This window comes from Diplotaxodon limnothrissa, linkage group LG12 (genome assembly GCF_057381915.1).
Source record: "Diplotaxodon limnothrissa isolate DT_005_m linkage group LG12, D_limnothrissa_male_GT1.1, whole genome shotgun sequence".
Lineage (NCBI taxonomy): Eukaryota > Metazoa > Chordata > Actinopteri > Cichliformes > Cichlidae > Diplotaxodon > Diplotaxodon limnothrissa.
In genome coordinates, this window is record NC_140607.1 from 3,091,076 (window position 1) to 3,163,164 (window position 72,089).

The window sequence follows — 72,089 nt, forward strand, 5'->3', positions numbered from 1 at the left end:
ATTTTAATGTTTTTTCATCGTGCTCCATGGCAGAGAAACACACAGATATGCTTTTTCCTGGGCCTGGTTTCAGTAAGAGAGCTGGATTAACGGCTTCTGTGGGCGAGAAGAAGCAAAAACCACATTTTGCATTAGAGTATGATTTATTGTTGGCGTCAGAGATGCAAAATAACGAATACTTCAATACTGTACTTAAGTAGAATTTTCTGGTATCTTTACTGCTGTACTTTTTTGTGCCTACTGTATACTTCTTTATACTTCTACTTCTCACATTTTAGCACGCGTATCTGTACTTTGTAATCCGTACATTTGTAAATCAGCCCCCCGCACGCTGCTTTGGACGCAAGATTACTTCAAAATTTTGTACAGAAATTATATTTTAGACCCTGTACTTCTTACTTCGACTTGACTAAAAAGTCGAGTCAGTGCTTTCTAAACAGAGGTATCTAAACTGTAGTAAGGAACGTGTGCACTTGTGACACCTTTGGTTAGCGTCAACACTGTAAATTTCGTCACAAACAGATTTATATATTTATCAATACTTCTATTCATTATTCTTTTCTGTACAGCTTTTTTATTGCCCAGATTTTAGTTAGCCTCTGTTCAATTGACTGTTATATGTCAATAGAAACATGTCTCACAAATTAAAGTGTCTTGTAAAATATTTGTGGGGGGTTTTTTTTCAAGAATTTTCTTCCCAAATCTATTACATGCCAACTGTAAATTGTTATTTCTGCTAAATCCTTAACTTAAATGTATATATGGTGTTTATCTGTTTCTCTCTCTGTTTTAGATGCACACATCAATCTGGAATTCGGGCTTAAAGCCAGAATTGCAGGAATGCAACACGTGTTGCAGAGGACTCTTTCACTGCCCTCTGTGCCCCACTTTCAGCCCTACTGTCAGGGCAAAGATTGAGGAGCATCTAAGTGTGCATATAAAAAATGCTTTGCCTTTCAAAGGTATGTTTGTATTAAATATACTTTATAGTTATAAATATGCACTTTTTTAAGCACTTCTGCAGTATCTTTGTTGACTTAAAAGTTGCTGTTGATATTGTACAGTTCAGTGCATTCATCTGCAACAAAAATAGTGTTTTTATAAAATATATTTTTATTTACTTTTCACCACTTTTCTTGACATAAGTTTTGTGATCCATACCATTTTGCTTTCATTATTGAGGTTGGCTTGGATGTTTTTGTTAACATGTACAATCTGATTGTTAGACAAATTGATTGCATTCTATACAACTACATTTAAATTACATCTGTTTGTTTGTTTGTTTTTTTCTCTTACAGATAAAATGAGATGCCGGTGCAGGCTGCCTTGTAGGACAACAGGACACTTTCACTGCCCTGTCTGTAAGATTACAATCATACGGCGTGGGGATATGGCAAGGCATTTATTGTCTTGTCAGCATTCTTCAATGCCAAGTCAGCCACCATTATCAGGACTGCTCCCCGCTGAACTCTCCGAGGAGACCCGTATTCCTCCGGCAGTACTCTTCGAGGAGCCCCGTTTCCCCCCCAAGGTTTTGTCTTCGGTATCTGAACCATTTTCTGAGTCTTTGTTAGAACATTCATTGGCTCTACCCTCTGTGTTCAATAAAACTGCAGCTGATGGAAAGTCCATGAAAATGACATGCCCTCACTGTGGCCTTACTCTTCATAGCTCTGGCAAGCTATTTGCACACTGGAGAGAGGAAGCCAAAGCTGTGCTTGAAGGACAACACGTGCCCATTTTCAGACTGAAAAAGCGCAAGTTCCAGGAAGTCGGTCAAGTCAGTATTCACTTTAAACAGTAGTGTAATTACATGGTTAGTGAAATTTGAATAACTGTTAAAAAACTGTTCTGCAACAGAGAAATAACTATGTTTTCATCCCCATTTGCCTGACACAGGAGCCAGCAGTTGTTGAAGATCTGCGTCCTGCTGTGCAGTGGGTTGTCCAAAATAAGGCACTTTTCCGTGGACATGTAACAATGCCCAAATATCTGTCCTTAAATCAAGGGGACCAGCAGAGGGTCTTAATAGACATGTCAGAGGAAGAAGACACTGGAGCAAGGGACTTGTTCCTCTTTGTTTTTCAGTTTGCAGAGGACATGGAGCTCTTTTTGAAAGCATGTGCTGATGAGCAGGGGCTAAGGGTCAGTGCTATGTTTGACATGTAATGGACAAATGAAGGCACTGGCTGTGTTTGTTTGTTTGTTTAATATGTTGTTGTTGTTGTTTTTTTGTTTTGTTTTTTTGCGTAGTACAAAATTCCAATTAAACTTATTTCAAAATGTTGTTCACTTGATTCTGTGTCCATACTTATAATAAAGGATTACAGTGAAACAGCATTAAATGTAAATGTAACAGCATTTTTTTTAAACTTGTAATTTCAAAATAAAAAGCTTATTGTTGATATTAACAGTAAAGAATTGCAATCAATAATATTTTTATACATTTTAAACATTAACACTCTGGGCTCTATCCTGGCCATTTGTGGACACTTCACTTATTCTTTTTTTTGACTACTGCACTGCAGTGGACCAAAAGAATGACACGGGTTTGATCTTAAGGATCTAATAGTTGTGTGTGTTGTGCATGACATTGCCACACAAATATGTATTTGCAAGATAGAGTAGAATAAATTATGATGCATGAAATATTACATAGGCTGCAGTGAATTTCTGTTGATACAGACTATTGAGCTTTGAGTTTCCCAGTCAAACTTAGCTTTGAAGCACATGCTAAAAACACTTTTACTCTTGTACATTTCATAACAAGACACCATAGCCAAAATATTAACAAAATATATATTATTAAAAAATTCAAAGCTGCAGCACATACAGCAACAAACACCGTTAGTAAATGTGTCCTGGAGTTTATGCAGGTGCAGAAAGTGCTGCTGCTGTAAGTCAGCCTAACAGCTTCCAGATCAATTATTTTTCTGGAAAGATGGTAGGAAGGGCATCACTGCTCATTTCTACAGTCTCCCAGATCTTGGAATACAATCCCTTTGTACCATGAAACCACTTCGCAGTACTAGGAGTCCACTAAAACCTATAAAGAGAGTGATCCCGGAAGAAATGGGGCACACACTAGTGACCTCAACAATTGCAAGACAGCCTTTTCCCCGATGCTCAGATACAATTTTGATTTTGATGAAAAGGACTGGTGCTATTTTAAAGAGTCACGTCGGCAAAAGTAGATAAATGTTTTAAGAAATATACATTTTATAGCATTTTGTGAACATACACAAAAAGTGGCCATTTTTGGCAACAAACAAGCTGAGAGAGAGTTTTATATTTTTTGCTCTCCTTGAACAAAAATAATAGTGCATAATAATCAATGTTGATGTTAATCAATTAGATGTCCCAGACACTACTATTAATAATACAGCAGCCCCTCGTTTATCGCTGGTGTTACGTTCAAAAAATAACCCGCGGTAGGTGAAATCCATGAAGTAGCCAACTTTATTTTTTACAATTATTATAGATGTTAAGACTGTAAAACCCCTCACTACTTGCTTTATACACTTTTCTCAGACAGGCATGAACATTTTCACACTTTTGTCTTTTGTTTAAACACTCTTAGAGTTCAAACCTTCGTAGAAACATAAGTCCGGATTATGGAATGAAACCTAAAGGTGCATTTGAGGGTGCAAAACGTTTCGTCGGCATTGTTGTGTTTGTTTGGGAGAAAACTTCCAAACATACAGTACAGCACTTCAGAGTTACACTGCTAGCGATCGAAGATTTATGTAAATTCGACAAGCTAAACGCATTCTGTACTGTACAGCAGGAGTCCCCAACCTTTTTGCACCACAGACCACTTTAATGTCAGACAATATTTTCAGGGAACGACCTTTAAGGTGTCGCGGATAAATACAACAAAAGAATAAAAAAAAGAAACTGTGGTATTTTGAAAATATAATAATAAACGTGACTTGAGCTGTGCGCCAGCAACAATGACAGTGACATCCTCCTCTCTGCTTCTTAACGTGCTCTGGTCGCTATGGTAACGCGTAAATAGTTCTTTCAAAATAAGACACACAACTACAACCATACATTTCACACCGGAGGATCAACTCTCGCGGAACGGTACCAAAAGACTCCTATTAGGGACCGCTCCTGTACAGGAGACACTGGACTAGATTGATTGACAATGGTCTACAGCAATCAGAACGCACAACACGATGTACTGTAAAAAAAAAAAAAAATCAGCGAAACAGCAAGTGTCACTTTTGGCCACGAACAATTTAGGGCATGGTGAATTTTTTTGAACAAACCCAGAGTGTTAAAAAAAAAAAAAACCCCCACTTAAAACCATTTTTATTTCTCAGCAGCATCAATAGTAACAAAAACGCAATTTAGTTTTCGCTGTCATAGTCGATTTAACTGAAGTTACGTGTTTCCGGTTACTGTGGAGCTCCACAGTGGCTGCAGCCAGGTGCTCTTGGGGGGTTATTTTTAGAACATAACACCCGCGATAAACGAGGGACAGCTGAGAAATATAGCATTTGAATCCCTTTTCTCTTTTGCTCTGAGGCGCGGGGAAAAAATATCGACAAGTCGATGAACATCATTTACAGATATATTGGGTAAATACCCAAGACATCTATAGAAATGTAAATCGCCACTTGATTCATTCATTTGCTTTTGGACCATAAACCAGGCGCGAATAGGACACCGGAAACAAAGCTCCCCACAGGAGTTTCCGCACCGGAAGTAGCATATGCTAACGTGCACATAGTCAATTCTTCAAAGCAAGCTTTCGGTTCGTGAGGGTAAACGAGATTCAGCGTTCAGCGATTACTGCCACCTTCTGGATGTAAGAAGTATAGCCTTCTTATTCACTTAAATGCTATGTGATCAAGTAACAAATTAGTATTTGGTACAGATATTAACAGACACAATTATGTAGACTGTTAGAAAAATATATTTTTTTAGTTTAAGCATTCATTTTTTGAGTATACACTTTACACTGCAGAAAAAACAAGAAGCAGGAAGAAAAGCAGGCACAGATGAGAGGTTTGTATATGAAGTAAAGCCCATTTGAGCTTTTTTACTTGACTCCTCGTGTTCAAATTTTGTTTATAATATTTTGTTTTCTTCCACTAAGAAAAAAAAAACATTTAAAGCACCACAGTGGCAACCTGACATCACACAGAAATGTCACATATTAAACTGAAGCTCTGCAGAGAGGGCAATCATAAGGAAGCAGTTCATTTAATTTGTAGATTCGAGCTGCTCTTCACCTTTTTGCCCAGCAGGTGTCACCAGAGAGGACTGTGTTGAAAAGCTTCACGTAATGGGTAACACCACCTGGGTCTGGGTGCAATTCCCCCCTCCAGGGGCAAGGGTACCTAGACCCGGTTTGTAGAGTACGCTTGGGGAGTGTGATTGTGTGTACAGCGTCTCTTTATGTCTGTCTCCACGTTGGTTGAGTGTGGAGTGAGTGCATATGAGAGCATGAGGGTGGGAATGGATGTTTGTGTCTGTGTGTGCCCGTATGTCTGTGTCTATATGTCAGGTTGGGTATCAGACGCCACCTCTCTGGGGACACCTCAGGCCCTCCAAGGTTTGGAGGCCTATCTCCACCCACCACCACTTCCCCTGCCGGTGGCGGACTCCCTCAGGTGTCGGTGTGTTGGTGGTTCTTTGTGTCTGGGGGTGGGCGTCCGGGTACACACCGGCTCACTCCTTGGCGGCCGCTTGTCGGGGCCTGGGGCCTGGGGCTCGCTCGGGCCCCTTTGGAGGTGGGGTGCCCCCGGCCTCTCGGCCTGGGGCTCGGTCACTCAGGCGCAGCTGGGGGCCGGCGGAGCTCACGGGCGCGTCACTGCAACTCCCCCTGACTTCTGCTCCGCGGCTGCTGGGCGAGCCCTCATCTGGGACTCTCCTCAGCTCTTACTGGAACAGTGGCGCGGCTGCCCCTCTGTTGGTCTTCCATGGTCTCTTGTGTTCTGGGGGCCTCTGGATGTCTGGAGTTTTGATCTCCTCCATACCCGCTTCACACCCTGGAGGACGGGGCTGTGGCCCCCCCACACTCCCTAGCAGATCATTACATGGAGAAACCTTTGGAATGCAAGCATGCTGATCCACACAGGTATGCACACATGGGTATTCACAGACGCGGACTAAAGCTTTCTTGGCTGCTGCCTCAAAGCACACTGTGCGCTGTCTATCTTGCGTGCTGCACAATATCGTTTATTATTTAGTAAATATTGATATCTATGACTAGCTAGTTTATTGTGATGGTGCTTTGTTTTCTCTATTATTATGTTGCTCTTTGTTGTTTGCTGTCTCCTCTGTTTGTTTTTTTTGTTTGTTTGTTTTTTTTTCTCCATACAGGTGACCCAGGAGTTCTTTTTTTTTTTCTCTCTCTTCCCCCCCCCTTCTCACCGTCTCTTCTCCCCTTTGGTTTTCTTTCTTTCTCTCCCCCTCTTTCTCTCATTCATTCCCCCTGTCCTATTTATTTAAAAAAAAAAAAAAAAAAAAAAAAATGACAAAGGATGAACTGAAGCTCTGCCATCACGTAATGTCGCATACTGCTGTTTCTGATGTCATTTAGAAAAAAAAGAAAAAGAAAAAAAAAAAGAAAAGCTTCACGTAATGAACCTTTTTACAAGCTGCACAAAGCTTCATTTGGCCATCATAGCAGCTGTGGCCTCTCTCGTTCCCGTGTCTTGTTCTTTGTCTCTACAGTTATGAGTTTTGAGCGCCATGCCTTTTTCTTTTACAATCCGGTGCGGACCTCCTCCTTCTTCTCCTCCCCCTCCTTCGTTTTCTTCTTCTTCTGTTTTAATGGCGGATGTTAAACACTTTTTGGATGCATTACTGCCACCTTCTAGATCAGCGAATGGATTACAATCTACCGCACCACCACTATATTCTTTTTAAAATTCCCCTTTCTTTCCACAACATATCAACAAAAACTGTATCCCCTTAGGCTCTTTGAGGTAATACTCTCATCCTTATCTTATTCTTGTTCTTGTGAAGGTTTCTGACTAACACCTCTCTCATGGCAGTATTTCTTACCATCTAAGAAAATATATGCTCTGTTGAAATTCATCTGCAATAATCCCAATAACCTGAAGCATGTTTGCTAACTATTTTACATGTGCCATTTAATCCTGTATGGCCAACTTTCATCCGTGATATAACATCCTCTTGTTTTTATTTATTCTGTGACATATTATAAAATCACCTTCTTTCTTTTGAATATTGTAATAATATGTAGCCCTTACTTCCCTATCCCATTCTTCTTGGCATTTGTTTTTAATATGCAACTTAACTTCAGTTTTGCTCATTTTTACATTAAAATCTAACACGTTTTTATTTGCTGAACATTTGCAAATTTATCAGCCAAACTGTTTCTCTCTGTGCCAATATGTGCAGGAACCCACATTAACTTGACCACTGTACCATTTCTTTTTATCCTGAAACTTGAATGAGTTTTTTCTAATGCAATGTCTGGTCTTGGCTCTGACTGCATATATGAATACGTGTTAAAGCGCTACTTGAGTCTGAACATACTAAAACCTTCCTCACTCTCCTCTACCAAATCTAATGCCATCAGAATTAGCATTAGTTCTCCTGTATAAACTGCTAAATTGTCTGTTATTCCTTTATTTTCCACAATATTTTGATCTGGAATAACAAAGGATATACCTACTCTACTTTCGAGCATTTCAGAAGCATCTGTAATGATCTTGATATATTCCAAATATTCCCTTTCCATGTATTTACCCACCTCTTTACTGTCTGTCTCCCTTTTGAAGCAAATGTTAGTCAGTAACTTGTCCAAGGATCCGTGGTGGAATCTCTGCCCCTCCAGGATCTTAATATATTTAAAATCCTTTTACCCTTTTGTTATTTATCTGCATACATTTTCCATCTAAGTTTATATTTTTCTATAATGTCCTCATATAATTTAACATTAATATGAAGATTTGATTTCTTATTTGAAAGACCACAACTTTTTTTGGATGATGAAAATCTAAATCCCCATGCTAATGCCCAAGACTCTAAATTGTATAAAGCCTCTTGCAATGTTGCTTTAATGAATTCTTTATTTCTTCCCTTCTTCCAAATAATCCCATCATCTGCAAATAGCGAGATACCCATGGACTGTATTGCTAAAAAATATAATTGATCATGATAGTAAATAAAACTGGACTAATTATACTGACTTATGACTTATTTAAAAAAATTAAGACGGACTTTTGCGAGATCTCGCAAAACAAACTCGGGATCTCGCAAAACTTTTAGCCACATTCTTCGGACGCCGGCTCGAAGTCGACCGGGAGGTCGAGGCATGATGTGCCGGGAAAGCGGTGTTCCTCCCGGCTGTAGTGGGTCTCGACCTCCCGTTAGCTCGAAGCTAACGGAAGAATGCGGCTAACACTTTTGCGAGATCTCGCAAAAGTTTCGCGAGATCCCGAGTTTGTTTTGCGAGATCTCGCAAAAGTTTTGCGAGATCCCGAGTTTGTTTTGCGAGATCTCGCAAAAGTCCGTCTTAAATTTTTTTTCTCCCATGTCCCCTGCGGGGCTCAGTAAAATATGCAATAACTGATTTGATCTTTGCCAAGAGTTGTTTCCCCAGATTTCTTTGATGACGTGTTTAATTCTGACAAAGAAAACTTCATATTTATTATGTCCTCTCTACCCTCTTCACCTTAAAGTATTTCAATATTTCCCTGTGAGGTTGTTCCTATTATTATTATTATTATTATTATTATTAATAATAATAATAAATAATCCTTTGAATTACCAGGCTTTAAAAAAGGTACACCAAACCCTGTCTAATGATTCACAGTATTTTCTCCAATCATCCCTTTTAGCTTTCTTTATGATCCCTCTAACCTTTGCTAGTTTCCCTTGTTTTATTGCTCATGTACATTCTTGTGCCCATCATGGTACAAACCTTTTCTTTTTGTTCCCACGACTTTTAGAATAGCTCGGCTACATAAGTTGTACGAGTTCAGTTCATTTATTGGTTTATTTAAATCCAGATTTTTCAAATAACCCTCACTCAGCACCTTAAGCTTGTTCCAATTTCCTTTTCAAATTTCCACTTTCCCTGTGCGTCTGTTCCTCTGATAACAAAAATCGGATGGTGATCACTACCTGCTGTGCTAGCTTTGAATACTCTCCAGCTTCAGATTGTGGAACCAACTTAAGACCAATTGTTGATTCCTCACAAAATCCATCCGTGTACCTGATCCAATATTTTAAATGACCAACTCCTTATTCTCAATTACTCCTTCTAATAATCCCCTATCACTCTCATCCCGAGTCTCCCATAAAGTGTAATGTGAATTAACTCTTTTTCAAATGGGATTGATTGTAGCTTCTCTTTTTCTAACTGCCTACACAAATAATTCCCTCATTTGCCCATCCTACAGCACTGACGTCTAACTCCTGTGTTGTATTGACTTGTATTGACTAATGTTGTGAGAAGCCCCTCAGACGAGCCTTCCCCATGTCTAAGATCAGCCTGCAGTCCTGTATTCCTGTAGTATCTCCTGTTATTAATTTCTTCAATTTATCGAGATCTTCTCCCACAGGAATGCCTGAAATCAGTCCTCTCGCTCCTGTTTTTATTCCCTACTGTAGCCCACACTACATTCATATCTTCACCGTTTGAAAGCCCACCACCACCACTTGCCATTCTGAACCACTCTCAGTCCAGATTATCCCAAAACCCACCATAAAAAAAACATTAGTGGTCAGCCCGGTCCGAATCTTCAAGGCTTCCTTCTTGGAGGTTGGCAGACAACAAAAATACAGTTGGTCCAGTCTTGGACCAAAAATACAAAAAAAAAAAAAAAATCTCTAATCTTCCATAAAAAGCAGTATAAGGCCTGATAACATGCTTTCTTAACTGACGCCTCCCAATGTGCCTTTCACAACCTGTACCCCAACAATGGATTGGCTTTTCCAGCCTTTCATTGGGTTACTCAGATTTACCAATTAGCCAGTTGTAATTCAGAGAAACATGTAGTCCAGCAGAATATTCAATTTAATCTAAAACAGTTTAAATGTTTACACAATAAACAAAGCTCTAAAACAAAAAAATCACACCAAACTAATATTCTGCCTTGTGACAACAATGCGGCAGCTTTAAGTTTGCTTTAAGCAGGAAGAAAAGATTTCAAGTTCACTGATTCTGATCCTACTGCATAATTTTCATCTCAGCGACTGACAGGTGCGCATGCAGATGTTTGACGATTGGGCCTTTCCCTATCACATCTTCATTCATTGTTCTTCAGTGACATCCACACTTCCATACCAGAGACACCTGCACTTAGAAAAGCTAGTACCTGAAATGCTCAAGTGTTCTGCTGTATCAGCCAGCTTTATGTAAACGATGTGGCAGCCTGTGGAGGCCAGTACATCACTAAGTTGTATGTTTTTCTATCCGGGTATGGTTTTACTTCACTTGCATGTGTGTTTGAAAAACCAGATGCTTTCGAGATGGTAATGACAGTTTGATGAACATCCCCAAACAAGTAACTGAAGTGCACTGAAATTCTCTGTTTTAAAGAGGCTATAGAGACTGTGTTATCTCTCTGCAGATCGTCTAATGTGGCATATTTCAGCCTTTTCCTCACCCAGTTTCCTTTTTGCCTCTTGACAGCCATGCTTCCGCTAAGACCATTTGTGATAAGGCCTGCCACTTTTTCTTTTGTCCACTGCCTTTCCAGTTTCTTCACATTGTTAAAGTACACACTGCAGAGCATGCAAAGAATGTGCGATTTTTTGGAACAGCCCTTTAGACAGCAAAAATCTTTGGGATTTTTCATAGATTCAGCTAAAAAAATGGGAACAAATTATGTGTTTTTGTGCTGCTAGAAACAAAGTACCTAAAGATACTATTTAAAATGGATCCTTTGTTAATTTGACTGTTATTACAAATTCACCCCTTGAGTTGTTGGCCATTTCATGCTTGAGTCGTTCATAGTTCAGTATTAAATCACTTAAAAAAAGATTCCTCTAAAAATGGTCAGCTAAAAGGAAGCTGAGGAGCTCCCTCGAAGTAAAATATAAAACAATTGGGTTTTATGTAAAAACGTTTCTAATAAAATGCTTAATCAGTTACACATTAGTTTTCCTTTAAAAATAATTCCAAAAAGCACCACAAGATGGCAACATAACACAAGTGACACGATTCACCTGCTCTGTAAGTTTCAGGGAGAGAAGACCACAACCCTATCAGTTTGAAGATTAACAATAAAAATTAAAAAAAAAAAAAATCAAGTATCACACTCTAATTTTACTGGAAAAGGGTTAAACACAATAGCATTTAAAAAAAAAATTCTTAAGATTTTTTTTTTGTTCAGCTTATCTTTGCTTCCCTGCACATCCAAGCATTTAGACTTAGAGAGACTTAGAGCTTTTTATTGTCATTGTGCAGTTTCTTGCACAGCGAAATTGGGTAGCTGGACCACAATGGTGTAAAAGTAAGAAGAAGAGAAACCAATATACAACGAGGGGGAAAATAAAATAAAATAAAAAGCAATGTATATGTATCCATATATGTGAGTGAAACTATGGTGTATGTGTAAGAAACAGTAAAACAGAAACATGTGGGTCTGTATACAAGGGCAGTTATATAATATAATAAATAAATAAGGGTGGAGGGGCTATGGTCATTTATGGTGGAGATGGTAGCTCTGCTGGGACCAAAATATTGCACATGAGCCACAAATATTGCACATACCAAGGATATTGCACAGAACACGGAAAGACTGAGATATTGCACATAGATGAACAACAGCAGTGTCGATGTGTTGGGGAAGTCTTCACACACTCTTAGTTTGCATTAAGAGTTCTGACAGCCCACAGGAAGAAGCTGTTCTTTAGTCTGTTGGTTTTGCACTTGCAGTTATTTCTGCCTTTAATCTCAAACAAAACCCTTTTTACAGAAGATCAGATGATAAATACACCTTATACCAGACTGTTACCTTAAAGAAGAAGATTTAGGTCAAATTTGATGTGAATGGAATTTGTAACATTTTAACACAGGTGTGGCATACTGATGGCAAACATCAAGCAACAAGCTGTCAGTTATGGGATGTTTGGCAGTACAAGTGTAAACTGTTGGTTTTGTTTTTAAAAAAGGATAATGAAAATGATAAATATATGTGTAAAGATTAGCCCAGAACATGCTTAAAAACACAGTGACCGAATCCATAATACATATAAACGCTGTATTCATGTTAAAAATCAGAGATTTTGCTCAGAGCCACAGTGTATATAAACGGTGAACTACTTCCATGTCTGAAATATTAGTCTGAATACGCACCAGTACTGTCATGGTGACAGTACTGGTGAGGAAAATTAGCAGATAAGAATGAATATGCTCTTTGTCTGCCTGATTTGCTTCCTGCCACTGTGAAGGTACAAGTGATATGCTGAAAAAACTTGTTGTCATCAAAGAACTGCAGGTTTGATCTCAGTGATGTATCCTCATGGAAGAGACTCATGATGTAATACAAGATCAAAACTAGAGTTGACCATTTTATTCCAAGTTATGAAGCAGTGACAATAAAATATTTGGTGATCAAACGGACAAAGGGAGCCCTCTTGTGGCCACAGATTCTCAGAAACGAGGCTTTGAAATAGAAGCGAGCTCCACCTCCAGACACAAAGAAAACCTGATTGTTTAAAGCTTCCTTTGTAACTTACTCTTTGATGACCCAGCTATTTACTGCTGAATAAAACAACAAAGGAGGAAAGTTGTTTTGTTTTGTTTTTTTAATGTAGGCATCATCTGTTTGTGCTGTGGTTTTACCTTTTCTATCAACACCTGCTGTGGATTTCGGGCATGCATGTAACAGCATTATGATACTTCTTCAGTTATTTCACTGTGGTGAACCCTTTGATTTTATTTGCACAATAATCACTGTATGCTTTTTCTTTGTCATCTTTGAACCTCTAATCTTTTCCCTGAGTCATCTGGTTTATGCATTTTATGTAAACCGAGCTGCTAGCAGAACTAAAAAGTGGTAAATTTACTGAACATAATGCAATTAGGAGAGAGTCTGGGGAAGTCACACACTTTGTGCATACTGGTGATTTTTGTGTAAATCAATTTGTATTTTGTTTCCTAAATAATTTTATTAAAATACCATATGGAAATATTTTTGGGTCAAGAAAAACCTCAATACATCTAATCTAAACTTTGTCTAATTATCTAATCTATCCAAGTACAGCCGTGTAAGTGCTGCTAATGTAGATGACAGTGTTGCAGAGCTGAAGACCTGTGACTAAAGTGTAGATTTATTTCATGGTGCAGCAAAGGCAAGTTTTTCACTCATAGCAGTAGATACAGTATGCTATCACAGTATAGCATACCCCAGTACAACACAGTGCAGCCAGCTAGGCCCACAGCACCATTATCCCGCTGGTATATTTTTGTAACGTGATATCCTCCATGAGCAGGGTGGGTGGATGCGCTGCGGACTTTCCCTGGACCATACTGACCATCATTAGCTCTTAATGTGGTGAATGCCGGGATGTATTAGCATCAAATGGACTTCCTGACTCAACTCTCTGGAGACAGGCGAACAGATACAATGCTCATGAAGGCACATTACACATGAAGGGAAAAATCAAAGGTTGGATGCATTTGTCCCTGTCTTATTTAGATACAGGGAAAACATTTCCTCCTGTTTTAAATGTTTGAATTAGCCCACATTAGAAGCGTTTCGAGCATGAAGGGTCTTCTTAAAGTCAGGCCATCTCAATAAGATTCAAAACCTTCATTTAGTTTCTCTTTATTGTTCGTTTATTTATTTGTTTTGCTTTTTCAGCAATGGTTGTAATGGGACATAAACCGTTAAAAAAGTTCAACTTTCATGTCATCGATCCACATAACATTTTCATCAAAGTCTTGGGGATCATCAAGATGTTTTTTCTGGAAAATGTCAGATGAGCCTTTTTGTTCTTTTTTGGTCAGCAGTGGTTTTTCCTTTAGGACTCTCCCATGGATCTCAGTGTTGCTGCCCAGTCTCGTTATTATTGTTCAACACTGAGACAAGGAAGCCTGCAGTTGTAGTTGTTCTGGGTTCTGGTTAATGGCTTTCATTATGGGTTGCTTTAGTACCAAAGACTTCTGTCCGTCCTTCTACACCAACACCTCAGTCCTTTCCAGACTGACAGAAGTGTCAGTGACTTTGAGTCTCATCTGTTCTTTAAATCAGGGCGTGATGTCACAGGCTGGGTCTCTGACCCGGCGCTCTGAGTTCATTTTGTATTTGTCTCATTTTAGATTTGTGATTAGTTTGTGTCATTCCTATTTAGCTTTAGTTAAGGAAAGGCAGTTATTATTTATTGTTTCCTTGGTTTCTATGTTTGAGTTCTTGTATCGTTCATCACGTGTTAGGTCTGTTAAGCTTGTCATGTCTAGTTTCAGTGTTTCCTGTTTTATTTTGAAGGAGTCGTGCGTTCTTCGTTCATTGTATTTAGTTTCACTTCCCCTGTCCTGTCATTAGGCTCATGTCAGTCAGCTGTTCCTCCATGTGTTCCCACTTCCCCTAATCACCTCCTGTGTATTTAAGTCCTGTGTTTTCAGTGGCATTGTCAGATCGTCTGCTTTGTTTGCAAGCCAAGAAGTTGTGGCAAGTTTCCTCATGTCAAGTCCATGTTCCTGTTGTAGGTTTTTAGATAATTTAGCTCACCCAGTTTAGTTTATTGTTAGCTTTGCCTCTTGTTTAGTTATTTTGCCTGCCTCAATCAACGGCTCGTTTTCTGTTATTCAAGTCATGTTTCACATTTTGTTTTCGTCTGCATTTGGGTCCACCCTTCACTCTACACACAGTCAGCCCTGCTGTTTGTGACACGTGATTTGTTCTCTTTGGAGATTTTTTGGTCTTCACTTTAGCAGACAGGCTGTATTTAAGTAATTTCTTGATTCAACAGGTCTGTCACATATAGAAAGATAACATTCACAGTGACTTTAATGGCTAATTTTAGAACCTCCAATTAACCTAATCCCATGCATGTCTTGACTGCATGGGATTAGTTCTTTTCAGAGAACTTGAAAAGAACCCAAGCAGACACAAGGATAACATGCAAGCTCCACAATGCATCGCCTCAGACTGGATTTGAACCCAGTGTCGCTCTCTTATTAATGTTATGATATGATTCATATATTGTATTATTGCATGTGTTTATATCTTTTCACATTTCACTTCTAAATATGTTTGTATGTAGTGGATGTTTCCAGAAGTTTATTCATTTTATCTAATAAAATTTTAATTTATAACTGGCCCTAATATTCCCAAAACCATCATTAGGAATGGTATTGGAAGAGTGGCTGTGAAGAAGTCATTCTTACGAAGCAGAAACAGTGAAAAAGGACTGAGATATACCAAAATACGCAAGATCTAAACTTAGAATCAGTAGTACCAGGCCTTATGGAGTGATACATCCAAATTAGATATTTGATCTCCAAAAAATTGCCAGTATATACAAAAGACATATTGGACAGTAGAGATGTAAAACAATGCGTTTGTGTAACCAACTGCCTCTGAGAAGGTTTGGAGTTTCATATCAGGCAGTGATATTGTGGATTTTGTCAGAACTGATGGAATCATTAACACTGTTGAAGAACAAAGGTGGTGTTTGTGTGTGTGTGTGTGTGTGTGTGTGTGTGTGTGTGTGTGTGTGTGTGCATGACTCAAGACTTATGCACAGTACTGCGCATCTCTGTAAAAGTCTATGCTGTCTTTTTTCCCCAGCTTAGTCAGAGTTGATTTCCCAGGGTTTTTTTACAAAGCCACTACAGGGCGTAACCCATAGTGTGTGTGTGCGTGCGTGCGTGTGTGTGTGAATGTGAGGCCTGAATGGGCTGTGGTGAGACTGACTGGCTGAATGCTGCTGCAGTGGGAGGCAGTAACCTGATAGGAGAGTGAATCAGTGTATTTCTCAGCAGAGGCAGAACATTAGTCCAGCTGTTCCTGTCTAACACCGTCTTCTCCGATAGCCTACTTCCTACTGTGTTTGTGAATTTCTGTATCTGTGTTAAAGCTGCACAAAACTGGTGGAAATAATGCTGTCAGTATCTTATATTGACAGCAATACAAGATATAATTCAATATAAGTCATGCATGGTTCATATACACTACATCTGTAAATCATTTCTGACCTGTTTTTATTGTACAACTTGTTTTACATTGAATACCAGCTTATTCTTTAGAATATTAGTTCCTAATGAACCAAACATGGACAAAAATGTAGACTAGAGATGAAACGAATTTACGTGGCAATAGAAACCAAGTGATTTTATTCAGACAGCAGAAACTGTGAAGACTAACACAGACAGAGTTGTTAAATCATCGTTTAACAGAGTTATGGTTTATAATATTTTTAGCCGCTCATTGCTGGTGCTGGATCTCTGGAAAAAGAAAGCTCAGTTTCATTTCAGTCATGTAAACCAGGAGGCCCTAAACTCGCATCCCCATCTTCAGACACTGGAAAAACGTTATGTCCCACAGCTTCTAGCGTCTGTTAACAACAAAAAAATAACTTCAACACTGAGCTTTATTTAAATAAAGATGCAAATGATTAGCACAATACATTTGTAAGCTTTAGTTCATTTTCTCTTTAAAAAGCTAAAAGTTCTTCATCTGGTTTTCCAAGAACCAGATTTAGAAACATCGTGTCACAGAATCCATGTATCCTGGGTTGGGCTGTGGAAATGACTTTTTCTAAGACCATATTACTGAAACGAGCTGATTCAAAATTCTGTTGCACTGGACTCTATACTGTGGAGACTGCAAATTAACATACACAGTTGCATACACAATATGTTCTGTTAGACAGTGACAGTTGTGTTTTATTTCTGTGTGCGTGCGTGTGTCTCCCAACTGCATCTGTCTCTTTAATTTAATATTGATCTGGCTACTGGAGGCTGAATGCTGCAGTGTGCTGAGACATGCTGAGTCATAGAAATAGAAAGCCACAAATCACTCACTGAGTGCACACACATTTCATGCCCCACCAAAGAAAGAGATCAGTGAATAATTGATAAGTAATTGCACACAGGCAATAAGAACAATAATGACCCAGATCAAAAAGGATACAGAATTTGCTTTATTGTAATGATCTGGTATCTGGTTGATCTTATCAGAGCCTGGAATTACTGAGATACTGAGGCCATTAGTCCAAGTTGTTTTTTCTCCCAGCAGGGCCCTACCCAGCCAAACATAATCTCCCTCTAAAAACCTTCGATTATAATTATTATTATTTTCTTCTATGCATTTATTGTTTTTACTCCAAACAGAATCTACAGTCACACACATTATTCTTCAATGGTGCAATTCCAGATGTGGATTGGAGCTAACTGTTAAATTAATAATGTTAAACCTACTCTTCTTTCCCAGTGTGATTCATTTTAAGATTATTTAACAACAAGTAAAAAACTATAATTAAACAATAAGTAAAAGCAAAACCAATAAAATGATCCTAGGTGAGATCTGATCTTTGGCCTCCAAGTCAATAGTCAAGCGTGAAGGTTTTTCCAGCACGTCTACTCTGATCAAACATCAGCTAATGCAGGATTCAACCTTGTCAATTTGATTTCACAGAATTGAAGCCATAAATTTACTGATAAAAGTTCATGGTACAAGGCAGGGCCGAACTGGGTACATCTCCATGTTGGTAACTTCCTGCAAATACACCAGAAAACAACAGCCCTCTGCTCAGCTATGAGAAGCTAACTGCTCATTTGTTTGTATCCTGCCATACTTTCTCTGATGTAGCTCTGCCATTGCGCAAACAGAGAAGGCCTTTGTGTGTCAGATTACAACACATACAATGCATGAGAATAACCTATATTGTATGATTTAAGCACAGCAGAGTCTGCTTGTACTCTTGTCCATCCAGGCCCAGGGTGAATGAAAACAAAATTAGATTTAAATAATAAGTGATATAAAAACTACTCGACTATCATAAAGGCAGCACATCTGTAAAACATTTTGTGAAGAACTGAGGCCATCCCTGTGTCTGCGCCACAGTCACATTGGCCCCTTGACATCCAGATTATCTATTAATAAGCATGTGTGCTCTCATTTGCTTTTACTCATTTAAAGCACCCAGTTCTAGATTCAACATTTTGTGGTTTCACCACACCTTTTACACCCATTATTGTGAGAATCAACAAGAGGAAAGAGCTTCATAAGATGAACACCAGAAACTTGGCGTAAAGTGCATGTTGCTTGTTGTAAAGGTATAAGAGGCTGGCTCTTTGCCCTGAATCAGTACTCTACATCATTGTTTTATTAATAATGTGCTAAAAATGTAAAGGGACTGCAGGTTTCCCATTTCAGTTGTCATTATGTTGATAATCCTGTAGACTTATTGTTCTAATTGTTCCTAAATGTAACGATTATTTTCTTTACTTGCTGCTACTTCACACATTAATGCATTCTTTATAATAGTAGTACGGGTTTACAGCACGAAATCCACTCATAAACCAGTAGAAAAGGGAAAGAAAATGGTAAATGAGATCGCAGAATCCAGCTGGATCTGTCTACACCCAGGCCTCAGACAGGCATAACTGAAAATCACTGCCCAGCCCTCGAGTAAAAAGCAAGGCGTCTGAAAGCCATGGTTAGCTCTACTGCGACAGCTTCCGCTATATTTCTGATAAAATGGTCAGCCACGTGGACTGTTGCTGCTACTAGCAGCCCACTCGGATGACTGTTTTATATCCTAATGAATCGAAATGCTCTAATTTACTCGATGAGATGAAACCTCTAGCTGTCTGCACTAGCAGCTAACACTAGGATGTCAAAAAATAATCCCTACAGTGTCGCATTTTCTTTCCACCATCACGAGGAAGTAGGTCAACGTCTACAGATTAGACATTAGTCATAGGTTTGAGATGAAAATGATAGGCAGACCGGTTAGACCAATCAGAGATTAGCACATGAACCTTTGATTGGTTTACATTTGTGTCTATAAAGGAAGTGTTCGCTTATAAGCCAATAGGCACTTGCGTTGACGCCTTGAGGGCGTTTCCTGGACGTATAAAGTAAAGCGTTGAGGCATTCGGTACGCACTTCAAGTGAACCAAAGTCTGTCGTTGTAAGTCGTACGCTAACTCCAGTAAATATGAGGGAAATTGTCCATCTTCAGGCCGGCCAGTGTGGAAACCAGATTGGTGCTAAGGTTAGTGACAATATGTGTCATTTCAGGACGTTATTAAGTTGCATTATTTACGATCAACGTGTTCTTTGCACCAGAAGCCTGTGCATTGTGCTCGTTACGTCCCAGAAGCCACACCCTGGGAATATCAACGTGTCCTACTTAAATGTTGGCTAAGAAATTAGTAAACTATAGACATAACTATATTTTGAGAACTTTGTAGGACCGTAATATATCGACGTCTAATTAAATAAAATGGAAAAATAAATGTAATGTTCAACAGTTTAAAGATTTCCCCGCAACCCTTTGTTTTTGTTATTTAGATCAAAGAAAATTGCTGATTAAACTGAATGGTAACTCTAATTAACGTTTTTACGTCGAATTGACGGAAACTGAACTTGGCCATTGTTCTCTTGGTGTATGCTGCACTGCGGAAAAAAGGGAAGTAAAGCTAAGGATTGTCGACTGAATACGCAAAGCCTTAAGTAAAACAGCCCTATAGACTAAAAGATTGCTGGGTTTGTGGGTTAAACTATAATTTTAAACATTTTGTCACATAAGTCGGATTATTTTTATTTATTTTATTTAATTGCAGTTACCGGCTTCGTGCGGCCTACTTCGTGCTTTTGCTGCAGCCCGGCTTTTTGCCTGTAGTGGGCGGTTAGTGACGTAGCAAGGAATGTTCGAATTCATAACCATAGCAGCCAATGGCGTATGAGACCGCGCGCGCCTATGGCAGAACGGCGGGAACTTGTCGACCATTTTAAACTGAACGTCAAGAATCAGGCGCGTGGCTTCATCCATGTTTATGATTTGTAAATGTAACCCTAAATCACATTACTGCAACATCAAAACCACAATGTTAAATATAGTGTAGTGTGCCTCTTAAAAGAACAATAGACCAGGATGAGATTGCTCTATTAAGTCACTTTTTTTTATTGCTCCCTCATTTTTGCCTTTTTATTTGTATTTATTTTAGTTTTGGGAGGTGATCAGTGATGAGCATGGCATTGACCCAACTGGCACTTACCATGGTGACAGTGACCTGCAGCTGGACAGGATCAATGTCTACTACAATGAAGCATCAGGTAAGTACATCATCCATACACCTGGGCCTAGGGCTGTATGTGGGTTTACTGATATTTAACTGGACTTTTATTTATTTATTTTAATAATTAGGTGGCAAATATGTGCCCCGTGCTGTCCTTGTGGATCTGGAGCCAGGCACCATGGACTCTGTGAGGTCTGGTCCTTTCGGCCAAGTCTTTAGACCAGACAACTTTGTTTTTGGTAAGTTGCATTATATTATGTCAAAATTTCTAAATTACGTTGCACTATGGTTACTAAGTTTAGTCTGGATTTGTTTATGCAGGCCAGAGCGGTGCTGGTAACAACTGGGCCAAGGGTCACTACACAGAAGGTGCAGAGCTGGTGGACTCTGTCCTGGATGTAGTGAGGAAGGAGGCAGAGAGCTGCGACTGCCTGCAGGGCTTTCAGCTCACACATTCCCTGGGTGGCGGTACGGGATCTGGTATGGGCACACTGCTCATCAGCAAGATCCGTGAAGAGTATCCTGACCGCATTATGAACACCTTCAGCGTGGTGCCTTCCCCAAAAGTATCAGACACAGTTGTTGAGCCCTACAATGCCACATTATCAGTTCATCAGCTTGTAGAAAACACAGATGAGACCTACTGCATCGACAACGAGGCCCTCTATGACATCTGCTTCCGCACCCTTAAACTCACAACCCCTTCGTATGGTGACCTCAACCATTTGGTCTCTGCAACTATGAGTGGCGTCACCACGTGCCTCAGGTTCCCTGGACAGCTCAATGCTGACCTTCGCAAGCTGGCTGTAAACATGGTGCCATTCCCTCGTCTGCACTTCTTCATGCCAGGCTTTGCTCCTCTCACAAGCAGGGGTAGCCAGCAGTACAGATCACTCACTGTACCAGAGCTCACCCAGCAGATGTTCGATGCCAAGAACATGATGGCTGCTTGTGACCCACGTCATGGTCGTTATCTGACGGTGGCTGCCATCTTCCGTGGGCGCATGTCCATGAAGGAGGTCGACGAGCAGATGCTGAACGTGCAGAACAAGAACAGCAGCTACTTCGTCGAATGGATCCCCAACAACGTCAAGACTGCAGTCTGCGACATTCCTCCCAGAGGTCTCAAGATGGCGGCCACCTTCATTGGTAATAGCACGGCAATCCAAGAGCTGTTCAAGCGCATCTCAGAGCAGTTCACTGCCATGTTCAGGCGTAAAGCTTTCCTTCACTGGTACACTGGTGAGGGTATGGATGAGATGGAGTTCACTGAGGCAGAAAGCAACATGAACGACCTGGTGTCAGAGTACCAGCAGTACCAGGATGCTACTGCCGAGGAGGAGGGCGAGTTTGAGGAGGAAGGTGAAGAGGACCTGGCTTAAGTTTACTGTTGCACAGCTGTTAAGTCTGTTTCCCAGTTGTCTGTTCAGTTCACTGAGGTGTTCTCCTGTCTTGTTGTGTCTTGTCATTGTTCTGAATAAAACTTAAAAGACATATTTCACGTTTCTTTTTCTTTTCCTAACTAACTTAATATTTGCAGATGCTCTACACTGTATATAAAGTGTAGTTTCTTGACAACACTGTAGTCAGTGCAACAGTACACAAATAATTTTAACTAGCTTAGTTTATACAGTATTTTTGATGAAAGCTGGCTCTTAAACTGAATATAAATCTTCAAATGGGCTTAAAAAATGCAACTAACAGATCATGATGAGCAGTTTCACTATTAATTTGCATTTTCCAAGTCTCACCAGTTGCAGAAAGTGCTATCTCTGCCGAAATAGCTGTGCTGTCTACATTAATGTGAAAAATATCACTTGTGAGAAATTCACAAGAAGCACTAAATACTTTATTGATGTACTTGTGTAGGTTTTTTTTTTTTAAAGTCAGTAGGGGGCAGTGTTGGCTAAGACATTCTCTTCCATAAAATGTAGGTGGAACCTTGTCCAGCTGGCAAACCAGGTCCTGCTTTTCCAAAAAGTGATACACAAACCCACACTATCAGGGAGGAAAAAGGAAGTGTTTAAGTTAAATACTGTAATATAATATGGGCTGCCAATATAAACTATTTTTAAAGGCACCTGTTTCAAATGCACAGCCTTCATCTGTGCACAAACCCCCAGCCTCAGAGGCAAATGAATCTGTTTCTGGCAACTTCACATGGAAATCAACCAAATGTAAGGCAATCTCAACAGAATCCAAAAACGACAAAGGCAGTTAAGAATACAAGTCACCTGAAAACCTGAAATTAGCTTCATCTGAATCAGGCCTGAAAAACGTTATTTTACTTTGAAGTGTTTTTTTGTTTTTTTGTTTTTTTTTTGATAAACTATGTTTGTAACCTTTTTCTTTTCATTTTTAGTGGGTGGATCTCCGTGTTCATATAGAGTCTAACGATTAGCCTTTACACAGAGGATAGCGTTAAACAGCTGTCCCAAGGACATAACATAGACTGAGTCCTCTAAATGTTTTACTGCTGTTTTGACTTTGCTTTCACCAAGGCTGTAGCAGAAACAACCTGAATTCACTGGGACAATCTGGACATAAGCACATGTGTGGTATGTGGGAACATGAGATAAGACTCTTCTAATGGGTTGTTCCCCATGGCCTCAAGATTAGTCATCACAGAGCAGAATAAAACCCAAATTCTAATAAAAAAGGAAAAACTCCCTTTGAACAGGAAGAAACCTCCAGCACAGGGGCAGTGAGGGAAGTGAGACACGACCAAAGCACACTGTATGAGAGAGCCAGAGATCAATAACAAGTAATGATTAAATGCAAATTGGTGCATACATCTTTAAATCTTTGATTAAAGGGCCAAACATATGTTTTAGGCATCATTTTACACAACATTTTTGGTGCAGCTGGTCGCTGTATCCAGTTACTGCCATATCTAGAGTTACTATAAAGAATGTGAAATCACAGTCAGAGATGGATAAAGATGTAAGAAAGAGAAAATAGGAGAGGAAGAAGAGATGTTATCATTTAAAGGTAAGGACAGCTCAGGAACATTTTACAAACTAGAAATTTAAAAACTTACATAAATTGTCTAATTTTTTAAATGAGATGCTAGATCTGTAGAAGATAGAAATTTGTGATTTTTTCATGTTGTGAAAACATACTGAGGTATAATAACAAATGTTCAATGAAATAACAGGAAGCTTATTCAAAGGATAAACAGGTTAGCTTTCAGTACTGTTTTGCATTTACAGTAATGCACTATTGGAGCGGTGCACAGTGGCTGCAGTGTTAGGTTACATAAAGGGCAGTTTAAGTTATTAAACACTTTATATTATAACCCAATAGTCAGACAACCCCTATGACGAAGCACTTGTTCACAGTAGGAAGGAAAAACTCCCTTTGAACAGAAAGAAAGCTAACCATCTGCCACGACCAATTGGGGGTGAGGGGGAAGGAGCCAGAACAAATGACACACTGTGGAAGAGAGCCAGAGATTATTAAAAAGTAATGAATAAATGCAAAGTGGTGTATAAACACAGAGATTCTGTAAACAGGCAAGTGAAGGAGAAATGCTCTAGAGAAATCAATCTTATTGGAATTCCAGGTGAAAGACCAACACAAAGTGGTGCACACGTGAGAAGTGGAACGAAAATCATACATGATTCCAAACATTTGTTACAAATAAACAACTGCAAAGTGGGATGTGCATAATTATTCAGCCCCCTTTGGTCTGAGTGCAGTCAGTTGCACATAGACGTTGCCTGATGAGTGCTAATGACTAAATAGAGTGCACCTGTGTGTAATCTAATGTCAGTACAAATACAGCTGCTCTGTGACGGCCTCAGAGGTTGTCTAAGAGAATATTGGGAGCAACAACACCATGAAGGGATAAAGTTACTGAGAAATTTACAGCAGGCTTAGGCTACAAAAAGATTTCCCAAGCCTTGAACATCCCACGGGCTGTGCCATCACCATCGCCACTGTCATGACAGTGTATGGCCATCTGGCCAGCTAGCACATGTACAGACAGTACAGTGCTCAGTACGGTGCTCCAGGCCAGGTCCCGGCGCTTTGTTCCAGGTGTAGGGGGAAGGAAGTGCTCGTCCAGGATACATATGAGGATCAGGCAGGCTGTGTTCTCTGTCACATCCTGGAAGATGGGGAAGGGAGTAAGGAGCTCGTTGCCAGCATGGTGCATGGCTGCAGTGCAGGCTGTGGGGACTGGACCCATGGTTCCATCTGCACCGCCACTGGTTAGTCTATGTAATCATAAGTCATTAGAAAAGCTTCTCTAACCAGACGGTCAGGACTGTTGACGCTCAGTCTGACCTCTGGCACCTCTGACTGACACATAGCTTCAATATACAACAAGCAGTACTACATTCCTCAATCCCATCAGTCCGGCTTGGGAGAGCAGGGATGCTGTCAATGTCAAACGAGCACAGAAAAGAAAGGAAAAAAAGAACATTCTTATTGATTAATTAATTTTTTTTAGTATCTATAACTTACCTTCTACTCAAAAAAATATCAGCAGGTGAAGCAGTGCTAAGGTCCTCAAGACAATATGTGCTGCAGTCACATAGTGTCACACAGTCCCCTTACCAGCGAAATATAGAGCTCTAGTTGGAAACTGACACCGACCTTAGCATCATGTGCACAATTACAGCTTGCTGAAACACATCGCCATTCCAACACAACTAAATATGCTCAATAAAGCACACAGAGAAGAGCACACACACTTTACAGCAAACAATCAGAAGCCATGCCATGATGCAGAGAGCTTTTTGTCTGTATAAGCAGAATGCTTTGCAGGAATATGAAAGTTCCTTTTTTCTTTTTAGCATTGAAAGTTTCTTGTTTTGACACTAAGTTCATTGTGAAGGTACTTGAACTTCTACTTGCTGTGCATGAACATACCATGTAACAGCAGCCACATCTCAGAGTAATCTGTGCTACATTGTGACACATGTTTTGCAGTCCTTATACCACACATCTGGCCCACGCTGTACACGGGGGGCATAACGAGTCTGTCACAGAGCGAACACAGAGACACAGACATTCACACTCACGTTTACACCTGTGGACACTTTAGAATCAACAATTGAGGAAGCCCCCAAAAACAAAACAAAAACAAAACCTAACTAAAATTAGTTTTTCAACACAACCAGCATGAAGAAGAGTTGCATGGCTGTATGGATGTACTGTAACATTCATTTTCATCCATATTTTAAGAAATTATGTAAGAAAGTGTTCTTAAATAGAAATGGTTACTGATGAAGGTCGTACAGACCGAAATGTTGCAAATGAATTAAAATAACAGTGAGCGGGACAGTGTGTGGAAGTTATACCACATTTCCACAAATAGTTTTCCTTCTGTGTACATGCCATTGATTTAGGTGTGCAGAGTTTTTGATTTGAATTTGAACAATTCATGTTTTCTTCAGTGAAAATAAAACTAATAACTGTGTGGACTATCCCTTTAACGAGTGCAGCCATGCTTGTTTTTCACCACACGGGAGCACTCGTGTATCACTAGTCAAACTACCCCTCATTTACCATTGTGTGTGTGTGTGTGTGTGTGTGTGTGTGTGTGTGTTTCAGAGAGAGAAAGAGCGAGCAAGAGGTTGGCTGGGGTTATTTCCGGATGATTAGCTTCATCTTCCCTTCCTTACACATTCACAATGTATGCTCCGCCAGATGGCCATAGAGCACAGTACCTTTAATAGTACCACTTGATCATGTCTTTGCTCCACTATAAATCAGTATATTAACAACCAACATAACTGGCATACACGGCGTTTAATTGAGCCCTGTGTGGTGCTTAAAGCCATTTCATGAAAGGAGAGCAAATTTAGGACAATGTAGCTTTAGCTTGAATCTCAGCTCATGGGAGAGCTCTCACGGGGAATCGCCCACAATTTAAACACATTTCCTTCAGTGAAATTTAAATGTTTGCATTCAAATACGTATTAAATACATCAGGTCAGAGAATGGGTGAAGAGAGTTAGAGAGTTAATTGGCTTGCATGTGTGACTTGATCCCCCCTCCCTCACACACACACTACTTCTGATATGCTATCTAGAGTGAGTGGGTAAATGGTTACATAGTTGTTGCCCATTGCTGAGCCAGGAAGAAAGGAAGTCACATGGCTGATAGAGGCTCCTATCAGGCCTCTCATATGCTCATGTGGCAACATCTGCAAGCTGGGGCACTTCCCCTCTCCTGCAGAAAGGTTTTAGGTTTGCCGACATAGTTGAACTTGAAAGGAAGCTGCAAAGTTAACAGGAAACAGAATCAGAATCAGAATACTTTATTGATCCCTGGGGGAAATTATTTTTTGTTACAGTGCTCCATTTTAAACCAACATTAAGACAAGACAGACAATACGCTAACTAAGAATAGTACAATATATACATATATATACATACATACATACATAAGTCACTTATAAATAAATATTTGGAAAAGAAACATGTGTAGCTGTAGCAGCAAACAGTGTGTTAAGTGGATGCGTTGTACAGGGAGATGGCCACAGGCAGGAATGATTTCCTGTGTCGTTCAGTGGTGCTTTTCGGTAATCTCAGTCTCTCACTGAACGAGCTCCTGTGACTGACCAACATGTCATGGAGTGGGTGGGAGGTGTTATCCAACATTGTCTTTATCTTGGACAGCATCCGCCTCTCCGACACCACCTTGAGGGAGTCCAGCTCCATCCCCACAACATTGCTGGCCTTACGGATCAGTTTATTAAGTCTGTTGGCATCTGCGACCCTCAGCCTGCTCCCCCAGCATGCAACAGCATAGAGGATCGCACTGGCCACAACAGACTCATAGAAAATCCTCAGCATTTTCTGGCAGATGTTGAAGGACCTCAGTCGCCTCAAAAAATAGAGACGACTCTGGCCCTTCCTGTAAAGTGCTGTGGTGTTTTTAGCCCAGTCCACGCTGTGACTTTGTTGCCATTTGACTCCGCTGAGCATTTTTCTTTTTCCTGTTTTGTTTTTTGTTTTTTTTGCAAAATGCAGCTGACATACAACACTAGCACCCTGCTGTGAACCAGGTGAAATGTTTGCCACTGTTGCCACATTAGCAGTGTTAGCATTCTGCGAGTACATTTTGCTAGTGAGCCAAAATGCCAGGTAATTTTATGTCAAGTATAATCAAAAACTAAACTATTTAAAATGTCAACAATAAAGGATTTATCATCTGGTCCATGTCAGTGTCAGGTCCTCGAGTTAAAATCCGACTCTGACAGCTCAGCATGTACCACAGAATCACTGCATGTATCAAGACACCAAAAGTGTAAGAAAAACACTAAAAACAAAGACCTCCTAGAAGCACGCAACGCAGGAGGTGGGTTGGGAGGGTTTTCTAAATACTATTTCTCCACCTTATAAAAAGTCTCTAAATTAATTCAGGGCTGAAACAGTGCTGTTAAATGTGTTTTTCGTAAGATGTGTGTATTAAAGATGGGTTTTATGTTTAATGTGGTCATGGCAGGGCATAAAGGTAATGTGTTAATGTTAAGATTTTGTATCTGTTAGACACTTCAGTTTAAATCCTTCACTCTTTCTATAAATCCTTTTTCTAAACAAAGATTCTCCCAAATATTAATTTACAGTTGTCTTCTTTTCTAGCTTTGAACAGGTTCTGCTTTAGTTTCTGTACAAACTTCTTTGGATGTCTGTGATATTTGGGCTGGGGTTTTATGGGCACTGTACTAATAAACTACAGAGAGGCCTCGCTGCTCATCCAGACCTGGCTGAACAACATCTTGTTTGTATTTCTTGTAATCCTTATAATGACTGAATTTCTCTGATATTTGTCCCTCCTGAGTCATTTTTGTCAGTAAAACAAACAACAACAACAATAATTTCAGTAATAATAAATTATTACTATTATTACCATTATATAACATAAATAAAACAAAGACAAATTATCTGCTATTATTCCAAAACATTATGTACATTGTGTATAGCTGCTGAGGAGACCTTAAGTGAAGGTAACTGATTACTCAAGATAACTAATCAGTAAGATGAGGTGTACATTTGAGCAGATACAGCAAAGTTGTGTCCTGCTGAATGGAACAATGCAGTTTTTATGTGTGTGTGTGTGTGTGTGTGTGTGTGTGTGTGTGTGTGTGTGTGTGTGTGTGTGTGTGTGTGTGTGTGTATTTGCCTGTTATCTTTTAAGGGCACAAGAGTATTTCTCACTCTCAGGAAGTGGCTTATCAACATCTACACGGAAGTAGAAGTGCACTTTTAAGTTTCTAGCCAGTGGGGAAAAAAGGCTCCAAGGTGACAGAGAAAGGTTGAACAAGGCAGACGGACGAAAAACGACCTCCTCCCGCTCCTCCCCACCAACCTGCAGTCAAACAATCCCGATCTTCACGCCTCTTTGTTCAGGACTCCCATCAGCCTCGCAGTGGGAGGTGTGGTCAGAAAGAAGAGGAAATTGCTGTGAATTTGTGGGTAATTGAAAACACCTATATCCCCCTGAGCCTCCATATCTACCTGCTTTAAAAACCTCCACACCCCTTCTTTCTCACCATCACCCACCTTCTATACCAATGCACTCCTAATGGCACCCCCTTCCCATCCTGTCCTTAATCTCCCACTGGACTGAATTGATGCAAACGATTGCACGCCCATTTGCTGTCTGGTGGAGAGGTGACCCACTTGTGTGTTTCGCCCGCTGTCTCCTGCCCTGCCTTTTCCCAATTGCAGGTATTGATGCCCTGCCATTGTTTCCTCCTGCCCAGGGGGTGGAGTGGTTTGAGCAAAAATTGGGGGACCCCTCAGGTGTTTGATGGCTTTTATCAATTCACACCAGACTCTCCAGTTCCTATTTACCCTCTGCTATGCTGTGCAAGCTTTTTAGACAGCAGCTGTATCTGCAGAGGTGGCTATTGTTAAGTAGTATTATTCTGTTCCACTGATGCATAAGCACCCCTTTTTGTCTTCTCTTTTCTTCTGTGTGGTTGATCAATGCAGACAGAAGGACCTGTGCCGGTGTTTCTGCATGTCAAATGAAAGATGTCCTGCTTTCAAATGTCTCTGTTATTTGCAATGTCTTTTATGAGAAATACACCCTTTATAAACAAACGTCCAGAATTCATAAGGATATTTTAGGAACTCCAAAGTTTTGACCCTTGACTTCCTTAGCTTTTAGTGTGCATACATAGTTTAAAATGCTTTTTTTTTGGAGTGTACACTTTGCCTTGCTTGCTCTGAGTAATGGGTAAATCTAGACGTCTAATAACTAGCTTTTTCCTTCTATTTTTTAATATTGACTATCATTTCCTTCGTCACCGAAGAATTTAAGCTTCCCTAAAGGCTCTATGAAATGTGACATAACAGCACCCCCCCCCCCCCCCCCCCCCCCCCCCTCTTGTTTTTTCTTTTTGAAACATAGGGTTTCTATTAAGCCTCATCATCAGTAATGACCCGCTGTACGAAATTGTCACCAGAGCTTACAAATAGCTGCCCTTTTAAAAGCGTGCACCAGCAGCACCTTATTGCTCCAGTGCCAAGCTGATGAAGCTCTTAAGGTTTTTTTTTCAGAGTGAAATGGTATTATGCTAGCATGCAAGTATTATTTTCATTAGCACAGATGTTGTGTTTCATACATTTACTACTTTTTACATGTTTCTGTGATTTCTGTGACTGCAATTGTTCACCATCAAAGTTATGAAAAAGGTCAACCAACCCTTTGTTTTGGACTTAACAGCAGGGTAGCAAAATAAGTGATCGTGCTGACAATCCAAGAAGATTAGCACCGTGCTGTCTGAGCCACATTAAATTCAGGAGTGGACACATTTTGGGTCAAATATGGTACATTTACTTGAAGTGTTAATATATTATCGGACAAGTCTGATAAAATGGAAAATGGACAAATACTTACATAGCATCTTTTTACTCGGTTGAGGACTTTGTTACTACAAGCAGGGGCGATTCTAGGATCAGAGCTTTGAGGGTGCTGAGCACCCAGAGACCTGCCCAGCCAGGCAAGATAAACCTGTCTCTGTCCGTCCCTGCATCCTTAAACGTTGTCCCGAGTTGTCTCTGACTGTCTCCTTGGTGCATTTAAACCCCTGTTCCTCCCTGTCCTCATTGTCTGTTGTCTTCGTCTCCGTTATCAGTCATCATAAGTTTACCATCTCTGTGCAAGTCTGCAAATTTCTTTATTAAATCATAAGATTCTTAAATTCATCAAGTCTCTCTGTGCCTGGGTCCTCGTCTCAAAACATGACATCACTGTTTTGTACATTTTAACACAATTTAATCCCACATTTGTGAAAGAAAAGCAAAACACTTTTTTGAAAAGTGTAACAAAACCATCAAATCTGATAAAGTTTATTTAAATGCTGCTAAAGAAGAATGGATTGGAATAGAAAAAATCCTAACCTTAATTACTGGGGGCGAATAATGAACGATGCTCATAGTGAGTAAAAAGTAAACTGAGTGCATTTTTTGGACAGAGATTCACTTTTAATGTGTATGTATAATATAACACAGATACATAAAAACACTCCCAAAACAGAATAAATTATTACAAATAAATTATAACAAAATATTAATAAAAAATATTAAACTGGAGGCAACTTTGCCTGTGGTAGAATGTCTACAATGTATGAAAAAATCTTTACTGCAGATACTAATTTTACTAATTTAATAATATTAATTTTGTGTTGTAAGATTTATGAGTTTCATGCTTTCATAGTGGTCCTTAGGACAGCTTGACATTTTATCAGGTGGTCCACACTGTAAAAAGTGTGAGAAACACTGATAAGTGTCTGTGTGCTTTTGGAAAACATTTAAAGCTGCTGTACAGAATCTTTGAAACAAGCTTAAAACATTTTTAGAAACAGAGCATCTGCTTCTCTTTACAGCTCCTCACTCCACCAGGGCTGTTTGGCTCTTTCTGATAGTGAGCACATGTGATGCACGTACTGCAGCAGTCATACAGACAACTGGACGGTCCAAAAGTTGGCCTACCTATTACTGGCTGAGGTTTTGAGTTGTGGCTGAACCACATAAAAATATATCATTAATTTTAATCTCCCCAATCAATGATAATGTTATGTTGGAATGTTGTTAAAGAGGGTCAAAATGTTTCAACCCAGTTTGTTTAGCAGATTCTGTACAGCAGCTTTAATATCGGGAGAACACAACTTCCAGATTGTGAGTAAAATCAGGTTTTTTCCTCTTTGTCAGTTTAACAGTTTCTGTTGTGCCTGTCACTGCTCCCTGTCTGTTTGCTTACCTGGTTCTTCCTGACCTTGTACTTTCTCCTCACGTTCCCTCTTTCGACTGACAATCATACACAAATAGATTGTATTCAATTAGATGAAAAATTACATTAATATGAAAAAAACTCTATTAAGATCACTAACAAAAAGTCCCCTCTCGTGTATTTTCAACCAAAAGGCAAATAACCAAACCACACGAACATGTAATAAAAGATATAAACATTGAAACACTGATCCAACATTAGTCTTGATTTTACACTTTTACCTGAATGTGGCTCCTTTTTTTGAAAAAACTTCCTCATATCCATTATGAACCTGGCTGTCTATCTGTACACACACACACACACACACACACACACACACACACACACACACACCAGGTGTTCTAAGGTTAATGGGCATTCAGTCAGTTAGTATCCATTTCAAGCAGGACAGTGGTAACAACAGCAGGCTGTGGACAATTTTAAGTTTTAGATTTTAAATAGGCTGTATACATTTCAATGGGAGCAACAGTCAAATGTAGCTGATTTTACTACAGAGCAGGACAGATTGTAGGGTAGCAAACATCGTCGGAAAACATGTTTTCAACACTGCAGGTTACCTGGTGTAATGTTTTTCAGCTAAAAAGAAACATGGTCTGACTCCTACCAACTATATGAAGAGTAACTGAAGGTTAAATGCAGCTAATATGTCTCAGCCACCATCGCTCTGGCAGCAAGAGCGCTAGAGCCAGAGCAGGGGAGAGGCGAGCTGGAACAAACCATTTTGGGAGGGGGGGTTATCTATAATTTTGTTGCTAAAGTGTTACGTCTCAACCAAGTACTGTATACTTTTTATATTTTCAGTAGTGTGTCACACAAACAGCAAATATTATCAAAAAATTAAGAAATCTTTGGGGGCGATTTTAGCCCATTTAATGGGCTAAAATCGCGCCTGACTACAAGTCTCATTCACCTATTACACACTGCTTATGGACGTCATATAGTACTTTCATCCTAAGGATTTCTTAGTGTTCACACACCCTTGAACTCAGGAATCAGAACATTGTCCAAGAATACTTCAGTATGCGGACTGCGGGAGTCAGGAATTGATCCACTGACGATTCTACTGGTAGATGACCTGTTCTACTACTTACAGTGTTCAAGAGTAACGGAATACATGTACCACTGTCAGGGCTGGACTGGGACAAAAAATCGGCCCGGGCATTTTGACTAGAGACCGGCCCACCAGGTATGATAGGAAAAACCATAAAGCCTTTGAATGAAAACAAACGCTGTTGTCACAGTGATGCACACTGTCTTGTTGGTATATATGTATCAATCTAATAAACTTAAACCTACACCATCCTCCCTATTCTGGTATTTTAATCAGTACCCGAAAGTGGACTGCTTGGTCGAGTTAATCTCCTGAACTATCTAGAACACATGGTGAAAACCTGAAATTAAGACAGAGAAGACTAGAGGTTACGTCTTGCTAACGGTAACTAGCTTGATGTACAAAAAAGATGCAAGAAAACGGTAAACTATTGCTAACAGAGAAAAGGGAGAGAAAAACATGGTTAAATTGTACAAAAACGAATAGTTCTAGCTACAGTCAACAGGGGAACAAGGTTTGTAATGTGCATGATTTAATTTGAGCAATCTGAAACCCATAATATGTATTGTATAGTTTAATAGAAAACGGTTAGATGAATGAGTGAATGAGCGGTTAAAATGGTGTCACATGAATAACATGGTAATTGTTTTATTTGTTTGTCTAGCTCTTACGTTGGTTCGTTGTCTGATACACGGCAAGGAATAATAATAAGGATTGCATTTATATAGCGCTTTTTCGGGGCCCTCAAAGCGCTTTACATTTCCACTATTCAGTCACTCTCACATTCACACACTGGTGGAGGCAGCTACAGTTGTAGCCACAGCTGCCCTGGGGCAGACTGACAGAAGCGAGGCTGCCATATCGCACCATCGGCCCCTCTGGCCAACACCAGTAGGCAGCAGGTGAAGTGTCTTGCCCAAGGACACAACGAGCGAGACTGTCCGAGCCGGGGCTCGAACCGGCAACCTTGCGGTTACAAGACAAACTGCCAACTCTTTGAGCCACGATCGCCCGGTAATAATAATAATAAAGGTTATTCAAAAACCATCAGTTCTGGCCTTCTCAGTTCGACTGGACGCTACATACTCTCATTGAGTAACGTAACGGAATACGTTACAAAATACATTTTGAGGCATGTATTCTGTAGTGGATTACATTTTAAAAGTAACCTTCCCAACACTGACTACTTAAGTCACAGCAGCCTCAGATAACATGCATTTGTCTACGCTTTCATATTACTTCAATGCTAAGTCACAGGTCCAATTGCTCTCACTTTAAATTTGATGTTTGATGTCAAAGCCACTGGTGGCTCTGAGAATTCACACGGTGGTGAGCTGGCACAAAAAGGACTTGTTGGGTTAAGGAAAAAATGGGTTAATTGCATCAAAATGTGAAATGAAAACTAAATTGAGATATTCTCATCCTGGGCCCATTATTCTGATCATTTGCTGTACAGTTTCATATGGAAAGCTCTTGTTTTACAATGACAATCATTCCCATTATAACTAAACATGATCCATTTACTTTTCAAAGAATTTTGCCTTCATGGGTGAAATAACCTGTCTCAGTCATTATCATATGAACCAAAATGTTGGTTAAAAGCTAAAACAGCATAATCTGCAAACCTTTCTCTCTCATTAATTTATTTTTATTTCAGTATCTGTATAATTAGAATTAGTTTGCAGTGTCTGTAATGAGGGGATATTTCCCATCCTGACTACTGGGAATTCTAACTGGCTGCTCCTTTAAACAAAGCTAGACTTTTCAACTTTTTGCCACATCTGACATACAAATTATCACAAGTCACAATAGTCACACAAAAGCTATGACTTCAAAACGCGGAGCAGAAAGAAGCTGCAGTAGGATACTTGCTGACTGATCTCCGAGAAGTGCCGAGAAAAACTGCAGTAATGAGCGCTTAGCACCAAACAGACAAAGTAAAGCAGGAAAAGAAAACAAAACAGGGAACGTGCAGATTGCACTTTAACAGCCTATTGAAATGTAAAAAACAATCAGTGGTGTGTGATCCAACTGCAGCGTACAGAAATAGAGCTTTAGAGCTTGTTGTGCTGCGAAGGAGAGACGAGGTGAGACTCTGGTGCAGAGAGCGGGCTCTCCATGCACATAACTATCTCTTCATCGGCGGCTTTCTTATGCTAGGGTTCACCCACTGAAATGTATATCACTTCCAAATATTTAATTTTCAACTTGACGTGTACCTCTTGTTTATATAACCAAAGCGTCCTTTCAATGGGAGCACCCAGGAGTAGAGGACGGGAGTGATCTGTGCCCCCTCCTGCTTCCCAAACACTAATGTATGAACACGTTCTCTCTGCAGCTCTCTTCCTCACACACTCCCTCTCCACCTGCACAGCTGCTGAGATAATGAGATTAAAAATCTATTTTTGCGTGTTACCTGCAAGTGGTGCATTAGTGGAAACATTCGGCACCACCAAGGCTATCACCAGAATGAATGGGAATGAAATTGCTGTTGCCTTTTCCTCACTTTAACACCTGTCACACTTACAGAGTTGCGTACAATGACATTTTGTAAGGGCAAGTGCTCAAGCCAAAAACAGGGCACCTAAGTATTTACTTAAAAATTGCACTCGGTAGGACACTTTGTACTTGCTTACAGACTTTATTTCTGTTTCTATGCATCTATTTATTTCAGCACCTATACAAACATGCACATTTCTGTCAGATGACAAAGCAACAGTTTAATAATCAACAACTTCCCTTAGTTCCCTTTCTGTCTGTTTTCTCAGTCTATCCTTTTTCATGGCATTGTGCTGCGGCTGGCAATTATAAAATCAATATTGCACATGATAGTTAAAGGTTAATCTGTATTAACATGTGCAGGGTAAAACAATGATATAGATAACTAAGTGACTTGACACTTCAGCCTTGCCCTCAAGTGTGCACTTGCACAATCTCGGTGGATTCATTATTTTAATTCGGTAGTTTTATCCAGATTAGTGTCTGTCTCTGTTGGTTTTTCCTCAACAGCAGGTCACATTCACACATACAGCACATGCTACTAGTCATATGTTGCAAACTCATGCACTGACTTTTCATTGTTTCTTCTTGCTTGTACCTCTGAACAGTGAAAGAAACCTGCCTACAGTGCCAGGAACCTGATTCACTTGCACACGCACAACTAGGGCCGGGTCATATCATACCGTTCACGGTAATACCGGTATAATTTTGGGCAACGATAGAAAAAAGAAATATTGCGATAGAATATGGGTAAAACGCGCATGCGCAGTGCCTTTGGTTTCATACGCACACGTCGGAAAAAGCATGGCGGCGAAAGCGGCTCGTTGAATGAAACGATGAATCAGAACTGGTTTGTAAAAATGCTGCAGCTTCACTGGTGTGGAACTGGTTTAGCTTTCGTCCGTCAGATACACAACAAAGCACTATTTTTGGTAGAGCATGCTAGCAGGCCGTCGTTATTACCGTGTTTGTGGAAAATACGACACACTTAAAATCAATCCTTTGATTTTTCTGAAAGTCGACAGAGCCCCTTATAATCCCGTGTGCCTTATGTATGAACTCTGGTTGTGTTTACTGACCTCGAAACGATTTTATGTGCACGGTGTTGTGTTGGGCTCTTTTAATAAAACTCCTCGTTTAGGCGATAACGTGGAACACCACCATCTTTATTTCCAGCTTACTCTTCCTATCCAAACATAGCCTCACTTCCTGTCTAGAAGGGTAAGTACTGCCGCCTAGTGGCGCATGATATTCACCAATATAGATTACACCACATCCCCCTTACTGAAGTTAGACTGGTACATTCTTTTGTTCTTCAAACAAAACATAACTGCATATAGTTTTTTCAATACAGGCATACCCCAACATTTCAGGAAACATAAAGTCAGTATTGTCATAAACACTTTTTCTTTTCCTCCTGTAACAGAATAAACACTTTCTCTCTTCTTTTCCACCCGCAAGAGAATAAACACTTTTTCTTCTTTTCAACCTGTAACAGAATAAACATTTTTTTCCTTCAACATGCTACCCTCAAAACCACAACTCAGCATTTGAAACACACTTTTCTGTTTTCAAACAATCAGCTTCACAGATCAAGTCTTTTCGGTTTAATCACCGCCCTACCCGACCGGGTTCTAATCACACCTGGTGTATGGGGTGCGCTTGGCTCAGAAACTGTCTCGGTAGGAGTAGCTTGAATCTGTGGGGCTTCGGTTTGAGCCTCTGTTTGTGGGATCGGCACAAGATGACTGCGGTTCCTTCTAATTGTCCCTTGGGGCCCACTGATGACGTACGATCGTGGAGTCGGGTGGACTGCTGTCACTGTGCCCTGTGCTCTTGCATCCGTGATCCAGACTGGTTGTCCTGGCAACAGTTTATCCAGTTCTCTTGTTCTATGTCTCTTGTTAAAACTTTCGGTTTGTCTCAGCCGTTTCTCTCTCTCCGAACAACTAACCTGCTGAAAATCAGGCAGACAGGGCTGTAAGGTTTCAGGAAGCATTGGCAAGGTAGTACGAAGCCTGCGCCCCATGAGAAGTTGAGCCGGGCTGTAGCCATTTGCCAGTGCTGTTGTTCTGTATGCCAGCAACGCCTTGTATGGATCGCTAGCTTTTTTGAGGAGATTCTTGACGGTCTGGACGCCTCTCTCCGCTTCGCCGTTGCTCTGCGGGTACCTGGGACTACTGGTAACATGCTCAAAGCAGTAGTCCTTTGCAAAGTCTCTCATTTCTTGACATGCAAATTGTGGCCCATTATCAGTGATCAATACTTCCGGTATGCCATGGCGTGCAAATATTGACTTTAAATGCACAATCACATTGGCTGAACGAGTTGGACTGAGTTGAGCAATCTCGACATATCTCGAGAAGTAATCCACTACTAACAGATAGTTTTTGTCTTTTAGTGTGAACAGATCAGCTCCTAAGTTCTGCCATGGCCTCTCAGGTAAACGTGTGGGCATAAGAGGTTCCCTCACATTAACTCTCTCCTGAATGCACAGCCTGCGCTTAAGGACAAGTTCACCGATCTGGTTACTCAGGCCTGGCCACCACACTGCTTGTCGCGCACGTTCTCTACACTTGACTACTCCTTGGTGTCCCTCGTGTATTTTGTCCAGAACTGCGTTTCGCATGTTTGCAGGTATGACCAATCTTGTACCTCTCAGTAGTAGTCCATTGTGTACACTCAAAACTGCTCTTTCCGACCAGTAGTGCTTTACCACTCCCTGCAGCTGGTTCCTGTCCGGCCAGCCCTCTGCACAGTACTTCATGACTTGCGAACAGACGCTGTCAGACTGCAGCTGCTCACGGAGATCTGAAAGGTATTTGCTGCTAGTAGGAAGGCCCTCCAACACTGTGTCAACGTAGATATCAGTGTCCTCCATAAGGTCATTGTCTCTGGGAATCACGTTGCCTGCCAACGGCAACCGTGACAGCGTGTCAGCTGTGGTGAGGCTTTTGCCTGGAATGTGCATTATAGTGTAAGAATACCTCATCAGGCGCATGCGGAATCTCTGTATCCGCGGTGGAAGCAAATCCAGGGCTTGTCCTCCGAGTAGGCTCACTAGTGGCTTATGGTCGGTCTCAAGCTCAAAGTGTAGCCCTAGAATAAAGTCACTGAATCTTTCACAGGCCCAGGTGAGCGCTAGCGCTTCTTTTTCCAGCTGAGCGTAGCGCTGCTCTGTGGCTGTCAATGATCGCGAGGCATACGCGACAGGTGACCACACATCATTGTCTTTCTGTAGTAAGACTGCCCCCAACCCGTATGAAGAGGCATCTGCTGAGATCTTCTGGGGTTTGTTTGGGTTGTAGAGCTGTAGCACTGGTGCAGATGACAGTTCTTGTTTTAAACTGTTAAAGGCGTTTTGTTGCTCATGCCCCCAGTACCACATGTTTTTAGTTGAAAGCAAGTCTCTCAGTGGTTTGTCTTTCTCAGAAAGGTTTGGGATGAATTTCCCCAGCTGGTTCACCATTCCTAAGAAGCTCCTAAGCTCACTCACAGTGCTTGGCTCTTTCATCTTCTGCACCGCGCTAGTTTTGTCAGGGTCAGGACTCATGCCTTCAGATGACACAATTAATCCTAAGAATTTCACTGCTCTTCTGCCAAACTCACATTTTGACATGTTCAGGGTGACGCCTGCCTTCTCTGCACGGTCGAGGACAGCGTGGAGTCTCATGTCGTGCTCCTCTCTCGTAGATCCCCAGACCAGGATGTCGTCCATGTGGCACACGACTCCCGCGAGGCCGGCTGTCACTTCTGTCACCATCATGTTTTGGAAATGCTCTGGTGCACTGGAAATACCAAATGGCAAACGGTTGAAATGGTACCTCCCAAATGGCGTAATAAACGTGGTGAGGAGAGCAGATTCTTTGGATAGCGGTATTTGCCAAAAGCCCATGTTAGCATCGAGCTTGGAGAAATACTGCGCCCCTGTGAGCATGCCTAGTGTTTGGTCGACAGAGGGAAGGATATATCTTTCACGGCACACCGACCCATTTAAAGGTGTCATGTCCACGCAAATGCGGACTGTCTCTTTGTCCTTTTTAGGGGCTACGACCATGCCGCAACACCAGTCTGTGGGCTCCTCCACACGACTGATCACCCCCAACTGTTCCATCCTCTGTAGCTCTGCTTTGACTTTGCCCAGTAGTGGGAGCGGAACACGCGTCGGGCTTCAGCTTAATCGTGTACGGTTTTTGAACAAGCCCGAGCCCATCCCATAGCTTCGGGTACACTTTCCTCACCGTCTCAAGGTCAATATTGTCCATTCGGGCAATTAATTTCAGTCTCACAGAAGCTGTCCTGCTTAAGAGAGCTACACGCAGGTTTCTGACTACGTAGATCGTCTCTGCAGTGCTCCTGTCACTGTAGGAAATGTCCTCCTTTGTGGACCCGAGCACGGTCAGTGCTGCACCTCCTGGTCCATACAGTGGCTTTTCAGCTTTTTGCAGGTGCTCATTTGGCTGCTTAATGTCTTTGAATGTCTCTTCTGAGATAGCTGTGACATCTGCCCCCGAGTCTAAATTGAAGGTCATGCTTTTGCCTCTCACGCAGATGTTAGCGAGCCACGGGTCTTCTCCTGAATCCAGTTCACCCAGGAAGAATCCATCTGCACAGTCTGCCACCTCATGCACAGCTGTAGACCTACAAACTCTCCCGTAGTGTCCACGTTTCCCGCAGTTGCGGCATTCTGCATTTTTAGCTGGGCACTGTGCTGCTGGGTGCATCTGTGTTTTTCCACATTTAAAACATGTTTTAGTCTCTTGTTTTGTTATTTGTGGTTTTCGTGGCTTGAACTGCTTTTGCTCTCTGCTTCTGAATTTATTTGGCTGTGACTTTCTGACATGCACGGCATCCATGGCTGTTTTGCTTGTGCTGCTTTCGCCTCTGAGGTCAGTTTGCTGTCTTTTTATTTCCTCAGATTGTCTCGCCATTGTGATAGCTTTGGTTAGCGTCAAATCTTTGTTGAGCTGCATTCTCTCCGACAGTGATGAATCTTTAAGACCCACAACGAGCCTATCCCTCAAAAGTTCATCGTGGAGTTCACCATATTCACAGTTTTCAGCATATAGAGCATATAGAGCTGTTATGAAGGAGTCAACTGTTTCCGCTGGCTGTTGTACTCGCTTATTAAACTTCGCTCTTTCATAAATCACATTCTTTCTGGGGACAAAATGTCTGTCAAATGCGTTTCTGACCGCATCGTACTGCTGGCGCTGCCCGTCTGTTAGGTCTAGTCCCCTTAGCACGTCGTCAGCCTCGTCTCCCATGCAGTATACTAATGTGTTCACTTGGTTAGCATCAGTTGAACCATTCAGATTACTTGCCATTCTGAAACGCTCGAAACGTCTGATCCACTTCTCCCATTCTTGGGGCTTTGTGAAGTCAAACGGTTCCGGTGGCTTGATGGTGAAAGTAGCCGCTGGTGGAGCTGCCGTAACCGGGCCAGGAGTCGCCGGTAGAGCTGCTGCTTGCTCCGTCATTTTCGTCGCTAGCCGTTCACCAAGCTGACGTTTATTTTGTCCACTGTCTCTGTTCACCGCCTAGAGCGAGTGCACTTCTGACACCATGTTGTGTTGGGCTCTTTTAATAAAACTCCTCGTTTAGGCGATAACGTGGAACACCACCATCTTTATTTCCAGCTTACTCTTCCTATCCAAACATAGCCTCACTTCCTGTCTAGAAGGGTAAGTACTGCCGCCTAGTGGCGCATGATATTCACCAATATAGATTACACCACACACGGCGCTCGAAAATCTGTCAGATGTTTCAGTACGACTTTGCTGAGCTACGAAGCCGCACCGCTTGATGGATTGTGGGAGCATTACGGCTATCGTAGGCAGGAGCCTCGCAGAGTGATACGTACTGTGCTTCAACATAATATTACCGTACTGTGTGTGTATGACCTCTTTTTAAGTTTTGTGGATATTATACATGGTTACGCTGAGGATATGTCAGCCAGTTTCCACTGGAAACGCCTTTTGGTTAAACTGTCAGCGAGGAATTTGCACTGTTACATTTTTATATAACTTTAATGCAAAAAACAGCTACTTGTTTAAGTGAAAATACATTGATGGGTTTTTTCTTTTGCACTAATAAAGTTGTGGAATTTTCAAATGTATATCGTGATAAATATTTTTGGTCATATTGCCCTGCTCTACGCACAACTACTCGAGACGTGTTCCACAGTCCAAAGGCATGCAGTGAGTGGGGTTAACTGGTCATTCTAAATGGCTGAATGGTTGCCTGTCTAGCCCTGCGACAGACCTGACCTGTCCAGATTGTACCCTGCTACCAGTTCCAAGGGAGAGCCTCATGAATATCAGTATTATTTCATTTTTATTCTACAACTTTAAAAAACTGTCAAAATTTCAAATAAAATAAAACTACAAAAATGGCTTATGGATTTGGTTGTGTGTCCAAGATGTGCGTCAAGGCTTTACTAAAGAAGACCTGTCATATTACATGAAACAAGCTGTTTTAGCTTTCTTCCCCTTTCCTCGGAGACAGCTTTCCTCTGATTGGCTTTCCCTTGTAAAAGCACACTCGCAGCAGTCATGTGTGGGGTTTCTATGCTCACAGTCGGCGGTAGGAGTCAGGAAGAAACATGTTGTGCTCTCACTGAGCTCATACAGAGACAAGAGCAGAACAAACTGAGTTAGAGAAGAACACACAAATGGATGACAAAGTGAAAGAATTGGGGGGAAAAGCCTCAAAAGACAGACCAACCCAAATGTATGTCCTGATTTTCACAAGTGGTTTACGCTAACAGGTGCTGGAAGATTCGTTTCAGTTCTTCTTGGCATTAATTTTCCTTGTGCCTGGAACTCTGCTGGATAGATGGAACGCCGTTCTTCCAAAGCATATTTTCTCCCAGTGTGTGTGATGATGGTGGTGATAGTGAGTGCTGTCTAACACATGTTCAAAATGTCCCATAGGTGTTTAATTGGGATGAGATCTGCTGAGTGAACGCCACAGCGCATGATTCACTCTATTTTCGTCCTCTTACAACCGTTTAGGGCCCTCATGGGGGCAAATTCTGCTGGACATATTATGTATCAGAATTCTTCACTTATTGCTTCTTTGGTGTACTGACTGATCTCACTGTGTTTATTTGTTATTTGCAGCAACCAGAATTCAAGGGAAGACGGCAGCACTAGCAGGCAGATAACACCACTGCTTAAAGCAGCTACAGTACAGGCAGGATTTCCACCAATTCCCTCAACCAACTAGAATAACAACAAAAAGTTACATTCCCAAAGTCACAAACTCATTAACCTTTGCTTAGTTTAAAGTCAAATAATGGTAAATTTGACTGGTTCCACTCTGTGGGGTCCAGGCCTGTTGGCACGACTTTCCCACCTTTAGCCTCAGATCAATTCCAGCGCATCCTGCCTACTCTGTTTGCACAGCTTGCTGCCCAACACTCATACTAATACAATACATTACCTCAAAGCAGAGCAAACTATTACCTGTCATAATGGGAAGTGACTGCAGTTGGCTCATCAAACAGGGCGACCTAACGACTCTGTGAAACTCAGAGGTTTTAGCAACTTTTAAGTTTGGGTCAGTATGAGCTCTGTGGTAAAACATGGTGGGTAATTCTCCTCACTTCTAGTGTCTCAGTGTTTCTGATATCATTACTTGCTTATTTCATATCACTGATATATTTGAAATGTGTTGAACATGACTAGTTTGAGTTGTGGGACCTCTGGGGTAAAATGTAACTCCAGTAGTATGTACAGTTTGGGGTACAACACTGTATGAAATGTGACAGTGTGACTGAGTATCATCATTGCACCACAGACATAGAAGTCATGGCTACCTCTGACTCGCATCACTGTGGAGCAAAGACACTATAAGCTCTGCACTTGCTGCTGGACCACAACATGAAGGGTTGTAATAAACTATTGTGCCATAAAACTACTTCACGTCTGAAATACTGCAGCTATAACCTAGAAAATGCATGCATAATATTAGAGTGGATTATTAAATACTAGATAAAGCTTTATGCTTTATAAATGCATGCACCATTTAAAAGTATTTTTGCAGATGTAGCTCAGTTCATACGACCTTCTGAGTGATGAGTAGGAACTTTCCCCCCGTTTGTCAGTGTGATTTCAATCGTCTTTGTTTTGGTTTTGTGTGAACAACAACATGGCGGTGAATAGATCTGTTGCCATGACATAAGTTTTGTTATGAACTGCCACTATCTATTATGAAGCTGAAATGAAGTGAACAAGAACTTATTTAGAAAAAAACACTATAACAGTACTTTTTTACTCAAATAATATGAGTTTTAACTACAAGTTATATAACCTGATTATATGTTGTGGTAATACGCTCCAGTGCAGAGCTGTGATCGCAGTCAGCAGGGAAAAAGGAAGACAAAGTGTGATATTAGGACATATTCTCAAAACATCTGATTGCCAACAGTGAAACAATCGATCACTAGGATGATGTTTGTTTGTTTTTTCAGTCTCAGTGTCACAGCTGAGATCTATGTGGGACTTTTTTTTATTCTAGTAAAAAAATTTTTTTAAGCACTATGTTAATAAAACCAAAATAGGAAGTTTAGATTTTCCATTTTTCATGTTCGCTAGTGTTGTTTTAGCCCACCAGACATATCATTTTACTGTAGATAGGAATAACAACCTTATTTTGACTACTGTGGAACTGACCCACAGCTACAAGATAATTGTAAGCACCTGATGGGACAGTCGGAGTTACTGATTCACAACCCTGCCACATTCCATCATGCGGCACTGTTGAAAAGTGAAGCCTTGCAGACTACACCTCCACTTGCTACAGTATTCTTGTGTTCAGCATTCCATTGTCCCAGTCACTCTCCCCCAGTTTTATCCCCTTCTCACTGGAGCTCTGAGCCACAGGCTGATTTATGGTGCAGGAAAGGCTTAGGAATAAGTTGTAACTGCAGTTTTTTATGTGGTGCTGGTGAGGTGTAGTTCAGGTTTCACATTATGAGATCTGCTTTGGTGGTCTTTGTTGTTAGCTGGGGCTGAGTGTGGAACTTAGCTGGGAGGGAGCTGCTATCCCGCTACCTCACCCAAGAGTAAAGCAACCCAGATGGGCTTCTTTCTGGCCAGTTAGCTGTGTGCTGTGATTGGAGCGGCCACTGAGTCATCTAGTGCTGTTAATATTATGGCTCAAGAAAAAAGTCTGGGTTTTTAAGGGTGCCTAAATCAGGATGCATGAGGAAATTGAAGGCCAAATTCTGAGAAGGAGAACAGAGACTGAGCGTGCTCAGAGAGAGCGTGTGGAACTGAAACACAGATTGAAACGATACACACTGCAAGCAGATGTGTTTTTGCAGTTTTAAACGCGGAGAAGGAAAACACAGAGTGAAGGCAGAGGAGATGCTTTTGACTGCATATGTGAAACATGCAGAGACAAGAGTGTCCTGTTACTGAAAATGGGGATCAGGTCCTATGCTGGAATGTTGCTCTTGCTCCCCTACCCCCATTTCACTCCCCCTCTCACTCTCTTCTAATCGGTCCCTCCATCACTTACTTGGCCTTTGTTTGACTCCCTCTGTGATGGTCCACTTCACTTAGCTCATAAACAATGCCTCCAGTTCCCTCCACACCTTCATATTTCTGCCTGAATATGAGCTTCAGCCTCTCTCTCCATACCTCCCTCCAAGTCATGTCAGACCTTTTTAACAGTAATGAATTGAGGAACTAAAGGACAGTGAGATATTTCCTGGATCCCTCCCCATCTCTGCGAGAAAGAAAAGGGTAAGGTATGGCTGTGGCGGCTGGAGCATGCTGAGATAATGACGGGCTCGTCGTACACATCAAAACAAAGCCAATACTTGGTGGGTAAAAGGCCCTTTTTGTTGCCTTCTCTGTGTGCAAACAGCATCACAGGAGAAAAGAACAAGGCAGTAAGACCAGCTGCTGCACACATCTATTGTCAGAGTGAGTCTACTTCTCAGATCAATGCAATTAAAACTATGAAAAGTGTAGCTCTTTAGGATGGTTGCTGCTACACCCAAACAGTGGACTTCACGTCGAAGCAGGGGTGTCCTCTTACCAAGAAGGGTGTCGTGTGGCGGCACAATGGTATGTCCCCAGGGGGGAGCATAAGCTGCCAGTGACAACTTAGCGTCATTTAAAAGCCTCTCAACGAAAACTCCTAACTCTAATTGTCCCTGCAATGCTTATCAAGGCTGCCAATCCCAACTAGAGCGTAAAGACAGAGCAATTTCCCCATTATAGCAGGAGCAGAAAAAGGAGGAGAGACGAGGGAGCCTTGTGTCTCCAGAGAGCAGTGCAGATGGCTTCATCTCCTAGTTCAAAAACACAGACAGGAGGGGTGGGGGCGAGGGACACACAACATGAACACTCACAGGCACTTGCAATGTCCTAGTGCACTTATGTGCACGCAGACAGAGGCACAATTCATGCACTGTGACAACATGCAATCAATTAGCTTTTAACCTCCTTTCTGCAGCCAGTTTTTTCAAAGAGCAGCCATAGAGGATTCATTTCAGTGATCACTGAGATCATGAATGTCCTGCCACAGCGGTTAGATAAGCTCGCTTCAACACTGTGTGTCCTGTGCTTTGATCTCAGACGTCCCAACATGGACATTTACATTAAACCTGATGGGAGAGCTGCATTTCCCCATCCCCGAAGCACAAGAATGCAGTACTAGGATGACAACAAATGTTGTCCTGATAGCATCACACAGACCGGGATTCAGCCGAAGCTTTACTATCCCATTGATGAGATTAATCTGTGTACAACTCAGTTGAAGTATACAGGAACCCAGGCTGAAAAACGATACAGTGTGCCTGTGTGTGTGGAGGAGAGGTTGCCTATACTAAAGTCTCCTTTTATTATCAATGCAGACATCTTTAAGTGTCTGCCGTCTGGCTCCATGAGGCTTATCAGTTCCTGATTGGCTTACACAATTATAGAAAACACACACAGAAGTGTGTTAGCACACATACACTTGAAGCCATGCTTGTGCGCGCACACACACACACACACACACACACACACACACACACACACACACACACACACACACACACACACACATACAGGCAAAGAGTCATTAAGCAGCCCACTTATATCAAAAATAGATCAACTTATCCTCCTTGAGGCAGCTGAGCGGTTGCACAGCCCATTAGAGAGCAAGTCTTACAGGCCTAACAGACAGCGACAAATATGGTTGTTTTATTACAAAAATCCATCATAGCATTCACCTAGCAGCACAGAAAGTGGGACTGTGTCAGTTCCCTTCAGTTTCTGAGGTCATGACCAGCAGAGTAAGCAAACAGAGTTAAAATGAGGCCACAGATTGGTGGACGGGGCTGTTGGCCTGATCTCTTTTTGAGCAGCAAACTTCCACTGCAGCAGATACAGCTGGAGACACCGAGATAACCAACTGTCAGGCATATCTTTTATTTTTATTTTTCTTGGGAAGCCTTCAATTCCCCGAGTTTCAACAGACCAATATAGGGATACTTTTTCTTCGTGCCACCCTTAACTGTCACCACACAGACACGCATCCTATTGTAGTGGCTGTGCAGGTGTACACGTGCTGATAAGAAGCATTGGTGCCCAGTGGGTCATCGAGGTTAGGCCACATAAGGGTGAGCTCTGCCCTCAGCCCTACACTGGCATTTCCATCCAGGGAAAGTACTGCCGAGGAGGGCAGAGGCAGCAGGGCTTATCAGGCTGGAGAATGAGAGCCAGGCACCCAGCAGAGCCATGGGGACTTGAACTTCTCGCCCAGCATCGTCTGTTTCAAACAGGAAAACCACAATCCACCACTGTCAGGCTGGGACTGAACATCAACCCCACCCTAACTGACTCTGTGCACCTCTCACCGTGCTTCGCAGTGATATCTCCCTCTGAAATGCCAAACTTGAACACACATATATACGCAATACAAACCAGACAGTGACATTTCAGCTTTACTCTTTCTGATCAGCCTTTGTGCTGGCTCTTCAGAATCACTGAGATCTCTGAGCAGTTGGAGGCTGTAGTGTTAAGTTATCCTTGCATCACATGTGTAATCAAAAGACTGCAGTTTCACTCACCAAAGGAGGGCATTTTAAGGGATATTTATTTTATAAAGGGCAAAATGCCTGTGGTACTGAAACCTGTATCAGTATGGATAAGTGGCGCACTTCTGACTTTTAAAAGGTCTGTGCTGAGTGTAGATAGAGTGAAATAAAATAAACAAAGTACTGCTCATGTAACATGAAGAAAAACTAAGATATTTTTACTTATGAGAGAATATTAGGGCTAAAAGATTAAAATTGTAAATTTACAGAAAAAATTACAAAGTTATCAGAAATAATATAAGAGAAAGCTTTTTCATATTTCTCATACTAAAATGTTTCAGATTCTCAAATGAATTTTAATATTTGACAAAGACAACACAGGTAAGTACAAAATGCACCTTTCATGCAGGACCTAGGGCTCTAATATCAATCTAATATCTAATATCAAACAAAACAACAGAGACATTAGGAAGCAATCACCTTTTATTGATGTAGACTTCCATTCTCCTTCTGTTAACATAACCTTTATGGATACAAGGAAGGTTATATTTGAAATGTAACTGGCTACAAATTACTAGAAAGAAAGATAAAGTGTAACAAGCAATGCCAATATTAATATTACTCTGTGCAAGCAGTAAAACCTTTTTAATAATGTTGCACTTAAACATGCTTGTGTCAGGCCTGCCTGCCTTTGCCTGGCCAGCTGGTTAAAATCATTGCAGACTCAGGTTGGTTTGATTGATCAGCAAATTGGGGAAGAAAGTGCAAATTCAGACAAGAGTCCCAGTGAGAACAATGGTAAATAAATGGAGATCATGTAAACACAGAAGCAGCTTTGTGTTCCTACTGTTGGTGGTGTTGCACTGTCGAAGCCATTCGTCCCAACGTTCACCACATTATATTGAAACATGCCAAATGTCGGCATTCCTCCATGATAGAAAAGATCAAATACATAACCAAATGATTGTGCTCTATTTATCCATCCCATCCATCCATCCATCCATCCATCCATCTTCATCCGCTTTGTCCGGGGCCGGGTCGCGGGGGCAGCAGCCTAAGCAAAGAGGCCCAGACCTCCCTCTCCCCAGCCACCTCCTCCAGCTTATCCGGGGGAACACCAAGGCGTTCCCAGGCCAGCCGAGAGATATAATCTCTCCAGCGTGTCCTGGGTCTGCCCCGGGGCCTCCTCCCGGTGGGACATGCCTGGAACACCTCACCCAGGAGGCATCCTTGTCAGATGCCCGAACCACCTCAGCTGGCTCCTTTCGATGTGGAGCAGCAGCTGCTCTACTCTGAGCCCCTCCCGGATGGCCGAACTTCTCACCCTATCTCTAAGGGAGAGGCCAGCCACCCTTCGGAGGAAGCTCATTTCTGCCGCTTGTATCCGCGATCTCGTTCTTTCGGTCACTACCCACAGCTCGTGGCCATAGGTGAGGGTAGGGACGTAGATCGACCGGTAAATTGAGAGCTTCGCTTTTACACTCAGCTCCCTCTTCACCACGACGGACCGGTGCAGCGTCTGCATCACTGCAGCTGCAGCCCCAATCCGTCTGTCGATCTCCGGCTCCCTTCTCCCATCACTCGCGAACAAGACCCCGAGATACTTGAACTCCTCCACTTGGGGCAGGAACTCATCCCCGACCCGGAGTGGGCACTCCACCCTTTTCCGGCTGAGAACCATGGCCTCAGATTTGGAGGTGCTGATCCTCATTCCCGCTGCTTCACACTCGGCCGCAAACCGTTCCAGTGCGAGCTGGAGGCCCTCACCCGATGAAGCCAACAGAACCACATCATCTGCAAAAATCAGAGATGAGATTCTGAGGCCACCAAAGCGAAAGCCCTCTGCCACTTGGCTGCGCCTAGAAATCCTGTCCATAAAAATTATGAACAGAACCGGAGACAAAGGGCAGCCCTGGCGGAGCCCATCACCCACCGGGAACGAGTCCGACTTATTGCCGGCAATGCGAACCAAGCTCTTGCAACGGTTGTATAGGGATCGAATGGCCCGTAGCAATGGGCAGACACCCCATATTCCCGCAACACCTCCCACAGGACACCCCGAGGGACACGGTCGAATGCCTTCTCCAAGTCCACAAAACACATGTAGACTGGTTGGGCAAACTCCCATGCGCCCTCAAGTATCCTGGAGAGGATAAAGAGCTGGTCCAGTGTTCCGCGACCAGGACGAAAACCGCATTGTTCCTCCTGTATCCGGGGTTCGACTAACGGACGAACTCTCCTTTCCAGCACCCTGGCATAGACTTTCCCAGGGAGGCTGAGGAGTGTGATCCCCCTGTAGTTGGAACACACCCTCCGGTCCCCCTTCTTAAAGATGGGGACCACCACCCCGGTCTGCTCTATTTATATTCACCATATATAATTTATTTACTAATTAAGTGATTATAATTACATTTATTCAGCAGTGGAAATGGACTTCCCACGAAGGGTGACTGGGCCCTTCTTTAGCCATAGGGTGAGGAGTTTGACCATCCAGGAGGGCCTCAGAGTAGAGCCGGTGCTCCTCCACGTCGAAAGGAGCCAGCTGAAGCTGACAAAGATGCCTCCCGGGTACCTCCTGGGCGAAGTGTTCCAGGCATGTCCCACTGGGACACACTGTCCCACATTGGAGGGATTATATCTCTCGGCTGGCCTGGGAACACCTTGGAGTTCCCCTGGACAAGCTAGAGGTGGCCGGGGAGAGGGAGGTCTGGGCTTCTCTGCTTAGGCTGCTGCAACCGTGACCCAGTCCTGGATAAGCGGAAAAAGATGGATGGACCGTTGGATTATTCGTGCAATGGCCTAAGTCACAAAACCTAATCTTACTACTGTCTGCTTATTCCCCCAATCAGAGCTTAATTTTCTGCCCCACAATATCATCCTTATTTGTTATTAAAGGAAACACATTTTTAAATGTGATACTTGGCAATTGTCAAACAGCAGTGAGTGTCAGCTTACTAACTGGTCCCCAAGTGATGATATGGTGTTAAGTTATGAAATTCACAGTGAACTTGAAAGGTGGTGGGCTTACACCTTCTTTCATGTCCTTGTTGTCTGAAAATTCATGGCCTGATATTTGAATGACTGTGTAAAGAAAAGAAGAAAAGACGCTTTTTAAAACTTGCTATCATGTTTTAGTTTGAGGAGGAAGCATAAAACATTCAGTGTTACACAATCATTTAAATAGATTTCCTTCAGTGGTGTTATTGATTGTGCTTCGGTCAACATATTAGTTGACCTTCTTAGCTGTCTTGGTTCAGGGGTCTTTGCAACACCACACTGAGCATACATCCAATGTGGCAGTGTGATAAATGTGTCACAGTTTTATTTGTTTAATTCATTAATAATTCTGTTAGCTAGGTAATATTTAAAGACATAATATTACTTGGGTTTACAAATGTTGTTACCTGAAAAGAAAAGAAAAACAAAAAGAAAAGAAAAACGTGATTATTTTTCGTCATTGCAACAAATTAATGGAATGAGAGTAACAATACCAGAAATAAGGACTGCTCCCGAAATATTATTTAGCTCTTCAGAAGTTCCAAAAATATATTTTTTCTTTTTTTCGATAGCCACATTGCATGTCCATCCATCCATTCGTTTTCTTCCATGATGGTCTCGATAAATGGTAAATGGACTGGTTCTTTAATAGAGCTTTTCTACTCTACTTGAGCACTCAAAGTAGAGTATTCAAGTAGAGTACCTCACTGACCCATTTACACAAGCAAGGAGGATAATTAGGCATGCAGACCGGAGACTGGAGCAGCCTGGGACAGAGCCACAGACCTTCCAATTAGTCGATGACCACCTCCTCCACCTCCTGAGCTACAGCTAACCTTAATAATTATAATTATTAAAAAAATTTAACATAAAAATATATTTTAAAGAACAGTAATTGCATTGTTAGTTGTGTCCCCAAAAACATGTGCAACCATGTTACCAAACTTATTTAGCCTGGAAAAGGAAGAGAAAAAACAATGAGATGACAAAGAAGAAGTGGCATGATTGGGTCAGGCACTGACTGAATGTTTCACTGTAACCAAAGCAACCCTGTTACCCATATTGCTAAAAGAAGACACATTCATTTCAAGCCTCCTACCTTTATTTGTCTAACCACATGTATCCTTGACCTTTACAGTAGATTACATTCCACTGCTATCATCTTCTTCTGAGAAAACACCAGTACTAGCTCTGATTTGCAACCCTGTTACCATACATATACAAATATATCTTAAAATGCTATATAATATTAGAATTATAAAAAATGTTTGTGGTCCTGAGTATTTATTAGTAACATGTATGTCATAATCTAAAGTAACAGTAATATATCCATTCAGCCATGTTAACGTGTGCAACCACATCAGTCTAATTTTACCCGGTTACCATATCACTTTAATGAAAAAAGCATAAACCTTTTTCTTAGCTCATAAAGGTTTAATATATTGCCTTTGTATTTGTCATGGTCCGTGGTCCTGTGTCTGTGGAATGCGTGATGCTCGGGTAGCCACACCCCCGGGCTGGGCCATCACCAGCACACCTGCTCTCCATCCCGGTGATTACACGGAGATCCACTTAATCCGGCGCTGACGGATGCTCCACGCCAGTCCGTAGTCATCCCCACAGTGGTAACCAGACTTCCACGAAAAGTGTGCATTCTCTCCTGCTTGGAACTTTGTTTAACCTGCCTACTTCTGTCCAGGTTTCTACTCGGCGTCTGCTACCTGCCTGTCCTCCGGCTCGACTGGATCTCGCGGTGCTCACCTGGCCCACTCGCCATTCCACGGACTTCCTGCCCCCACGGACTGCCACACTTCCCTCCCGAGCTCCCACGGTTCCGTTCTATCGTAAGGCCCTACTCTAACTCAGTCCTGATATGTTCTCCCCGCTTCCTGGCTCCCTAGTAATCATCTCCCCTTTCTATTGCAGCCCCCCGCCGTCCCGATCCCGGCTTCCTCGTGTCATTGTTTCCCCGGATTTTTAGTTTCTGTTTTGCTCTCTACTTTCCCCGGGTCGCCTTTCGTTGTTTTATTAAAGTGTCTTTTTGTTAGCTCGGAGTCTGCGCCTGGATCCTTTCGTGCCCGCGCACCACGGCGCATGACAGTATTGGCTTGAATTATTATATGAGTAGATTTAAAAATAAATACTGGAATACAAAAACATATGACTACTGAAAAGCAGAACAGGTTCATTTTAAAGTTGCTGAAGTGAATGTAATGAAATGATGTAATCTTTCCATGGGTACTATGTGTACAATTTTAAGGTGAAAACTGAATGCAATCCACGTTAGAATAAGGTTGTAACCAGCGAAGTGCCGTGAGTACTGTCAGACACACTGTACATTTCCTCCAGTAAAACACTCACTTTCACTTTTGTTGTCAATCATGAGAAGTTCAGCCACTCACACCAGTGAAAGCTCAACTCAGATCCACAGACAGGGCATTTTTCTGTCTCCTACAGCTCCACCATATTAACTTCCTTCATGATAAAAATAGTCCGACATAAAGGCAATGATATATGATCTCAGTCATTCACCTAAATTGGACAAATGAGGCCCACAGGTCTGAGCTGTTAAAAGCCCCCACCCATCTCTTCCATGATAGGACCAATGTGTGTGTGGAGGATGGAGGTGTGTTTTTATGTATAAGGATCTATTTGTGTTATGGCACTATGTGTGTGTGGATGAATATAAACACACGATGACTCTGTTCCATGACCCTCCATAGCATTTGTTGGAGCGTCTTTTTAAAAACAGATGTGTGTTTGTTCACCTCATGCTCTGCATGAAAGAGCGAGACAGTGAGAAGGAGCGTTGTTGCATCTGCTTCTCATTAAAGGGCGCTAATGAACGTGTGTTCCTCCTGGTGGAGTGGGGGAGTTGATGAGGGCCAGCCCTTTCTCAGCTCTCCCGTTTGTCTCAAGACAAACAGGGGAGCTCGATCCCCAGACATTCATCTGACAGCATCTTGCCGGTTCCTTCTTTAATGATGAGGGTGATGCCCAGTGGCAGGCACAACTGTGACTGTACCTGGAAATAAAAATAAGTCATGTTACACAGAGTACCTGAGATAGTACAGTGTTTATATTTATATGTAAGAGCTTTTGAATAACACAAATTCACCAGTTTCCTAAAGTCATTTGGTGCCTTTTTAAATATTATTGTTATTTTTCTTTTAGTTCATGTACTTGTGTACACGTAAATGTGCGAGGATCAACTGCAAAAAATCAAGTTTTGCAGGTGTTGCTTTAGAAAAGTAATGTATTTTGCATTTTAAAAAATTAACAAGTACTGCATTATGGTAAATATTTTCTCTGTGAAGAAAGTAATAAATTACATGCTTTGTTGCATTACACCAGCGAAAATATGGCGTGAGACATGCCATTACATAACTAACAGTTGCCAATACACTACAAACCCTGGGCTCCTCATTTTTTCACTAGTGTTGCATTTGGATAGGGTCAGTGATGATACCTGGACCCTACAGAGGTTGCACAGGTAGTCCTTCCAAAGACCTTACAGAGAAACTCAATCATATGACCCCCTAAGAGGAAGCACTTTGGCGACAGTGGGAAGGAAAAACTCCCTTTTATCAGGAAGAAACCTCCAGCAGAACCAGGCTCAGGGAGGGGCGGGGCCATCTGCTGTGATTGGTTGGGGGTGAGGGGAGGGAGACAAGACAAATCCAATACAGCATCATCTTTGCTTTGGGCCGTCAGCTACTAAGAGAAAGATCTTAGAGATGAGTGTCCTCGTTAGGGATTTGTGTTGGTGTGTGGGGCTGTAGCCTCAGGTTTATGTTGTTAGATGGTGATTATGAGACCATGTATTTTAGCTATTTTACAGAGTAACATGAAAGGAATGTAACAAGTAGTATAGCAAATTACTTTTTCCTGGGAATAATTAAGTAATGTACTGCATTGCTTTTAAGAAAACTGTAATGTGTAATAGTTAAAAACCTCAACAAACATACATAAATGTTTGACCCCAAGCATGCAATTAATTTGCATGAATGCAATTTCTTTATTGCTGCTTAGCAAAGGCAGTTATTCTCAAAACGGTGCAAAAGAGAATCCAATGACAATCGATAAGAGAGTCGATAAGCAATATTGATAATTGCTAAATTCTTATCAGTTCCCATCCCACATGAGGAGCCTGCTGTATCATTTTTTCACTTTGTTTTTGGGCTTTCTTTGAATTCAGCTCTCTGTAGGTTGATCATTTTCATTTCCATTAAACACTGCAGTATCCTTTCATTCCTAACACATTATGCAGTTTGTATCCAACATGATTTATCTCCCACTGAGATCTGATGGGTTTTTCGAGTGTGTTCCTTTCATTTTTTTGAGCATTAACACACCAGTCCAAACAGCACTTCACAGATAATGTGGTTGCTCTCTTGATTCTACTCTAACACAGGTATAGGTAAACATGGAGGCTAAGGAGCTACCAGCCTGACTACTCATCACCGCTTTTGTTACTTACTGAAAACTGGCCAATCAAAATCAATTAAATTGTATCAAAGTGAGCACAATCCTTCTTCTTTCATCTTTGTTCTCTCATAAAGTTTCATGTCTGTCTGAATCTAGCCTTTAAAATTGCCGACATCTTGTAGCAGCAATTGGCAGTTATCAGTGGAAGCAGGATTAACTTGGCTTCACTGTGTGTCTCATTAACAATGGCTCGAGCTTTTCACGTTCAGCCCACCAGCTTTTTCTGCGTGTTTTCACAGACGCATTGACGTGAACTTGATGTGAGACTAGCGTGAAAGACAATCTGCTGCTGGCTCTGATTTCACTGCTCTGAGATCAGATACAAGCTCTGCTTTGCATGCAATCACATCTGACTTTAACAAGTAGCTTCTCGGATTTTTCCTTCTCCACAACTCTTCACTATCAACTAACAGCAAATATTTTGATGATAACTAGATAAGTCACAATATTTTACAATTCTTCAGCCAATTGGTCCAAAATTGCAGAAAGATGTCCAGAAGGGTCCATGAGGGCGTCGGCTTATATCAGAATCAGAAAGACTTTATTTATCCCCAAGAATAAAAGACAGGCAGCCCAAAATGTTGTGTTTTAATCCAGTTTGTCTTGTTAAATAGTGGAGGATTTCTTTTTCTCTTTACTTACCTTCCTGTGAAGCCGCTGGTCTTGATATGTCTGATTTACTTGTGCCAGCATTAATGCATACATTACTTGCTACTTTAAAAAAAATAATGCTTTGTTTTACTTAATACTTCTGGGATAAGTAGTTTATTAGATTACTCAAGGCATTATTTATGTGTTACTCTATGACTTGGACTGAGATGCTGTTTAACATTTGGTTCAGGCCCCGGTGCCAAACACATCCCTTTGAGAAGACACACAGGAGCTTTCTTTTAAATGCATGGTAAATTTACAGCTCCTTATATCGTGTTTTTCTTCTCTCTCTGAGCACTCAAAGGGCCTCATTCCCAAATTCATACAAGCATTTTTCTACTACTAGGTGCTTTTTATTTCACATCTCCAATGATTGAGAAACAACTTGGGGTTCGGAATCTTGAGACGGGTGCAGCCAAGGATCAAACCACCAACCTTCTGGTTGAGATGGGCAGCTCTACCTCCTGAGCTAAAGCCCGCCACTAATGTCTGTTTAAATATAAACACAAGACAGCAAAGTTAAAGAAGATATGAAGGTTAGAGTCTGCAGTCCAGACTGCTAATCACTTGTTCTGCTGAAGATCAGGCTCTGGCTTCTCTCCTCACGGTGTCATACACTCAGCTTCTACATCACTCTAGGTAACACTGTCATGCTACCAATGGTTGTATCTGTACTGGAGTGAGATTTTCCTTTAAAGATAACAATGAAAGAAAGATGAAAGCGTTTGAAAACTCATTTTATATGCAGAGAATTTGCTTTTTATTTCTCCTGAAGAGTAATGGGGAGTTAAAATAATTTCTTCTTTTTTTATATTTCAATTGTTCACAGATAATAATGGTGGTTCATTCCACTGGAACCAAATACTGTATGATGGGAAATAGACTGCATTTATTTCTGTAGTCTTACATATGGTGAGGACATAGAGGGGGCGACACACTGTCTTACAGACTACCTCAACTTTTGTGTGGACACGGTCGCCCCTGCTAAGACGGTACGGTGTTATCCTAATAACAAACCGTGGGTAACACAGGAAGTCAAAGCTGTCCTCAACATGAAGAAGAAGGCTTTCAGGAGCAAAGTGAAGGAGGAGATGAAGGCAGCACAGCGGGAGGTGAAATGCTGCCTGAGGGAAGCAAAGGACACCTACAGGAGGAAGGTGGAGCAGAAGTTGGAGAGGAACAATATGAGGGAGGTCTGGAATGGTGTGAAAACCATCACAGGCCACAACACCAAGAAAAGCACAGTGGGGGGGACTGTGGAGAAGGCAAACGAACTCAACAACTTCTTCAACAGGTTTGACCAGCCCACAACCCCCCCACCCTCACCTTCACTACAGAGTCCAATCCCCACTCTCCTACCTCCCTCACTTCCCCCCCTTCCTGACACCATGACACCCCCCTCCTCCAATCCCTCTCTCAGCAGCAAGACATCTCCCCCCCTCCCCTCTTCCCAAACATCTCCCAGTGTCACAGTGGATCAGGTCAGGAGACAACTGAGGAAGCTTCGCCCCAGAAAGGCAGCAGGCCCAGACAAGGTGTGTCCTAGGATGCTAAAGGCGTGTGCTGCTGAACTTGGGGAGCCGCTACAACGAGTCTTCAACCTCAGTCTGCGACTGGGGAGAGTGCCCGCCCTATGGAAGACATCCTGCATCGTCCCGGTCCCCAAAAAGAACCGGCCCAATGAGCTGAATGACTTCCGACCGGTGGCACTGACGTCACATCTTATGAAGACTCTAGAGCGGCTCTTCCTCAACCTCCTCCGACCACAGGTACAACATGCCCAGGACCCACTACAGTTTGCATACAAGGCGGGTGTCGGAGTGGAGGATGCCATCCTGTACCTCCTACACAGAGCCCACTCACACCTGGATGGGGGAAAAGGCACGGTCAGGATCCTGTTTCTTGACTTTTCCAGTGCCTTTAATACCATCCGGCCCTGTATGCTTCAGGAAAAACTGAACAGGATGGAGGTGGACCCCTGCCTGGTGGCTTGGATCTCCGACTACCTCACCGACAGACCACAGTACGTCAGGCTGAAGGACATCACGTCTGACACAGTGGTCAGCAGCACAGGAGCACCACAGGGAACTGTGCTGTCCCCTCTTCTCTTCACCCTGTACACCTCTGACTTCTGCTACAACTCTGAATTATGCCATATTCAGAAGTTTGCAGATGACACAGCCATCATGGGGTGTATCTGGGATGATCAGGAAGAGGAGTACAGAAGTCTGGTGAGGAACTTTGTCGCATGGAGTCACACAAACCACCTGCAACTCAACACCTCAAAGACTAAGGAACTGGTTGTGGACTTCGGGAGGTCTAGAGCAGGTCCACTGCCGGTTCAGATAGAGGGGGAGGAGGTGGAGGTGGTCAACAAGTACAAGTACCTCAGGCTGTGGGTGGACAATAAACTGGACTGGTCATGCAACACAGAGTACCTGTATAAAAAAGCCCAAAGCCGACTGTACTTCCTCAGGAGGCTGAGGTCTTTTAACATCTGCAGGAAGCTCCTGAGGATGTTTTACCAGTCAGTGGTTGCTGGAGTACTTTTCTATGCTGTGGTGTGCTGGGGGAGCAGCACAGCAAAGAGGGACTCATCCAGGCTGGAGAAACTGATCAGGAGGGCTAGCTCTGTGGTCGGCATGAAGCTGGACACTCTGGTGACAGTGGCAGAGAAAAGGACATTAAAGAAACTGATGGACATTATGGACAATGCTGGGCATCCTCTGCACACGGCCATTAACAACCAGAAGAGTCTGTTCAGTGACAGGTTGCTTCTCCCAAAGACAAGAACTAACAGACTTAAAAACTCCTTTGTCCCACACGCCATCAAACTGTTTAACTCCTCTCTGGAGGGGAGAGGGAGGGGAGACAGGAGGACAAAGGAGGGGGGAACAACTAAGCTGTAGTGCCTCTGCACCTCACTGTGCAATACCTTTTATGCAATACTTTTGTAAATAGTCAACGGTGCAATAGACTCAATACTTGAAATGTGCAATTCACTTGTATTTTTATTTTTATTCCTATTTATTCTATTTATCCCCTTCGTATATTTTATTTATATTGTCTCTGTATTTATATATGTGTGTGTGTGTATAACTCTGTAACTTCTGTCGGTGCTGTGCTTTTTTGGAAATCGAATTTCCCAGAGGAACCCACCCGAGGGATTAATAAAGTTCTATCTTATCTCTCTTATCTTATCTTATATGAGTGAGGGTGCCTTAAAATTCATTATACAGAATAAGAACAGACATTCAAACAGTGATATATAACACTGTACATGTGCTCTGCAGACCAGAAAAGTCCAATGGTTCTGCGTCATATCACACAGTGAAGAAATGACTTTGTTTATTAAGCACTTTTAGAGAAATGTTACAATGTGTCACACAAGTAGGAGCAATAAACCAAAATGAAAAAGTGATAAAACTGTAATGAACAGGTTATAAATCACAGAGAACAGTAATAAAACGAACACATTATAAAGTGATACTCTGAGCGATTATAGCAATCAATCAAGCACAAAAACAAAGCAGAGGCACGTTTAAACCTGATTTTGCACTAAGATGTTTTGGCAACTTCTTGGAGGCCGCTTGTCTGTTTAAGTGAGTTCAGTCTGCTTGAGTTCATTATTTATTTGTTAACTTTACAGCAATCCTTAGAATATCAGGAAAACTGCTCAGTATTATTGCTGTAAAGTCAAACAGCAGATAAAGTAAATGTACCATTATTATATGTGCAGCCTGTGTACTGATGTTGTGTTTTTATCTATCAGCAGAACACTGGGGGAGAGGTGAAGTAAGCTGGTGCTTCAACCACTTTGCAAACACCCTTCTCCTCCTGCCCTGCAGCTGTCTGTGAGTCTCTGCGGTGAGAAGGCCTCCCTCAGGTTTCTCCCACAGCCTGCTAAGGTGGGTATTGATACAACACCCCTGTGAGCTCCCCTAGCACAGGCACTGCTGGCAAAATTCACATCATAATCACTCAGTGAAGTTGGCATCTTTTTAATATGTTGGTGTTGAGCTAATCCTGTCAAACTAGTCTGGTAAGCTAAACCTCTTAATCATCATGATCAGAGTTTTCTACAGTCATTGTTCTGGATTCACAACCACAGAGAGCCACAGTTCCTTCGGTTCTTTCAAGGCTTTGATTAGTACTTCAGTACTTAACGCAGACACAGAAATTCATTCGTCATGAGGAGGAGCAGCAAAAAACAGTGACTGACCATCATAGTGAGCGATGGCTATCCAGGATAAATGCACTGATCAGTGTGCTGCCCTGACATTAGCGTCAGCTCAGATGTTTGACATACTTTGAGTTTTTTTCTCACTCAGTTTGTCTCTCTGTTGGCTTTAAAAGAGGCCCCACTCTGAATCACCACACTGCCACTCAGGGACACCAGCGCACTTTAAATTACTCTAAGCCAGACTTCTTTAATGTCTGCTTGGTTAGTTAGCTGCATTGATATGCTGTATGACACACTGTTAGTTAGTGCTAAGTAACAGACAAATAAAATGCTACATTTTCACTCACTAAAATTTGAACACAAATTTCTAGAAAGCCGATATTATTTGTTTATTAAAAATCCTCCAAAAAGGCAGAAACACCAGTCCAGTCACTTGGATTAACACAGGTGAAGGATTCCCAGAAGCATTCTTTAGGGCTGGAAAATGAAGTAGAAAAATAAGGAGGAGAGAACTGAGAAAGCCCAGGTACAAGCTTACAGGCAGATTGAAGTATCTGCAGCTTCTCCCTGTTGCAGGCATTCAATGCTTTTTTCCACTTTCAGTGTCTTTGTAGAACAATGTAGCTGGGACACCAGAGGTTGAAAGGCGGGTTACATTTGTTGACTCCATCACATTTATCTGTCTTTGTGAGTCTAGCTCTGAAAACACCATTCCTCAACCGTGTCCAACGGTGACAGCTATGGGTAATGACAGTCAAACGCTTGCTTGCTCTTCATTTACTCCGAGCTGGTAGTGTAACAGTTCGCTCAGAACTCTTAAGTGCTTGTTAATTTAATATGCAAATAAGGCTCTTGTCAATCTGAATGCATTTTAATGAAACGGCTTCTGCTTCCATGGGCGGCGGCTGCTACTGGTTGCAGTGGAGGATGTAAAATGGCCAGGGGCAGGTTGAGCAGAGAGTACAGGGGAGGTATAACTGAAGGATAGTAGAAAGACACCGAGCTAGCTGGTGTTTTAGGGGCAGAGCCCAGACGACACATTGATGGCCACATGACACTTGACATGCATTGACGGCTGGCTGCAACACTTGCAGACGATGCAGATGTCACCTTGGCACTGGACCTCTGCGATCTGTGTTATCCAGAGCTTCAAAACAGAATCCCGGGTTTTGAAAGGCGCAAACTCTTCATCAAGCAGCATCGGCACAATCACGATGAAATGCATGCCACCCTCTAAACACATCTGTCTGTTTAGGACAGAACTTAGCTCAACCTTTGCCTACATATGGTTGGTGCAGTGTGCTGAAATTGAGGTGAGCGTGTTATTGGGAAGGTGGTGGGGGTGGATTACAGGCGGTGTTAAGTCAAGCAGGAACCCTCAATGTTGCTAATTTATTTACAGATTTAATTAGATGGATAGAGCCCTCACAGATATAAGAAAGAGAGGAGAGATGTTGCCAGCGTTACAGCACTTTAATTATGGTAGCAGGCTCCTGATCCCTGCGCTCTGCTGTCTAGGGAGCCAGTTAATTAAAATCCTCATTATTTTACTTTTAATTAGTTCCCCCCTCTTTTGTTTCCTTTCACCATATGGCCGTGTTCCGTGGTCAAATTAAGGTAATTGAGCTAATTAAGCCAATCACTTTAATTATTCAAAGCGTTCCGATTGGCCAGGAGAACTTTTCTCCCTCTCCCCTTCCTGACATTCCTGAATGAGGCTCGGAGTTGTAAAGTCCCTCTCTGTCATTACGCCCCTCTACTCCCCTGCTGTAGGCAGTGAGTTATGACTGGAACATGCCTCGCTTCCTACATGTTTCAGCTCTGTCTCGTGTTTTGCTCTAGTACAATGGCAAGGTTTGCAGCACTGGAGCCCTTAGTGAGTTCAGAATCAGAATCAGAATCAGAATACTTTATTCTGATTCTGATTCTGATTTATTCTTTATTCAGAAATCACATTCAGCACACTATGGTTATGATAAATTAGGTGTGTGTTGGAAATTGTTGTAGCTGGCTCTAAACAGTCGTGTAGCTCTTCGGGATTTGGAAGCTACCATAAATAGCTTTGGCAGGCCGGCGAGCTTTCAGTAGGATTGCGAGCAAAGCTAAATGCCGTAGAGATCTTTAAGCACACCAACATTCAACGTTTTACATGCTTGGGTTCTGACAACAGTGAAACCAGATGGCGTTTTTACAGCAAACATACCTGTGTTGAGCTCAGTGCCTCAGGGTGGACAAGACCTGGCTATCAGCATTCACCAAGCACACTCCGCACACACTGAAGCTCACTTGAATCATTCATATTGAGGATCTGATTTCCAACTCGTCATGTACTTGGTCTGAATCCCTTGCTGTATTTTAAAATACGAGGCTCCCTGTTGCCATCATTTTTAACAAGCATAGGAGGCTGATGGAATTTATATTCTGAAATAGGCTGTTAATCATGACAGTGGAGGTCAGTTTTATTGCAAATGTATTAAATCCAGCCTTTAATAAGTGGTTAATGTTGTGAAAGGGTTTATTTTTTATCCAAACGAAGTGTAATTAAGTAGCTTAACACTAGCCGTCCCCAACCCCCATGCCACGGACCCATCCCGGTCCCGAGTCGTTTGGTACCAGGCCGCGAGAGTTGAGGCTCAGGTGTGAATTTACGTTTTTCAAGGTTTTTATCGTTATTTTTTTAATCGTTTTAATCGTTCACTCGGTTTTCCTGGGTCTTTTCCGTGTGTTATGAATAAATCTTCTTTTTTTGGTACCAGTACTGGTTTTATTTTGTTGACCTTAAAGGCCGGTCCGTGAAAATATTGTCAGAACAAATATTGTACTAAAGGACACCTGAAAACAAAAATGACAATCTCATTAAACCAGAATAAGTAAACTACTCAGCAGAAAAGTAAACCCGAGATTTCTGTTAGCAAGTAATAATCACGTGTAAAGGAACTGAAGGAACTGCGTTGCTGTTTGTTAACCTATCAGGCTCCTGTTCTGCACGACCAGCTCACAGTTTGCATTTTCACGGACCGGCCTTTAAGGTGTGACAGACACTTGCTTTTCAGATAAACATTAAAATGTTCCTTTGGGATGGGCTAACCTTGAACTATTCCTTAGTTATGCTGCTGTAGACGGGGGCTTGCTGGGGAATTTCCCATGATGCACTGAGCGCTTCTTCACTTGTTTTTACAATATAAATAAAATTGAATCAAAATAAATAGTAAATATTTCAGAACAAATGAAATATTTCCTGTTAACAGGAAGTGAACCAGGCTTTTTTTCTAGTGTTTGTTCATAGGTGATTTACCTTTCACTATGAAGCACCTTGTGATAACTGTTAACCCTACGGGGTGCTGCTGTAGCCTCTCATATTTTTACGGTAATGCAGAGGCATTCGCTGTGCATCCATAATCTTATGTTAGAGCGGTATAATACCACTTAATACACAGAAAAATCACATTTTCATACAAGTAAAATATGAAAAAAGTTAGTCACAAAATGACACAAACTGCTGATACTGCACTGTGATAAGAAAAGCAGCACTGTCACTTATAGTACCAGTTTAAAATGTAAAAATTTCACTTTAATTTGATTTAAATCAGTTTTTTATTTTTCATACATCAATTCACAACAACAGTCGCCTGAATGAGCAAGTACTTGGCAACAGTGGGAAGAAAAACTCCCTTTTAACAGGAAGAAATCTCGATTAGAACCAGGCTGAAAATATTTTCTGACCTACTCGAGTAAAATCTAACAAGGAAGATGCAGTTGGTGTTCTTAGTTTTAGTCTTAGGTTAAGGGATACTGCAGGTTCGAAGCAACGTTGCTAGGAGTGGCTGGAGAATAATGAAATTGTGTCATGTTACCAAAGCATTTATTTGTCTTTAAACTGAAATGTCACAGATTCCAGTTTATAATGCATCACCTGTACATGATAGACTCTGGAAAAGAATTAGCAGCGTTGACACTTGCAGGAATGCATTGCTGCCAGTTCTGTAGTTTGGGGTGATAGTTGACACTGCAAATGTAACCGGGGATACTCAACTTAAAAGCACAAAAGTAACGAGCACTTAGATTTATTATTGAAATGTATACTCAAAGCTTTTTTTGGTTGCTTGTTTGGGGGTTGGCTCTGGTGCTCACACTCTAGGTCACATCTGGTGACACATTACAGAGTTGAAAAACAACTCCAGCATATTGTCTGGTTCCAAATACTTCACATACACAGGCACACTCGTGAGAAAGTGCTTCTGGCTGACAGACTGACAAATCAGCATCAAGGGGGGTGGCCATTTTTGATTTGTCACAGGAGTATCTGGGCAAGGAGGAGGCATCTCCTGTCCTTCTCATCATAAGCATGTAAAAATATCTTGGCATCTTCTTGTGTCTTCACACAGTGTGAGGTGGAGGAGCTCAGGCAATTACACTCATCTGCATGTGTTAATATGATTAATTAGCAGGAATAAACACTTTCCTATGACACAAGCTACACGGTGAGCCACACACCTGCAGAAGCTCTGATAAAAGACAACGCCTCATGGCAAAGTGCCTTTTCATGAGACCCGCTAATTGGCATCTGAAAACGTTCCGGCTAATTAGGAAAAGGCAGATGAGGCTTGATTAGTTTGAATGCAAAGTGTAACTTGTGGTGTGGTGGGACTCGGGAATGTGCCAAGGTTTTATTTCTTCACCATCACGATACAAAGATAATTGTGATCATTTGCATACGTTAATGAATTTGCGTGACGCTTCTTGATCAGACGTGGAATAAATAATTGATGCGGTATCAGCACCTAGCATGACAAGTGGGACGCTTTGAAATAACTAAGCGCATTAAGGTGCGAGTTTGATGGCTGCCATGCTCCCAGGCAAGGTGTGAAAGTAGAGCAGATGCTATCTTGTGCTTCCTGCACACGGCGCACTCTGTTGCCACTATCACACCAAGATTAGCTCCAAACTACCGACAATGCGCTAAGACTTGAAACCTTTTTATATAGCATTAAAAAGGCATAGCGAGTTAGATGCAGCTCAAGGAAATGCATTTCAGAAGCATTGCAAAGTGGCAGAGAACAAAGAACAGCAACAGGAAACAAACCAGGCTGTGTGGGAGCTTTAATTGGAACATGGTAAACAGTAAATACATAAGATTTTTTCAAACGCCCTGGATGTAGAGGGAGCTACATCCCCTTTAATTAGCCTGCTTTCAGATTAAGCTTTATAAGAAGCAAGCAGCCACCGAGTCAGTCAACCTTGGGATATGCCCCGAGTTCAGCCTCCCAGGAGCTCCAGCAGCACAGATACAGGGATCATGTTTAATTGCTTCTGTAAATGGTCAGAGCTCAAGCCCCCCAATTCCATTCCTCAGGGTAATCAGGCATGTTTTCACCATACAGGGCGAAAGAGAGTGAGAGAGCCAGTAACATCCACCACGCTAGGTACCATGCCACATGTTGCCACTGTAATGCCACTAACGGGCTTAACCTCAGATCACTTTGTGACATGTTACAAGAATCGTTTTAATTGAATTTTTCTTTCAATGCCACATACCACCACCATCCCAACACAAACACCAAACACGCATCTGGTAAAGAAACAAAACTATACAGCAGAAAAATAAAGTTGCACGGGATTGTTTTACTTTGTCGATGTGCAGGGCACAAGAGAAATCAACACGTGACAAAGCAGCGACAGGCTTTAAAAGCTTTCTGCTGCAGGTTAAAGGATTTCCAATGACTGAATATTTTCACATTTTTGTCATCCATCAATTTTATCTCCTCAGTGTCAGATCTCCAGGTGAACATGTACGTAAGAGCGAGATCAGGAGTTTAGTAATAAAAAAAATACAATTAAAAAAATAAAAACAGTGATGCTCAGGGGAAAAAATGCCACAAGGCATCAAGCAAAAGTTCAGTCATTTTACAGCAGTCCATCAAATGTTCACTCAAGCAGCTTTTGCTCTCCTCCACTTGGCATCCAGCCTTTTGTCCTTTAAGAGCCTTTTGCTAGTGCAACTCCTGAGTCTTTGCATGATGCACAGACCACTTTAACATTGACCACAACATAGACGGGACTTTGCATGTAGTACAGAGGGTCTCTCTGATATGACGAGTTGTGGGATATCTTGAGTGAGAAACTGAGAAACTGTGTCCACTCTGGGAGGGGATGAGAAGCAGGTGGGTGGTGATGGGAATCCACAACAATGGCAACAGTAGCACAAGAGAAGAAAGGAGTGAAGCTTTGGAGAGGAAGGCAAGGGCAGCGCAGGGCACGTTTGCCACTCAGCATACCTGCAAATGAACAAACAAAAGCAGTGACCACAGAGTCCTGCATCACTTATCAAGTGCTCTCTTCATCTTCAAATTAATGCATAACAATGCACAATACCTGTTATTATTACAGTTCTAAACAGCAGTGTGACAGCAGCAGCTTTGAAAAGCAAGGAGATTATAGGACTGTTTACATGTTGCATTTCAGTTCTTTACAAAAATCAGTGCACATTTTTAATGTAATGTAGCGATACCGCACTACATTAAGGAAAAATGTCATTACAAGTAACAATTCAGTCATATTTGACTGAACAAGGGTTTCTAATGTTCTTTGCAGACTAGTGACGATGTCCAAGTAACCCAAATAATACATATCAAATATGTGATTTCTGACTTGTGAAACATTTTTGTTCAGTTATTTGAAAAATGAAAGTTTTTCTTCATAACACAGTGGCTGTAGTTCAGGAGCAGTTCATCTACCAATTTGAAGTTTGGTGGTTCGATCTGACTGCATTACAGCTATTAACTTTATTGGCTGTACTGTATGAATGTAAGACTTTCTGCATTTACGTTGTAGTCAGGTTACCACATATTTTTCTTCACTTTAATAATACCATCGGCCTGCTATTACCCTGTCAAAGAGGGAGTTAACAGAAGTTTCATTCCAGCACAGTGACGTTAGCTGACAGTGAATTTACACTCCGTCTTATTCACCTTCTGGTTTGTCAGCACAGAGCTGCTCTGGAGTGCTGGCAGGTGGCTGTTGAGCAAGGCAGCGCCCGGTCTGTCGTGCTCACAGAAAATTGTACCGTTGATGTAATGGAAGCGATCGCCAGGCATTAGTCTGTTCCTGCAAGTGGCACAGCTGAAACACTGCAGAGGATCGGGGAAGAAAAAAAATCTCATGTCAAAATTGAAAGATTTTCAGTTGATGCTGGATGGAAGATATTAAAAATAAAACTCTACAATGCTGAAATTCTGTTGTAAAAGCACCTAAAACATCTTAAAAGAAGTCTCAAAGCGTGATTATATGTGGGTATAATTCCCTTTTCTCCTGACACATCTCCACTTCAAATCCTAGATGCTTCTGTCGAACAAGCTGCGGGAGATGAAGCACAGTAACGTGAGAGCTGGGGATTTACCTTGAGGTGGTAAACATTTCCCTGTGCCCTCATCACCATTTCGTTGGCTGGAATTGACTGGCGGCAGGCACTGCACGCCCCGCTGTGCCCAAACAGTCTGCAAACACAAAAACAAAGATTTGGTTTTGGTAAGATCTGCATGGCCTCGGAAATCTAAAAATCAGCAGCTTCCTTTCCCTCCTTCCTCTGGCTCTCACCTGATGTAGTCGCTCCGACAAAGAATCATGCCCCCTTTGCTGTAGCAGGTGGTACCGATGTCCCCCAGCTGGGCTTGGCAACAAGAGCACTTGAGGCAGCGCGTATGCCAGTAGCGCTCCATGGAGAAGAGCAGAAAGCGGTCGGCAATCTTCCCCCCACATCCTGCACAAGACCTGTGGTCTGACGGTACACCTGGCACTTGGCTGTTCACCATGATGCTGTGGCCCTCTGAGGCTCCTGAATACACAGGATGGGTGAGACGGGTGTAACCAATCAAGGTTCACTCACCCTTTAAAGATTTCAAAAACAACATTAATGCTATTAAATATCTGGAATAGATCTTAAGAGAACGGAGTTGGTTCCAATCTGAAGCACTTTTTCACATTTATGGTTACACATGCTAAACGTTTACAAGGCTTCAGCATGACTGCAACATGCTCTAACAGGCTGACCTCAACAGAACATACGCAACATGAGAGAATTACTGTGATGTTTTTTACCCAGAATTCTTTGTGCACAGCGAGTAAAGCAGAAAAGGTCAAATATACAGTGTAGATTTGCATTCGAGAGCTGTGTAGTTTCAAAAGAAAGCTTTTTATGACAAAAATACCGGGAAAGGATTTACTCGCGTTACCGGTAGATCAAAGGTGTGTGTGCGCGCGCGCGCTGGAGGGGTGGGGAAAGTCACCAAATGTTACTTTTGGTAGAGTTCCGGTAACTGGAAACATCAAAAACTATTTCTGTTCGCGTCCTTTAGGTTTATATTATTATATCGTAGCCTAGATGCTACTTAATGACACGAGCTGCTAGCTTTGAAAGCGGAGCTGTGCTCAGAAATGCGCGCGCGGACGTAAAACAACAGGAGAAAAAGACGCGTTACCTTGCGGAGACGAAGCTTTTCCTCCTGACGAGAGAACTTTTTGAACCTGGAGAAATATTCAGCCTGCGCACGCTCAAAGCTGTGGCCCCACACTTAAGCTCGACATGCTCCAGGATCCATATCGCTCCAGAAAAGAGCAAAACAGGATTAGCCACGGAACATTAAGCCCGGGACGGTAATAGTTGAGCAAACTCTCCCCGACGTCCAACTCCGCGGATAAATAACTAGACGTACGCGTGAGGACGACACATGACGCAGCTCGTGCTCCTCCGCTCTCCGTCACAGCTGTCTGTCTGTCAGCTCTCCCCTCCGTCTGACGCTTTTGACAGCGACCCTATTCATCAAATTCCGTAAGGGGGCTATTTAAATTACCAAGAGGGGACGCAGCCGACGAGAGGCACGTAGCAGCCAGTAGAAGAGCAGGAGGCGTGTCCACAGTCAAAATGATTTATGAGTTTATGGGGCCTTATTAATATGCATATTTTCATTCCTTGAGCTCCTTACAGAGCTTCACTGAGAGTGTAAACTCTATAATTATGGAAGGATATTTTACAGTGCTTTGGAATATTCAACATTGTGTGGGCATTTCTTTAAAGGCAGTGAATAGCTGAGTTTAGATATATATCTCCTACGTCACAGAAAACTGTCGTTTAAACTGCAGATTCTACACAAGAAATTATGAAAAGTTAGTTAAAACTTCATATCTAGACGATCGTGTAAATGCGTTTGCACCTCTGAATCCATATCTATATAATTATCTATATACTGTGTATTGTTATGATTTAAGAGTACCATACTACTTAAGTAATAATACACTGAAGTATTTGATTGACTATATTTTACAAGCCAGACTTTATTATGTGTCAGTTTATTGGGTTCACCAGTTCAAAGGCTTGTTAATACAAATATCTGATCAATCACATGTTAACTACTCAGTGCATTTAGGAATTAGACTATCTGCTGAAGTTTGACCCTAAACCAAGAATAGAAAGAACTTATTTAGATGGTATGGCTGTGGGTGCCAGACAGGTTTGGTTGAATGTTTCAGAAAATGCTCGTCTACTGAGATTCCCCTGCAAAGCCAAGTGTGTGGCAGCTCCCTCGGTGAAAATACCTTGTTCATGCTAGAGGTCGCAGGAGAATGGCCGGACACATGGCACACTCTGGGCACCTTAGTACAACCTGTGCATGGCTTAAATGCCACAGCCGAACCTGAATATTGTTGCTGAGCATATCCAATCCTTTATGACCACAGTGTGCCATCCTATGGCTGCTTCCAGCAAGATAACGCTGCCTGTCAGACAGCAACTGCATGATGATATCATGTCACTAAGGACCAAAATCTCTCTCATCCTGTTGTTTGTTTACTTTTGGAACATAGTATGGCATGGTTCAATAGTTAAAGTGAGCCAGTTAAGCATACTTGCATACAGTGATGAAAGGAAGTGTATGGTAGATAATTAGTACACGCTACCCACCCTGTTTTATTTGTCGGTGATCAGCAGCACTTCAGCAGAGCAGTCTCAGTAGGTCAGAGATTTTCATTCATGAGTGTACTTCCAGCTGAGTTCCAGTAGATGATCGTGTCCTATAATGTTCTGAACTTGGAGGTGAGCTTGGAGAAATAATGGAATCAGTTTATTTTTCAGATTTACATTTAAAGCTTTGTTTGGTTGTTTTTTACAATAATATGCCAATATAATACATATTTAATATGCTACACTGAACCAGTTTCACAGATGGTTGAGTGTAGTCACTGATAATGATACCAGCTGGTTCCTTTTTTGCTTTTCTGAATTTAGATTATTACATTTAATCTAAAGCTGCTTTCAGACATACACCATCCCTGTGCTGTGATACCAGCACTGAACAGGTTAGACCGCCCTGGTGACAGTCCCAAACTCCCAAACTCCCAAAACTCTGTCCAAGTTGTTTTGGTGGGGCAACACACTTTCTCATTGTATCCACTAGAGGGCAGTGAACACTCACTATTCAAATCCATCAGCCTCAACACTTTCAGACAGAGACAAGCAATGAGTTGCTTCTTTAAGTTGTTTTAGTATCTGTCCATTATTTTTAAATGCCATTATAAATAATCGTAATAAAAAAAACTGCTATAGTTTATGGGATGATGCAAATGTTTGTAACCAATGGGAGTCAGAGGAGCAATGTGAAGAATGTTTGCCAAATTGTAATAGTGAAGTTTTTTTGTTGTTTGTGTCTATTTTGTTATGTTTTTCGTAACATACTGCTCAAAATCTAAGCCATGATTTATTTTTATTGTGGGTGTAACCTTTGAAGAGTTAAAGCCTCTTAGTAATTCACGGAGCAGCACGCAGCGGCCATATGTAGCACCAGGGTCTCGTTTCACTCTGTACTGTACATGGTTGAAATGACAGTAAAAGCCACTTGACTTGTTCAAATGTTCAGGTCAGCTTTACTGTTGACCTGAGGAATAGTGCACACACATATACTTCCTCTGTGATCCATGGTACTACTCCTGCATTTCTGGTTGAAACTGCTGAGTTCTCTGTGGAAAACATTTACCTAATGCAATGCAACAATTCCTTTAGCACTGTCTAATCATATGTGTGCAATATGCATGGTTGTTTGTTTGTTTGTTTGTTTGTTTTTTCAAACTCAGTATTTAAACTTAGACTTGACTTAATGACAATGCAATAAAAAGTTGAAAAGTATAGAGGCCATATTACCATTTAATTTCTTTTCCATCTATCCAAAGTCTAAAAGGTCTGATGTGCCATTTGGAATGGAGTTTGTTTCAGTTTGTTTCCTGTTGTTTCCTCAGCTGAGAAGCCTCAAGGCTGGATAACGACAATTTCTGTGTCTGATTTTCTTTTTCTGTGAACGGGAACTTGAAACAACAAGCTCACATCTATAAAGGATAATGAATTCATGTTTTTACTTTTATATAGCGATACACTATACTGCCAAAAGTACTTTCTCATCTGCTTTCTCATCCATATGAACTTAAGTGACATCACATTCTTAACACATAGGGTTTAATATATCAGCCCACCCTTTGCAGCTATAACAGCTTCAGTTCTTCAGGGAAAGCTTTTTACAGGGCATCAGTTGGGACTGAATGATATTGATTTGCACTAAGTAGCAGGATTGCTTTCTAATTAATGGTATCTTTCAGCTGGTGTCATGGTAGGAGGATAATCGGGAGACTTTTTGAGTGGATTGTTCGGTTTTGGCTGTGGAATATGGATTTGGATCACAGACTTTGAAGGTTGGCATTCAGTTCAATTCAATTTTATATATACAGTGGATCGGGGAGAGGGAGAAGAGAGGATAGAAGTATGTTAGGAACTTAGAGCAGCAAAAGAAGTTTAGAGGGGAATAGTTCAGATAACGTAATAAAAAAATGATTATCAGAGAAGACTTTAAAATAATACTGACGATGAAGGGGTGCAGTTAGGCCTGATAATTTAGTCAAGAGAGCTGAAAAAGAAGTTTGAAGATGTAACACTAAAGTACTCAGAGATGGAAGTCTGTTGATAGCCGTTAAAACAGAAGAGCAGACAAATAAAGTGTTAAATACTGAAAGTACCTGCAAAAGTGTGTGAGAGAGGAAAATATTGGGGGAGTTTTAAGTGGGAGTAATCACAGGTATTCCAGTAGAGGAAGTATATCTTACAGTGCAGTCAGCAGGATTAAAAGACTGGCGAGAACAGTCAATCAGGAAAGAGTTGATGTGTCTGTAATGCTGGAATTCCAAGAACTGGTTCTTCCAGGTAGAGTTAAGATCGGATGTATGAGTTTTCCAGTAAGGCCACATATACCTCTGCCTCTCAGGTCTTATAAATGCCAGAGGGCACGTCGCTGCAGTGTGCAAGGAGAAAGTGCAAAAGAAGGGAAGGGAGAGTTTCAGCAATTTTCAACAGCAGACCAACGACAGACTGAAGAAACCCATCCAGCAATCAGAGTGGAGAAGATGATTTTGTTCATTGCGTGTGCAATAAACCGTACAGACCAAGCAAAACACAAAACAGAGAAGATTAAAATAATTGTGAAAGGGGCAGAGACATTTTTGGCATAAAGGATTTTAATTTATTTATTTTAATTTAATTTATTTTAATGTCCTGGGAGCATGTTCATAAGAGACTGGGGGGAGATGAGACGTCAGGAGGACCAGGAGAGAAGACAGTCTGAGTTTTATACAGTGAATGGGTAAGAGAGGTTTCATTAAGGATCTTAGAAAGAAACTGGATATTATCTGTATTCAGGAAGCC

At 41.7% G+C, this 72,089-nt stretch overlaps 3 protein-coding genes across 4 annotated transcripts; 1 reads left to right on the plus strand and 2 right to left on the minus strand.

Moving 5' to 3' along the window:
- The first annotated feature begins 19,063 nt into the window (after window positions 1-19,063).
- Window positions 19,064-21,681, plus strand: tubb2b (tubulin, beta 2b). Its single transcript, XM_085367029.1, has 4 exons — window positions 19,064-19,167; window positions 20,123-20,231; window positions 20,323-20,433; window positions 20,516-21,681. The coding sequence occupies exons 1-4, from the start codon at window positions 19,111-19,113 to the stop codon at window positions 21,574-21,576; spliced, it is 1,338 nt and encodes a 445-aa protein (XP_085223155.1). The 5' UTR covers window positions 19,064-19,110; the 3' UTR covers window positions 21,577-21,681.
- Window positions 21,682-24,077: 2,396 nt separating this feature from the next.
- On the minus strand, window positions 24,078-24,508 carry bcl2l16 (BCL2 like 16). Its single transcript, XM_085367694.1, is given in 2 exon segments — window positions 24,078-24,412; window positions 24,415-24,508. Coding segments are annotated over 2 exon segments (429 nt in total).
- A 39,940-nt stretch (window positions 24,509-64,448) lies between these two features.
- Window positions 64,449-68,140, minus strand: lmo4lb (LIM domain only 4-like b). Of its 2 annotated transcripts, none has more exons than XM_085367778.1 (5): window positions 67,834-68,140; window positions 66,953-67,190; window positions 66,756-66,852; window positions 66,328-66,486; window positions 64,449-65,634 (listed from the first exon to the last, which is right to left on the minus strand). In XM_085367778.1, exons 2-5 carry the CDS (start codon window positions 67,165-67,167, stop codon window positions 65,626-65,628), a joined length of 480 nt encoding a protein of 159 aa, XP_085223904.1. In that variant the 5' UTR covers window positions 67,168-67,190; window positions 67,834-68,140; the 3' UTR covers window positions 64,449-65,625. The 2 variants fall into 2 exon arrangements, with proteins under 2 accessions (XP_085223904.1, XP_085223903.1); XM_085367777.1 differs by having other exon boundaries at window positions 66,953-67,242.
- Window positions 68,141-72,089: the final 3,949 nt, after the last annotated feature.

Bases quoted from the DNA above. Each gene is read 5' to 3' on its own strand.
- tubb2b (XM_085367029.1), top strand. From the start codon at position 19,111: ATGAGGGAAATTGTCCATCTTCAGGCCGGCCAGTGTGGAAACCAGATT. The intron at 19,168-20,122 runs GTTAGTGACAAT...TATTTATTTTAG, and splicing joins GAAACCAGATTGGTGCTAAG to TTTTGGGAGGTGATCAGTGA. The intron at 20,232-20,322 runs GTAAGTACATCA...TTTAATAATTAG, and splicing joins CTACTACAATGAAGCATCAG to GTGGCAAATATGTGCCCCGT.
- lmo4lb (XM_085367778.1), bottom strand. From the start codon at position 67,167: ATGGTGAACAGCCAAGTGCCAGGTGTACCGTCAGACCACAGGTCTTGT. The intron at 66,853-66,952 runs GTGAGAGCCAGA...TTGTGTTTGCAG, and splicing joins TGTCGGAGCGACTACATCAG to ACTGTTTGGGCACAGCGGGG. The intron at 66,487-66,755 runs GTAAATCCCCAG...GATCCTCTGCAG, and splicing joins GAAATGTTTACCACCTCAAG to TGTTTCAGCTGTGCCACTTG.